Below are 52,144 nucleotides of genomic sequence, written 5' to 3'. Positions count from 1 at the left end.
CGACGCTTTTTTGACGCGTCAGGTTAAACCCGACCCACGCCCACCTGCCCGACGTCTGACCCACGCTTTGTGAAGCGTGGGCTGGGAATTCGCCGACGCTTATAAGCGTCGGTAGAGTCAAAAAAAACCGCCGGGAGTTATTCCTTCTTTTGTAGTGTAATGTCGCTTAATTTCTTCAAATTCCTTTTTCTCAATGAACCAGTTAAACAACAATAATTATGAGGAAATCACCCTCATGATCGACCAATTTATAATACTGCATGATCTAAGGTAAAAATATGAGCAAGCTAGAAGTCCTGTGAGATTGTGTGTCTTATACATAAGTTTCGACTTTAAATGAGATACTTCATCATCAAACAATCTGGCCCTAGTGGACAGCATCAACTATCAATGACCAAATAATTTAATTGATCCATACCACTGAAAGTAATAGGGTACATCTAAAAACTAATGCAAATGCTGTATTTCACACTCCTAATTCTGGGATAAATTAATTGCATGGTAGGCAGTTAGAGGAATTGCCATAGATGATTCAATTCGACACCTCCTCCACATCTGCAGGCCCTGTGTAGAACCTGGAAGGCCTGAAGGATGCCATAGTCTTAACACCAAAAACTATCTATACTTCCTCATATATGCATTACATGTGCTTAGCACTAGTTGTTATGTTCATTTATCCTCTTCTTCTTTTGATCTTAATATAGCTCACTTGGTTTAGATCTCTATTCACTTAGTTAACAAAAAGAGATGCTGACAAAAAAAAAAAAACCCGCCTTGCATCAAATAAATTTCTCGGAAGGAAAAGAGCAAGATGACTTAAGAAGAACCTAAGAAGTGCAATAGATTTATCAATTCATAGATCCAATTGAAGAACCTTTTTACTTAATTGTAATGTGGGAGAATTGGTGCAAATTATAAAATTGGTGTCATGTATATATGACAGGCTGATCTCCTTCTGATGTACGGCAATGGAGCGTTATTTTGATACTGGGTACAGTTCCCAAAGCATTTTTCTTACTAAAACTTGGGCGAAGATGCACAATAATGATAGCTTCTCCTTTGAATGACAACGACTTCATATATTTATTAGTTATTTATTTATTTATTTATTTTTATTTTTTTTTGCTATGGCGGATGGATCATACCAGACGAGTACGGATGCACCCAATAAAATCAAAAAACAAAATACCTCGAAGTGCCAGGAACAACTCCCCATCTCCAGCCCATAGGGTACTATCGAGTGACTGGCTACATAAGCAGCCACCCAGTCCGCAGCCCCATTAGCTTCATGGAAGACATGCTTGGCCTGAAAAGCCCCTCCATCCCTCACCATTGCCTAGATATCTCGGAGCAAAGGGTGGACGCAACCGTTGCCCCTTGGACCTCCTCGGATCCAGCTGATGACCGTGGCCGAGTCCCCCTCTAGGATGATGGAACTGGTCCGTAAAACACACCGAACGTGAAGGCCCACTCAAGCGGCCCTAAGATCTGCACCCAGAACCGATGTGTCGAAGAGTTGACTACCTCCTGCAGCCACGGCTCTGGCAGACGGGTCCCGAATAATAAAATCCGCACCACCCCTCGTACCTCCGTCCAAGACAGACCCATCGAAGTTGACCTTGAAGAAACTCGTGGGTTGGGACTTCTAGGTGAAATACATCGTACGAGATGCTGCCGAAGCAGAATGGGAAATCCAGATGTCCTGAGCTGTCATGGGCCCTTCGATAGGTATGATGTGACTAATCTCCGCCGCCTGCACACGGGCACTCTTCACCACAAGTCTCGACGACATATTGTGTTCGCCAAAAGTTTGAGCGTTCCTAGCTAGCCAATTTTGGTAGGATGTGCAAATCACTCGAGCCATCTCTTGGCAAAGCAGTGGGGACTCCAAACATCAGCGCATGGCCTGTAAAAACTAGTCCCTCCAGCCCGAACCTATCGCAGAATCCCTGCTAGTCGCCAGGTCGCCCTGGCCCGTGTGCACTGGAACAAGGCATGGTCCACCATCTCGTCCACACCACAATCCCCACATATCGAAGAAATCCTCAGTCCTCGTCCACTAAGTACTGCTCTCGTCGGAAGACGGTCCCAGACCACCTTCAGAGGAACAGTGCAACTCTCGGGTAGAGTCCCAAGCGCCAGACCCAGGCGCAGTCTGGCCCAGGCTCGTACTGTCGCCGGAGAATGCGGGAGAGGTCACTGACCCTGACGCTGGTCCTGATACAGGTGCTCCAAACCCGCACGTCTGGACCTTCACACCCAGGTAACAGGAGGGATCAAACCCTCTCTGCCAGATGCCCCCGAAAAGCTGGACCAGCCTAGTCTCGTCCCATGCAGCCCCCCTGAGACAAGGAGATTACAGACATGCTGGCTCTTCGCAACCTCGACACTAACTATAGTCGGCCAATGCCGCAGGGGGAGGGCATCAACCCACGGGTCCTCAGCCACATTAATACTGCGCCCATCGCCTATCAGCTATCTGGTGTGGACCAACGCAGTAAGCAGGTACCTTATAATCTCTTGCCACAGGAAAGAACATCTCCGCCCTCGGGCCCATGCCTCAGGGCCCACCCGCCCATAACGGGCTACCATGCTTTGGCTCCAGATCCCTTGCGGCTCCAAAAGGAATCGGACTGCATGCCAGGCGATGAGCACCTTCTGTCTCTCCAGGAGAGATAGAACCCCAAAGCCTCTCTCACTGAATGGGAGGCAGATGCTCTCCCATGCCACCAAGTGCACCCCTCGACCGCCTCCATGCGAGCCCCATAGGAAGCCCCACAGTAGCCGCCCAATCTTCAGTAGCACTATCCTCGGCACCATAGTGTTGCCATGAGATAGATGAGCATAGAGCCAAGTACGGATTTGATCAGCGTCAACCTACCCATCATAGATAGAGACGCTGCCCGCCATCCCTCCATCCTACCCTGAACAAGTTGCACCAGCCCGGCACACTCAGATACCCGCAGTCTCCTACATGAGATCGGGACACCCAGGTAGCTCCAGATCTCGTCCTGTTCTGGCATCCTCAGAATCCTCCAGATCCCCCGTAGAGCCCCAGGCAACGTGCTAGGACTACAGGAGATGGTGGACTTCTGGGCATTTACTCTCTGCCCCGATGCAATGCAATAATTGGCTAACACCGTCCTGAGGGCCTGTGCGTTCGTTACCCGCGCCCTCGTCAAGAGGAGACAGTCGTCGGCAAAGAGTAAGTGAGATATCGGCTGGGCCTTTGGAGCTGAGACGTAAGCCTCCATCTCTTTGGCAGCGCACGCAACTCATAGTGCGCGAGACAAGACATCAGAGCAAATGATGAACAAGTATGGGAATAAAGGGCATCCCTACCGGAGCCTCCTGGTGGATTTGAAGAAGGGGAATGGTGTGCCGTTGACCAGATTAGAAAACCTCGGTCCCTGAATACACCCCAACACCCAATAAATCTAGGTTTCATGGAAACCAAGTGATGCGAACCCACAAGGATTAGATCCTTAAAACCCATGAACAAGATGATATTCTGACCCCAAGAAAGCAAAAACCAAATTTTTGGATAATCCACTAGAACCCTTGAATATGATAAAACAAGGACCCAAAGTGCTGAAACGCCATAAGGTTGATCAATCCTTGATAAGTTTAGGCAGTTCAATGAAAAACATAAGAGAAAGCTTCTCTCAAATCTAAAATTCAGAAAAAAAAACTCATTGTCCTCCATTCTCTACATGACCTCAAATATAAATACTAGTTTTGGAACACCCCTCCAAACATGGAAAACACAAAGCATTAATTAACTACCTTGAAATATCTCTCCAAGCATGGGAAACACAAAGTATTAATTAACTATCTTGAAACACCTCTCCAAGCATTGAAAACACAAAGCATAAGCAACTAATAAGAAGTTTCAAATGATGAAAATTCTACATAAATTCGTGCAACCCATTAAATGAAGATAAAAACACCATGTTGAGCTCAAATTAATGAAGTCCAGGTTCAAATGAATCAGCCCATGTATGAAATTCAGCAAGACTTCTTCATTTGCGGTAGATTTGGCCCAAGTATCATCAACAGCTCCCATCTTCTACTTGAATGACATTGATGACTTCTTGTGAATTGCTCAAGCCCAGCTTTATATCTGTAGATCCACTTGAAGCTTGCCTAGCCCATATGTTTAGAATAAGCCCAATCAAAGCTTCTCTAAGTCATTTAGCCTAGGACCTTATAATAGGCCTACTTGGAATGTGCAAAGGATCACTTGATATACTTGACTCAGCTTGTTCCTCTTAATGAGTCGCATCACCAAGACTCTCTAAGGCACGCCTCTAAGGAAGCTCCACCTGATTCTGTCATAAGCTCGTTCCATGTCCAGCTTGATAGCCATTAGGCTCCGCCGCTTTGGAGCCCACTGAAGATCTCACATCATCTCTTGGGCCAACATGACATTATCGGAGATGTTTCTACCTCCCACAAAAGCACCTTGCTGCTAGTAGATAATTTCGGGGAGCAGGGGTTTCATCCGCTCGACTAGTATTCTTGCCACAATTTTATATAAGGTTGTTTATTTATTTTCTTCAAGAACCATAAAAGATAATATCACAGAAATTAAAATAACAGTGGATCTTAATAGCTAATATTTAATATAAAATGAATTTGCCAATGCGATCTTTTTATGCACCTACAGGATCAAACACTTTGTGGCAGATCATGCATGGATATCCAAGCATTTTAAGGGTCGAAGGTGATGGTAAGCAAAAATAAATTAGGATGGTTTTAATGATAAATTTAAAAATTAAAAATCATTCAACTTCAATCAAAATTTTGATAATTCTCAAATCCAAAACTGTAACCGAGATCAAATCTGAAATCTAATTCAAAATTAAACATTTTTGATATTTAATATTTTTAATATTTTTTATATTTAATAAATTATATTTTAAAAATTATGAATGATATTTTTAATTTAATTATTTGTATAAAAAATTTGAAATAAATAAAAAAATAGCTTTCAGTCTTTCGATTTTGGTTTTAGTTTTTTAATTTTAAAAATTATTTGATTTTAATTTTGGTTTCATGCTGGCGGTGGATTTTTGTTTTTATAAACTAAGGGCGTACCAGAATATCCTACTTATATTCTTCTGGATACGACAGAGAAATATTATGTCATCCTCTTTCCTCCGAATTCCAATGACAATGAACTGCTGCAATGGAAGATATTGCGACGGCGATATCTTATCCTTTTCCTAAATGAACGGCTCCGATGGATTCCGCTAGTCCAAGCCGTTCCGTCCACGTATCATCGTATTTCTGAAGAAGTTGCCGATGCGATTCGTAAGTTTCAGCGACAGAATAGGACTAGAAGCAAGGACAAGAAGTAAGGGCCGTTTTGGAGGAGAGCAGAGAAGCTTCAGCTCGCCTTTCCCCTTGTCCTATCTAGAAGAATTCCACTAGATATTCTTTGTCTCTCTCCTTCGTGGTAATTTTCTTTGGATTTGCCGCTTTCCCGGATCCAGATCGCGAGGATTTAAGTACGCAATTCCTGTTGTTTTTTTTTGTCTTCGACTTATTAGAGTCTTGCTGTTTGGTTGACCTGAATGGTTATGCTGGCGGTACTCGAAGTGCTGGTCTTCCCTTTGAACGGCGAGGAGACTTTCTTTGTCTAGAAATCCAAGAATTCGACGGAGGCAAGATCGCTGAAGCCTTGAAGAATCTCTCAGGAAGCATCACACCGTAGAAAGGTGTTTCTTTTTCTGGTAGCAGAAACCCTAACCACAACTCTATTTAGGGATCTTTTGGATTCTCGGTTTGGTTCGTTCTAATCTCTGCTTCTGTTTTTCGTGTGTTTTTTCTGGGGTTCTATCGGTAATTGTTCTACACTTTTTGTAAGCTTTATTCTTGCAAAGAGTTGGTTTTGTTAGCTTAGCTAATTGATTCAGTTAAATCGTTGGAAGGTTTCACTAGCTAATTGATTCAGTTAAACCTGATCTTATTGAGTTTTTCCATATTGCTATGCTTGAATTGGTTGGAATTTTTTTAGTTCTTAAAATTTGATGCCTACATAATTTTTTTTTTTTTTTTTTTTTTGCGCTGGACATAGAGATCAGAACTAGATCATTCAGTTGGGTCAGACATCTGTGGTTGTATATCTGGTCTTGATTGATTCTTCCCTCTTGCACGTCCAGTTGTGTGTTCTCTCTCTTTCTTTGTCTAGTCCTTCATGCTAGTTTCAAGTTTCTGAGAGCAAGTTGCCAAATTGTTACGGAATCATTCATCTGCAGTCTTCTCCATCCATCTATGTCAATCTAGTTCCAAGCAAAGGGTTATTCGAGTTATTCTTTATTTTGAGACTTTTTGAGTTGTTCCTAAGTGTTAGTTCGTGAATTTAGTTGTGCAAGGAACTCCTCTTCTTCCATTTTAAACAAATCCTCTAAGAAATTCTCCTCAGGTTAAATTTCAGAAATCACTTTTTCTATACCCATTTCATGTTTTTGTATTATATTTTGGTGTGGGACTTCTTTTTTTGTGGATTTTTATGAATTACTGTCAAGGAAATCATCTTCATCCTGCGACTAAATCTGTTGAAGAGAACATCAAGAAAGGGCTTGAGTATAGCTGAAGCAGGGATTTGGTGCTAATTAGATCAGGAAAATAGGGTTAAGGAGGACAAGTTTTACCTTTTAATCCTAAGATCGCTGTATACTGCTGAGATTGTGTGGATGAATCTGTGCTGTGCTGTGGTAGATAATGCACCTGTGGTAGCTGTTGGAGCAGATGGACAAGAGACTGTGACAGGGAACAGTTTAAAGCCCTTGGAAGAAATGGATAATCTTACTGATGAAATGTTCAATGTTATTACTGAGCTAGATACCTGCTACTCCGACATGACCCTGCTTGAAGAAAGAAGAATTAGTGACATTAAAGAGCGGCTTTGCATATTGGAGGAAAAAGTCCTCATCTGGGATTCTGATCAGCTTATGACATCAGATATGGATTCTGAAGAAATAGCCAAGTATTTACAAGCTGGGGATGAACTCCGACAACTCATCGAACACTTAGGGAACTTGCAGTCCAGTGATAAAGATGGGGAACAAATTGAACTCTTAAACCGCTCCCATAGTATTATGCAAATGGCAATGTCAAGGCTTGAGGATGTGCTTGTCCACCTTCTAGTTCAGCACCGGCAGCCTGTGGAACCTGACCATATGTCTTTTCATTCAACAGAGGAGGATATTGTGACTGATTACTCGAGCAGCTCATTTGATGATGAATCAATTGATGGTAAGATTCAGAGTGATGCTGGTAGAGATTCAGAAGATTTTGTGATTGATTTGATCCACCCTAGTGCAATTTCCAGTCTTAAGTCCATTGCTGAGTTGATGTTCCAGTCAAATTATGACAAGGAATGTTGTCAAGCTTACATCAGTGTCAGAAAAGCTGAACTTGACGAGTGCCTGGCAGTTCTTGGTATGGAGAAATTGGGCATTGAAGAAATTCTGAGGATGGATTGGAATGTCTTAAGCATCAAAACAAAGTGGTGGAACCGAGCAATGAAGGTGTTCATCCGGGTCTACCTTGTTAGTGAAAAACACCTCTGTGATCTTATCCTTGGAAACATTACAAGATCAGAGACAGATTATTGTTTTGTTGAGAGCTCAAGGAATTCGATCATGCAACTCCTCAATTTTGGTGAAGCCGTGGCCATTGGACCTCCGAAGCCAGAAAAGCTGTTCCGGATACTTGATATGTATGAGTGTCTGAACGATCTTCTTGTTGACGTAGAAGCTTTGTTTCCGGGAGAGTATGGCTCTAGCATCCTAACTGAATGTCATGAAGTTCTACTCAGATTAAGTGAATCCGCGAGGGGGAGTTTCATGGAGTTCAAATATGCAATTCGATCAAACACATCAACCACTCCATTCGCTGGGGGCAGAGTCCATCCTCTTACAAAGTATGTCATGAACTATATAAAAGCCCTTGCTGTTTATGGAAAGACTCTTGATTTGCTTCTTGAGGACCTACATGAAAATGATCAAATTTCAGCAGCAGAAGATGATCGGAGGGACACTTCTGTTCATTCTTCTCCAACGGCTTGGCATCTGCTGTCAGTGACCTCGATTCTTGAATCAAACCTGGAAGTTAGATCCATGTTGTACCAGGATGGTCCATTACAAAATTTCTTCATGATGAATAACATTTATTACATGTTTCAAAAGGTCGTGGATTCTGATCTTCAAAACTTTTTAGGTGATGAGTGGATTCGTGCATACAAAAGGAAGTTCCGGCAGCATGCAACAAGCTATGAGAGGGCCTCATGGAATCCAGTCCTCTCTTTTTTGAAGGATGAGGGGATCTGCAGCCGAGGTTCTAGCACTCCTTCCACCACAGTCCTTAAGGAGAGATTCAAAAGTTTCAACCTTGCTTTGGAAGAGGTTTACAGGATTCAGACTGCTTGGTTCATTCCAGATGTCCAACTTCGAGATGAACTGAGGATCTCAATATCACTTAAGGTGCTGCAGGCATATCGGACATTCCTGGGTAGGTACTCTGTCCATCTGGATGGTACAAGACACCGAGACAGGTACATCAAGTACTGCCCAGATGATCTGGAGAGGTACTTATTAGATCTGTTTGAGGGATTACCTAAGTCATTGCAGTGTCCATACTGGAGGTGAAAGTTTCATTTTAGCATTGGTTTCCCCTTCCTTTCTTTCATGATCATCTTGGGCCTTGCTGATGTACATAAATTTTCCTAATGTGTTTATGTCCATTCTTGATGCATGTGATGTATGGTGAGTTTCGGAAGAAGTTGGATCTCCCTTTTTTTTTCTCCATTTGTGGTTGTTGTTGTATGATATATATTAATCGTGACTTATAAGCACGATTTCTTTCTCTTGAGCTGCTTGCTCTGCTTGTAATACAATCAAAAAAATATATTATGCATATCATGGTATTCTCATTTCCTTGTTTACATTGAAACAGTCTTCTGTTGGAAAAAGGAATGTATTTTGGTGTACCAGATTTTTGGATTCTTGTCCTTAAACATGTCATTAGGTTACACACGGTTGATTAATTCATAAATCAGACAGCTAGAATAAATTAGGACAGTAATAGTATTTTTTTGCCAGCAAACAATGCAAGAATTTGATCAGGTAACTGCAGGTTTTTAGCTTGCAGAGTCATGAAATTCCTAACTTGTGGCTCCTTTAGCTTGGAATTATTTGGCCATAAGCAATGTGCAAGCAAAATTTTAGTGATGGATTAAAAAACTAAATGCTGTTGTTCTTATTGCCGGATTAATCATGCAAGGATAATAAAAATTAGACCTGAGCATCAAAATATCAGTTTATATCAGGTGTCCTATGTGCTGCAAAACTAAGACGATGTTGCAATCTCTTTAAAATCAAGATTGTTGAGATTGATAAAGATCTGCTTTTCTTGTTTACCTGATGCTTCTATTCGAGTAGTCTACAGAAGCATGATTCATCGCATTAGACGATATCATCCCATACCAAGTATACCGTACTGTTCTACCGGTCAACCAATAACTCAATACTAAGAATATTACGAGTAACAGTACCAAGAATCAACCTATATTGATATTGTACGCGGATAGTATCGGTACAGCTTTCAAAGCTAGTACCATAAACCATGTATAGAAGGAACGAATCGCTCGCGATATCCATTGAAGTTGCAGTGGAGATATACCCAGTCTACTAGTCTGTGTTAATTATAGATAATACCGCAATTTAGGATAAATTTTGAAAAAGATAGAAGTTACGAACGTGCACCATAAGTTATCAAGTCAATTGGACATGTATTCGCATGATTCCTCCTTGCACTACTTTCATTTCTATGAATTGAAAACCCCCATGGCACTTCAGACCTTTTGCTCATCAGAAGAAGAAAAATCATCAAGGGATGCGAGGTGGAGTAAGATAAAGATGAGAAGCTTGTGTGCAGATATTTAAAAGGTGGATCAAATTGCTGACATCCAACGAATAGGAATTCCTTTTTTATTTTTTTTTAAATTTTTTATATGGGAATAGAAGGGGAACCCTCCAAATTTACGAGCTTTGCAGATTTAAATGTAAAATTTAAAGGGAAGATGTAAGATAACACCCTAAGATATTTATCGTTAATAGGAATAATATATTGTGAGTGTGAGAACTCGTAAATAGGACATGGCCCAGCCAAGACTTGGACAATATATCCACTCTTCTCACGGCAGTGCAAGGAAATCCAGGTGGTGACGGCTCCGGACATCAATAATTTCCAAAAGCAATCAAAATTAATTAGAAAGGAACGCATCCACATGGTGCCGTGCTTTGACGTCTTGTCACTGTCTTTAGGCATAACTTGTCATTATGTCAATTTATGTTCTCTTATATATATAACCCCTTTAGCAACAAAAAACCATATAAAAAGCCCATCGTCTAACTACAAATTTTGTAAAAAATTTGGTGCAAAAGTAGAAATACTATATGGTGTTTCCGATCAATGAACACTTTGTGCTGGTCATTTCATCCTATAATCAGTCAGTGTTTTATTTTGTGTAAAAAAATTCTTTTTTTTATGAGCTTGATTATTAAGGAACAACTAAAACTCCACAATGTGCGCAAAGCAGACCGATCAAAAGGCTGAAAATATGGTGGTAAGGATTTATCAGAAAGAGCTCTAATTTAATTTTTGTTACCAAAAAAAATATTCCATTTCAAAGGGAGGTTGATAAAATTGTAGCCTTCTCAATATAGAAACTAAAAAGAATATAGGAAGGGGTAGAGTGAGTGCTAATATTTTTCTCTATCTATAATATTTCTTTTTTCTGAAGAATCAAGAGTTTATTATACAACAACCTTGAGATTCTTGCACTGTAGTTTAATTTTGAAGAAGAGTGATGTGAGTAGTAAAAAAAATATTTTATTGAGTGAAAATGACTCAATATTTAATAGCATAACAATTTTAAACAAATAAAATCATATATTGATAAAATTTTCCGTCACTCTTCTCCTTGGTAATATTATATTAATAATCTAAAGTTAAATGACATTCGATTTGCAAATTGATCGAAATATGATCACAATATTTTTATCATTGTAAAATTACCATTTTTACTAGGGTTAACCATTAAATGAAAACCACCATTTAAGACAAGCGGAGGTTACCACCCTTTTTTTTTTTTCCCCAAAATTTGCCCCAGCCCTAGTTGCTAGTAAATATTTTGATATCCAAATATCAAAGTCGTTAGGGGGTTATTAGCAAATATTTCTTGAAGGACAGATCACGGGGGACTTTTACCCTCAGCAGCAACAGGGGAGGGAGCGGTGCATAAACTCTCAATCATTGAGCCGTCGCATTGTCGTATCCTAGAACCCTCAAAGCTTTTCGTTGGGCATCTACCCTCGATTTCTTCCAACCCTCATCTTTTCTCTTAATTCTCTTGGATGCCAATCTCTTTCTTTTTGATTTATCCTCTTTCTACGGTGATTAATCTTCTTTCAGGCACTTTATGGAGTCGAGGTGGAGGTGAATCTTGTTCCTATTAGCAATTCTAAACCGTTCTATTTATATATTTTTATTTATTTTGGGGGAAGGGATCATTATTTCCGGGTGTCTGAGTTCAATCACCAAGAAAATAGTACTGAGTCTGCTGAGAATTCTTTCTTCGACTGTTCTAAAAGATGATGATATTTTGTTTAATATTCAATTTATCCTACTATGGGCTGGAACTTTGAAGCTTTAGGAATTAAGAAATTGGTTTTTACAGATTACATCAGCTGTTTTTGCAAGATCTTATTGTAGATAGTTTATGTGTTGGATTCTGTGAGATGATTCATGGAAGTGTTCAGCCTGAACATATTTATTGTTTTCAAACAACAAGTTTTAATCTATCGTGCTAATAGATTCTTTTTTTTTTTTTGATTTTTTCTGGATAGTAAGTAAGCCGGCAATAGGAGAAGGCCTTTATATCTTTTTTGGTTTACTCTTTCAATAGAAGCTGATGGACCTAGATCAATTTTAAGAAAAAATGATAATGGTGATGTTGGTAAAAAGTCTATGCTGTAAGATCTGATCATGGTTTTGTTGTAAAGAAAAAGGAATAATTGTCTCCTTGTGAACCTGTTGAATTGGTTTTGCGAACTGAAATGTTTGTATTATTTAGATCCATAAGAATAGTGTGCAATTCATCTTTTATCTTCCATGAGCTTGCACGAATTCTGTGGACAGCATATTATATTGTATTAGAAAGTTCCTTTAGAGTGAATGCTGTATTTCAGAAGCTTAACATTGTTTGGATGGTTTGATATGTCAATTTTGATAGTTAAGCTGTATGTCCCATTTTGCTGCGAATTTGACATGGGTGTTCTGGTGTTAAATTTGATGTATGTTAATTAGGTTGAAGCACCTTCAAAGTTTTACGGCATAGAAGGGAAGAAGTACAATGAAAAATCCATACTCTCCACTCATTCCATCTGCCCTTCCAAAACCAGCTTCTTTCCATGAAGGTGTTAAACTAGATGGCACTTCAAATACTTTCTTTCATGGATTTGGGGCTTTGGGTTTAAAGAAAAGAGGTCATGGCGGTCGTTCATGGATACAGATTGATAGGACTGGGGAATCAAAGGTTGTAACACTTGATAAGGCCACTCTAATGAGGCGGTGTGGTTTACCTGCTAGAGATCTTCGGCTCTTGGATCCTCTATTTGTTTATCCTTCCACAATACTAGGTCGAGAGAAGGCTATTGTCGTCAGTCTTGAACAAATTAGGTGTATAATTATGGCTGATGATGTCTTTCTCATGAATTCTCTGGACAGTTGTGTATTGCAGTATGAATCAGAGCTGTGCCATCGGCTTCAGACGATGAAAGATCAAAGTGGTATCAACCCACTCCCTCATATAAATTATGTTTATTTTCATGTTTTTTATGAGCAATATTCAGGATTTGGACCCTGGACCTCCTCCAATGGCAAGCCCTTATGGAAGACGTGCCAACCAACTAGCCTAAGACTAGTTGGCTCTATTTGTTTTCATGTTGTATGAGATTTGTTTAACTACTTGCAACACTTCATAATGTTCACATAGTGTAATTTCATTTTGATTGCAAAGAAATCTGTAAGCACGTACCAACCATTATACTATTTAAGAACCCATCTTACTGACATCCACATTACAAATGCAAATTGTGCCCTTAGGGGGGCCATCACCCTGGGCACATGACTCTATTCTAAATGTGGATCACAATGGGGATTATGTTGGTTTCATGAGGCAGATTTGCCATAGCTTTTGTTTCCATGATATTATTCTTGCATTTATCTTGATTTTTACTAGGATTAAGGTAAAATTGCATGCCTTGGTGCTACTTATAATTGAGTTCTATGACATGCTAACATTGGACATTCATGTGGCTTCAAGATAACCTGCCTTTCGAATTCAAGGCTCTCGAGCTTGCTCTGGAAGTAGCTTCTGCATCACTTGATGCTCAGGTGTGTTTAGCTTTGTTGTAGCATTTCCTTTATGATTGTGACTTCCTATGATAAAAGATTTTGTTCCAATAAATCCATAGATTTCTGAACTTTGAGTACTTATGATTTTGCAATTAGGACATATGCTAGTCTCTTTCGTCATGGTTGTACCTTTGGACTTTGCAGGTAACTGAATTGGAAATTGAGATATATCCTGTGCTAGATGAACTAGCATCATCCATTAGCACTGTTAACCTTGAACATGTTCGTAGGCTCAAGAGCCATCTTCTTGGCTTGACTCACAGAGTCCAGAAGGTATACCTAACGATCACCAAGTAATATGCATCATTCCATTGACTACCTACCTTTTCATCTTTAAGATTATTCACTAGAGTATATAATTCCAGGTCCGTGATGGGATAGAACAGCTCATGGATGATGATGGGGACATGGCAGAAATGTATCTAACTGAGAAAAAAGAGAGAATGGAAGCATATTTATACAGAGATCGGTACTTGAATGGTGTTCCAACCGGCAACTGGATCTCAACATCTGCACCTGTCTCACCCACATGCTCTAGCAGCGGACAACCAGAAAAGGCCTCAAACAGTACTATTATGAGTTTCAGTAGGCATGAGAGCTCTATGGGTTCATCTGATAGGGGGAGGCATGTTGAAGAACTAGAGATGTTACTAGAAGCATATTTTGTAGTTATAGACAACACTTCAAGCAAATTGTTATCGGTAAGAGATCTGTTCTAAGATCCAGATGTTTGAGTCCTTCTTCAACCACCACCCTTAATTTTGTTGTTTGGTGCTATCACAGCTCAAAGAGTATGTGGATGACACTGAAGATTTTATAAATATCAAGCTGGTGAGAAGCAGTTGACAGTTTCACTTTATCTTTTTCCAGTTGTGTTAACAAATCAACCCTTATTTCATCTAATTTGTGGCTTAAACAGGACAATGTCCGGAACCAGCTGATCCAATTTGAGTTGCTACTCACAGCTGCCACATTTGTTGTGACAATCTTTGCAGTTGTAACAGGTGTTTTTGGAATGAACTTTGAAGATTCTGTGTTTGAACGTGCATCCAATTTCAACTGGGTCCTGATTATTTCTAGCATCTCTTGTGCGGCAATATATCTCTCTTTCCTGCTATATGTCAAGTACAAGAGATTACTGCCATTATGAGATATTATCATGGATTTTAATTCACTTTGTTATTTTCTTCTCTTCATATTTTTTATTATTTAATTCTTGTAAGTTGTAACTAATTTGAATGCAATCATTATTCGATTAAGCATGATGCTTAGGATTTCTATTGCATTGCACATATATATTCCTACTTTATCTTTTTTTTCTTTTCTCTCTGGCACATGGCTAGAATCTCTTATGTTAATTCTGTTATGCCTCATATGTCTTCCATTGGGTGGGATTTCATATCTTGACTTAACTCTGCAAGGGACGGAGGACTGTTCCAAGCCAAAGTTCCGACACATGAAGTTGGTTGCAACTCCAACCTAAACTGACCCATTGCTGTGATTCCAGCCGACAGACTAAAGCTGTTTTGAGTGGCTAGGTAGCTGTAAAACTTATTTAGCTGGGGTATATAGCTAAATTTGCACACAAAAATGGAACCAAGCTTTATTTTTCCCATCCAGCATGAGTGGCCCTTCTCCACAGTCTACTGTATAATCTATAAAAGACAATTTGCATAGGAGCAGCAGCATCTGCTTAAAGAAAAAATGGATTTGTGGTACAAATTTTCTTTCATATTTTTATGAAATATGTAGGTTTATTCAAAATATATAGGTTTTTTCCATGCCTATTATGGATAAAAGACAGATTTCTCTCTTTTTTTGTTTTTGTTTTTGTTTTTATATCATCAGGTGATGAAATTTTGCTAGTAGTAAGTTTGTGTCTTTTTAGTCCATTAGTTAGCAATACCAAATATCAAATGACTTAAAGATATTACAGCATTTGATGCATAATTTCTTTTTTAAATGTTTTTAGATCATCAAATGTCAAAATTCAATCAAGTTTGTCAACAATGTGATTTTTAGACAAGTTAGGATATATTTATGATTGAGAACTTGTCTTTTGCGGCTATTTCTAAATCTGAGGTCAGTTTGGATGATAGTATCTGAAGGTTTTGATTTTGAGATTTATGTTTGGGAGAAAAATATTTCTTTGTGATTTGAGAAGGAAAAAAGAAAATAGTTGTTAGCTGCAATGAAGAAAGATCCTCAATGGATTTCAGTATTTTTGAGCAGGTACAATCATTTAAACAAAGTCAATCATCATTAACCAAGTCTTAATGTTTTCTGATCAAATACGAACTATTATTTGAATTGCTACATGTTTGTATAATGATCTGGGGGCTTGCCTCTCTTCATGCTTGCCTGATAAAGTCATTGATGATCTTGCTTATTTTTCATATTGTAGAGAACTGCATTAGTTAGCTATATTGAATTATTATTCCCTAGGAAAAATAAGTGAGAAGATTACTACATGGCCACTGCAAATGCCATGGATTCTTACTTTTCAAATAAAGAGGAGAAAACTTCAATTTTCAGGCGGTATAACCTCTCTTCTCCATATATATCAAAGCCAGGGTATGGTGATCTTTGCATTTCAAGACTCTTGGTGAATAAGAGCTATCAATTCTCCAACTGTGGATTGGAATAACTATTATAGATAGCTTGGAGCTGAGTTAATAAACCGCGTCAAACACAATGTGGAGAGCACTTATGGAGCCTTATCTCTTTGATAAAGGCATATGGAAGGTTGTGGGTTCAGTAGTAAAAATACCTCCAAAAAAAACTAGTGAGAATACTGAGGCCTTGAAGAAATGGAAGGTAGAAAATTTAACAATTTGTCTACAAGAGATCCACCTCTAATATCTTTTAGCATATTATGGGTTGCAATTTACCTTGCAATGATGCGTTGTTCAATGAGAAGAGTGCAGTCAACTTGTAATTGCTAGAGAAGGAGTAGGCTAACGTCATATAAGGGGATATCTCGATATCACAATATCTCTTAGAGGGTACGTATTCAGAGAGAAATTTCACTACCGGACCGGAAGAAGCCTATTTCACGACCTAAGGAGGGAATACATTGTACGTTATCTTAGTTGAAGGGTAAGTATGGCAATGATCCTCCGTAAGGTTTTAGAATCTTCTTGCTTCGCAAGAGTCTTTGGCTCACCACTAGTTCTTTTCCATTCACAGGACAATAGAAAATACCCAAATAATCTTAACAGAATGAAAATCCTTCCAGAGAGACACAAATGAATGAAATGATTACACAAATGAAATAATCAATTTGTCACTTTGTGTAATGATGTCAATCTGAATTAGGGTGTGCTAGCTGTAATCAAATGTCAGGACCCATTTCTGGTAATTACGTACAGGAGAACAAATAGCTCATGAACTACTAGACGCAACAAAAGACAAGCACATCATTACATGTTTCGGTGCACTGTAAACAATTTGGGATGATATACCACTATTTTTATTTAGAACATTTTGTCACTGCAAGTTCACATTACAAACTTTGTGATGCCTTTTCTCATTTCATATGATATATTTTTCAGGAAATTCCATTTTCTTAACATAATCTGTCATCAACGTAACAGGTCAGCAAACATTAGAAAGTTTATAATGAATATACAAAGATGTCATGGATTAAAAGCATAAGCATAGGTTGGTTGTGCTCCCTTGAGAGTGTTGGAAATTGCAGGAACTTTGAGAGTTAGAAGGGTCCAACCTTCCATGCTGCATCTCCCTGCTCTTTCATTTCAGTTTCTTAGGAAGAGGAGAAACTCCAACAATAGTTCCCGTCACTCATGAACTAACTCCAACATCCATATGCAAGCCATTGTTGCTCAAAGGTTCATAGCTTGATTTGTTGATTTTTCTGTTCCCATCAGTTATAACAAATGGCTTTGCAGCTTGTGCAGTAGGTGATGAGACTGAGTTAAATACGTACTCTTCAATTTCAAAATTTCATTGTAAAGCTGAGGGACGAGACAGGTTTCAATAGAAGTAAGGGGCTTCACAGGGTACCTGCGAGACCGTCTGCTCCTAAGAGTGCTTCGGCCCCTACCATGCCCATAACCAAGACCAACACTCCTTGGAGAAACATCGACGAGTGAATGGACCTGGGTCCTGGGTTTTGATGGCACCTCCACCTCCAACAACTACATTGGTGGTTTCTGCAAATGGACGGCTGTAATGGTGCGAATGCGATGCATTGCGCACGCAAGTATTCTGCAACCAAAGAAAGATATATTGATCAAGCTCAATATATTGAAACAAAAAGAAGAAAGGAATAGATATAAGAAGTGGGGAACAAAACTATGAAACCATCAGCTTCTCCCTGGAGGAATAAAATGAATGAAACAGTTAAATTCTAAATGGTTCAATGTGATTAGTATAGTTTGAAGCAGCCAATGCCTGTAAGAAGGATTTGTATTCATGCTAGCATGGCTGGTATTTGGACTTACAAAATGGAATACCCGAGTGCCGATAACATATTTATCTAGTAAATTGGACATATTCTTTCATAGTTGCGGACATGACCATCGAAGGCAATGTCAACCTTATACTTCTGCCAAAGCTCTTGAAGGCTATCTTATCCCTTTGGCTCCTCAAAGGATCCTTCCGGACCATAGTATGCTCCAGCGGAATAACCAAGAAGCCGATGAGAAAGGAAGATCAACCGTGGCTGTTTTTGTCTATCAACTGATGATAGGCTGTGCTCGATGAATTCATACTGCTCAGTCCCTTATCTCCAGTCATGCTCAATGTCAGCTATACAGAAGTGAAACATACCATAATCTGTTAAATACCTGATGATAACAATAATAAAAACAAATTTTAAGATGAATTATTTGTCTACAGCAACAAGATGCGACAATATAAGTGGATATCATGATATCAGAATTTTAAATATTTCAATATTATAAGCAGAGGGCATTCCTATGGTAGAAGTTACACCAGCTTCATTATAGTTATAATAGCAATGCAACAAAAAGATAAGCAGTCAATAACATGTCCTTGATCTGTAAGGCATTTACAAATCAAAAACAAGAAGAAAAACATGGAGTTTAGAGTTCAATGCCCAACAATGCTGAGGAGAACTCACTCTCCATACAATATTTTGCACAAAGAAATTCTCCAAGAATGTTACTTAAAGGGGATGCCTAATGGATCGAACTCAACTGGAGTACTTAACAACTACAAATGTTTCTGTATTGCATTTGTACAAAATAATGATGCATAAGATAAAATCAAAAAATCAGCAATACTAACAACTTATATGGAAGTCATTTCTTGATTCAACTTAATAGAAACTTTACTTATGTCAAAGTTTTCAGTGAATCTTTTGAGTTATTGATAGATATAACAAGAGAGGAAATGACATTAATCAATGAAACAATCTAAATGATTGGCTGTTTGATCCAGAGGAGATTTCACTAATTGAATTAAGAGATCTAACGGTATTAAACAACTAAAAATCATGGAACCTATAAAAGCAAATGCTATGTCTTTTCAGAGAGGACACCAGGAAAAAATAAATTCAGCAGAGATCCTTTCTGGAGCCATCTACCATAATTTCGCCTGGTTCTCTGCAGGAACATAAAACATGGTTTCAACTAGTACACCACATTCTCCACCTGAATCCTTATTGCCATAGAAGGACCCTGTTCCAAGCCAATCACGCTCATGATTACCACTGAAGGGAAAACATACTCAAATGTTATTTTCTATGCTAACAAGAGAATGATGTTCTAAAGTATTATATGGAATAGTGAACTAATGAGACTAACCTTCCAATCATATAAGGCACAATTGAAGCAATGGGTTCAATTTGTGATGTAAACTGATCACACTGTGATATGTATCCGTTTGCATAGCATATATCTCCAATATGGACAACCATATCTACGTTATTCAGGTCCTTGATTAGCTGGTAAGTGGTGTTCAAGGAGCCTGGTTGAAAATTGTTGTATTCATTGGAACCATCAACTTCTGCCTGAAAGAGAATCCAGAAAGAACATTTGTGAGGATATGCTAGACCAAATTCCATTTTTCACTAACATTTCTATGAGTAAAGAACTTGACACCTTTTGCCTGACCACGTGATTTATATTAGAGAATTGTCCACTCATTATTGTTAAAAACCCATTTTAGGAATGTACTGGTAATGTGATTCTGATAACAATGTCGACAAACAAAGAAACTTATAGTAATAAAAAGCACTGATTGATAACATGGTCCAGATAAAATTTTTTGACCCAATCACATGGAATAAGTTTTTCCAGCTATTGTTGTTGGCATCAGGCAACTATGCACCATGCAAGTGGTTACAGAAATGAAAAGATTATAGAATCAGAAGACAGAAGTGCACACATGCTTTGATAAAGGCAATAAGGCACATACAAAGAGTGGAATATTTACTGATGGGAAGTTGAAGACAGTGATGATGATGAACTACAATAGTTTTAGTAGATAGCATTGAAGTCATCTAGAAAGAAGCAGTGGAAGGCAGTGATGGACATCTGTAATTCATTTATAGAAAAGATGCAACTAGTGGATATGTGACCAGTTTGACAAGGAAAAAAAGACTAATAAATTGGGGCTGGACAGCTATGACCATTTGTGTTATGGAAGTAAGGGCTCTTGGTGGATGGTTCTACTCTTGATGAGAGAGAAGAGGCATTTGTGCAAGTAGTATACATTCCCTGCCAACTACTTTATGCTACTTGATCAGTTTTTGATGTTAAACTGTTGTCTTTTCAATGGCTATGATGCTTTCAGGAACTAGGCTTTCAAATCTGGGACTAGTATAGTGCATCATTCCTGTCATGCTCTGCCCTCTTCCTGTAAACTTCTATACCACCCATGATGACAAGAGTATCACTTTTCTGCATTTTTACTGACCCCCACCCAAGCCACTCATTGGCCAATTCATTAACTTAAATGTGCTTTAGTTCCAGTCTTTCAATCCCTATGATAGTGATCCATGAAAGTTTCACGTGCCAAAATGTAGTTAACTAGTTCCATGAAAATTTTTCACCAAGTCCTTAGTACTTTCTTCTATAGAAATCTAACTTCAAAACAAATCACATAAAGGATCTAAAGTCAATTATTTTTATACATTTTACTCTTAAATATCTTTATCTAAATGATTTTTTTCTAGGTTTTCAAACTCATTCTGAGCGCTGTCTGAAAATTTCACATTTTCAGAATATGCAGTATCATACCATTTATTCAAGAAAAGAATGAATTGGACTCATAAAACATGAACAAAAAGAAATCACTCTATGGAGACAGCATTAACAAAAATTTAACATACTGAGGAACAAGATAGATATCAATTATCAAAAAATGAAAACAAAATAATAGGATACAGAATAGGCATGAAAATATTTTGGGTACAATCATGGAGTGAAGCTAAAAGAAAATTTCTTACCCTCCCCATATCGCCAAAGATGACAACACTCTGCAACGAGTCTTGTCCAAGGTAAGGAGATGCTTTGAAATTGTATGACTGAGTCCAAATGTACAAACCATTAGATAATCTATGCCCAAGCCTGTATGTATGTATACCTGCAACATTGTTATATAAGAATATTATGACTAATAAGACTGCTGATAGAAGCAATTGCCAATTTTCAAAATCCAATAAAATGACAATGAATATGGAATCATCTTGCGGAACTTGAACTATGAGTTAAACTATACATGAGCTATCAATACATCAACACAAAAATGTAGAATAAATTAGATACTTTATATTTATTTGCGACCAGTCCTTTAGAAAACTTGTTTGTATGAAACCAGGATCACACCATCCCACCGTTCTTGCAGATGAACAGGCAAAATGTCATATGTAAACTTTGGATTAATTGTAAGATCTGTGGCACGCTACATTAAGTTTCCATCTTCAGGATCCAGAGCCATATAAAATATAACTTAAAAGAGAATGTGGAGGATATTAATAATAATCTCCCACTCAAGAATGTCATCTTAGATCAATAAATTGTAGTTTCCTTTTCAATAACGAGTTTCTAATTTTTCTCTACAACCACAAAAATATAGACATCATCATAAATTTGGCAATGAGGATGAACGGTGATGACAATTAATCTAACCTTAATTTACCTTCATTTTGTGAAGACTGAGGATGTAAAAATTAACATCCTGAAAAATTGTATTTTTACCTATGTTCATGTAATGCAACAGAAATATATTTAGTCTATTTGAAATGCCATTATATTAATATATTTTTTTTAAGAAAAAGAAGGGTTTCCCTATAATTTATTTCATGAGATAGGAAATGAATGCAACTATAAGTACCAAAAATTGTCTAGTAAAAACATTGCCTTCTAAAACTGTCTAAGTAAAGCATGGCCTTCTAAATTGATCTAGAGCAGTTGCATATTTAGCACTAGAAAATGAATTCCATTCTTTTCGATCTTCTGAAAATCCAGTTATTCCTTGGAAACCAAATCCACAAGAATAGATGTCATGCCAAAGGAAAACTAAAGAACAAATTGCTAAGTCCATTCGCTAAATCGAAGCTTAGAGTCCCTATTCTTCTGGTTAATTTATACGCTCCCTTAACAGGAAAAAAAGTTCTAACAAACTTTCGCCATTACTGGAGAAAGGGTCCAATCAAAATAAATTTAAAATATGTATCAAGGAATATATATTTTGTGTGCGAACAAAGAATTGGAAAAAGGGTTCAGCTGGCTGCTATTGCAATGTAAAGATGTCATAAGATCTTGCTAGGATTGACGAACATAACCTGTCTCGGAGGGAATGAAAGACATAAAATGAAGACAGGTCAAAGCAAGGTATATACCTGGAAAGAACTGTAGCCATAGTTGAAAAGGAGTATGGAGGCGGCATGGATCACAGAGCGAGGCCACTGCTGCTGCTGGTAGTGTCATTGAAATTTGTAGTGAACTTGAAGGGGGACTTGTTATAGACGACTTGCACCCATCTATTATGCATCGATCTATTCTCTGAGTATACACGCACCCGCTGGATGTCTTGGATTGTTGGCCACTCCGGGCTGGCCTGTTGGCAAATTTTTCTCATCAGTCCCATGCTGCACCTGATCACCAGCTCCTCCAGATGAGCTGTATGTACTCCTTTCCTTGTCCTGGTACGTCTATGTACTCTTTTCCTTTTCTTTACACCTCCTTGTGCTCCTTTCAGAAAGTATGATGGGAGCGATTCCATTTCGTAATCGTGCAGTTTCATCCTTTTCAAGGATTGAATGTTCTCCACCACTTGCAATTTCGGGCAGCACTCAACCTCGAGGGTTGTGAGCGCAGGGAGGTCTGAAACCTTCTCCAGGTTGAGATTGTCCCTTATATACAACTCTTTGAGCGAAAGGAGGTTCTCAATGGTTGTTAGGCTGCCGGCATATGTGATATCCAATTTTGTCATGGAGGTTGCGTGGAGCAGGAGACCCTCGGGAAGAGACATCAACTTGGGGCACTCATAAAGGCTCAGGTACTTTATGCATTGCTTGGGTTCCTTTATCCCAATACCATTCTTGCCAATTACGCATATTTCTGAACTTTAGTGTCTCCAGCTTGGGAAATGCACACTTGGAAGAATCTACTCCTGCTCTGCCGCCGCCGCTACTACTGCTACTAGTACCAACCAAAAATTTAGGTCCAACATCTACGACTGGCGCAGCAAATTCGCCGATGGAAAGAAATTCTAGATGAGGAAGCAGCCCGCAAGGTGGAAGCCGCTCACAGTAATTACAATAATGTAGCTCCAACCGCGTCAGATGTGGAAAAACAATTGATGTTGATGAAGATGCTTCTGCCATCCACTTTGGGAACTCACGGCCGAAGTAACCGCTGATATTCAGTTCTTCCAGGCAGCCGTGGAGGGTGGAGCTCTTCAAACACCTTCTCGATTCTCCTCATCTCCTCCTCGTTGGGTTTAAGATGTTGCGTGCAACTCAGCCCGAGTGACTTAAGCTTGGATTTGTTTCCAATTTTGGCTGCTTTTGCCTCGGAGCTGCTGGATATCAATTCCAGCTTTTTGATTGAGAGATTCGTGAGACACGAGAGAGATCTCAATTCTTCCATCGTGCAGCATCCCTCTGTCCGGTTGCTCTGTAGCATAAATCCACGTAGTAGTTGAAGATTTTGAAGCCTTCCTAGCCCTGTCGGCATCCCAACCCCCCTCGTATGATCAAGATCGAGGCTCCTAAGGTTGTGTAAATTCACGATACTGTTGGGAAGGCTAGAAAGGCGCGAACACATCTGCATATTCAAGAACTGTAGATTTCTAAGATTCCCTACGCTTTTTGGTATCACGCTAATCTCGGACCAGGAGATATCCAAGAACTGTAGATTTCTGAGATTCCCTATGCTTTCCGGTATCACACTTATCTGGGATAATGAGATATTTAAGTACCTCAGGTGTATGAGGTTACCTAAAGAATCTGGCAGTCCTTGAATTGTCGAGGAACAGATATCCAACACTCTTAAACGAGAAATTTTATTGAAAGCAACATCCATCTGAGTCTCAGACAAGCGGGTCCCTCTCCATAGTAGAGTCCTCAGCGAGTCTTGTTCTACTAGGACATCAAAGATTTCTGTTGTTTGATGGTCTCTCATATATACACGGCGCAGCTTCATTGGCCCATTACTGTTTCCTGCTTCGTGCACCTTCCTGACAACCGAGCTCTCATCTCGTGCCAGATACCGAGAGAGACAGTACAGGAGGTCATGCATCTGGAATTCATTCCGATCATTATTACATGGCTGCAGAAGATTCCGCATAATCAACTCTCTATAGTACTCTTCTGCTGTCTCTTCCATAGTCGAACTCCCCTCAGCTTTCACAAAGCCCTCGGCAATCCAAAGTTGAGTCATATCATGCATAAATAATACAGAGTCTTCAGGAAATAATGAGCAGTATATAAAGCATTGCTTCAGATAGCTTGGTAGGTCTTCGTAACTCAAATATAATGCTCCCTTAACCTCCTCAGGAAGCCCAGATGTGGACCATGCAGCGCTTTCAAGAACTCCATTCCAAGCTTTCCTGGTCTTCTCCTTCGTGCATAGCACCCCTGCAGTCGCTTTAATGGCTAGAGGAAGGCCATCACATTTCTTAACAATCTCCATCCCTATGTCCTTGAGATGCTGGATCTCGACCTCATCTCCAGTCAGGACCACTTTCTTGCAAAGCAATAACCAACTATCCTCTAAAGACAATTTGTCAACATGATGGATGTTCATTGCCAACATCTGCATCACGATCTGTTCATTTCTTGTAGTAACAAGAATCCTACTGCCAGCAATACAACTTTTTAACGTGTTACACAATAAGTCACACCAAACCTTTGCAGTCCAAACGTCATCAAGAACAAGAAACAACTTCTTACCCCTCAGACTGCTCTCGACTTTAGGCTCAAGCGAGGACCTACTCTGATCCTGGGCAAGATCATTCTTGTCTCCATCGTAGATATCTCTCAGCAAATTTATCTCATCAGACTCTTGCGATACACACACCCACTTCTTCACTGAGAACTCGTCCTGAATCCTCTGGTCATTATATATCCTTTGAGCAAGTGTGGTCTTTCCAATCCCCCCAGCACCCACAACTGCGAAAACAAGAATGTTTCTCCGTCCGTCATCCTTAATTAGCGAATCAACCAAGCTCTGGGCGTGCTTTTCAATTACAGATCCTACAATATCAATCTCACCTACAGGAGATGTCATGCGACTAATTTGAGATGTCACTTGCTGCTTGTCATGGGAAGTGAGCTCGAGATTGAATTCAGACCTCCACCTGAAAATCTCCTCAAGCTTCTGATTGAGTTCTCTAATTTTCATGCCAATCTCATAAGAATTTCGAATTCTAGAGCGAAAGAGACGCTGTAAGAAAATGATCAATTAGTGACAAAATAGTTTGCAATGAATCACAATTTATCACTAATAAGTATCACAAGGAATCGAAACAAAAAGTTCATCATAAAATATTATTTAGATAGTATTTTTGGCAACAAAATTATATATTATTGCTATTTTTTGTCACTAAATTTATGGCACCAAATACTCCCATTCCAGTCTTTATGTGGGATTTTTTTGCTAACAATTTATGATGATTTTGCCACGAAAAATTATTGTGGTGAATACCATAACTACAAGAACTTAGACATTAGCGACGCTTTTTTTGGCTATTAGCGACGCTTAAAAGCGTCGGTAGAAACCATCCCGACGCTTTCCAAAGCGTCGGTAAAGCGTCGCCTATGCTACAGTGGAAAAAATATTTTCCGACGCTTTTAAAAGCGTCGCTAATTTCAATTTAGCGACGCTTTAAAGCGTCGCTCTTTCCCGACGCTTTAAAGCGTCGCGAATTCCCGACGCTTTAAAGCGTCGCGAATTCCCATTTGCAAAAAAAATTACCATTTTCGGCCTACATCTTCTCCTCCATTCAGAAATACAAACAACCTTCCCGATCGGTACCTTCATTTCGTCTGTGCAGGGTGGTTGGGTTTGGCTATATAAACATTTTTTTTTTCAGATCCGCCGATGTGGGACTAAAATGAAGTGATTTTTTGGCTTCCGACGACGCTTTTTGACGGAAAAATTTTTTTGCCGACGCTTGGAATAAGCGTCGGCAAATAAGAGTCGGTAATGTCCCTTTTTTATGTAGTGCATAAATTTTAGTGACGATATATTTCTTCATGAATTGATTATTAATTTTGACGATGATGTTAGAATCATTCCTAAATATATACCTGTGGATATAAGAAATTAAAAAATATATTTTTGTGATGAATTAATTTCATTATTATTATTTATTTTATATTTGACAACAAAATTATATTTCATCATAGATAGATCTCTATTTTTTTTGACAAAGATAACATTTCAAACCTGAATATTTACTTATTGGTGCCTTATACAATTTTGTCGCATAATGTAGGTTATTTACTAACGAAATAGTATTTCCCATGCATTCTTCAATATATAAATTTACGATAAAAAACATCTTAATTGCTAATTATCTAATTACCATTTAGCAATGATAATATTTTGTAGTTAAATATACATTTATTATCAACATATATAGTTTTATCGTTGAATACTAACTATTTAATGATGAATTGAATTTTTTATCCATGCATCATTGTATAACTTTTATAATGAAATATTTTTTGTTTAAAACTATTTATATAATTTAGCAATGATCGTGATTCATGATTAAATATATATTTATTGGCAACATATATAGTTTTGTTGCAGAATATTGACTATTTAATGATGACATGAATATTGTCATTTATACATCGTTTTATGACTAATAATTTTTGATGCAAATTATTTATGGTTTATTTTTTGGCAAACTACTTTTGTTGCAAACTAATTTGGAGTGCCTACAATAATAATATTTCATCAATAAATATGTGATTGATTCTTTTTCAGACATATATATTTTAAAATATTTCCTACTAATTAATATTAAATATATCATTTATATTTTAGATGTAATGATCATATATCAATTATTATATATCCTCGATGTACTTAAAATACTTTAAAAATTTAAATATGCCATTCACAACTTCAAGCGTCCACAAACTATTTGGTAATAGTTTTATATATGTTAGTGATTATTAATTGATAAAAGGTTTATTACAAATAATTTATTAATATAGGAGGGTGTATAATATCTTTTACCTACTGTTATAAAAAAAAAGTCTTTAGTACTTATTGGTTATTAAAGGGATAGTAAATTTAATAAAATTGACTATATATTATATTTTAATTATGATATGAATAAAAATTCATAAATGATCTATTTTTAAAAAACTTTAGAAAAAATATATGCAAATATAAAAATATATAAAATTATTTTAGATATTTTAAATAAAAGGTTTTCAAAATATTTTAAAGAATAAAATGAAGTCATTCATTTTTTTATTTTTTTAATAAAAAGAAGAGGATTGATTCTTTATAAAAATAAATAATTATAAAAATATAAACTATCATAATCTAGTTGAAATGAGTATATTTTATAATATGAATAAGTTTAATTTGAATAAGTATATTAAACTATAATATTTTATTACGAGGTAATATTGTTATAGGGGCTGAGTAGTAGGTATTAAAATAAGGGGTCTTAGGTTAAATTTTTTATATAGGCATGTGCATAATTCTTCTCTTTTTCAGTCCTAATTTATAATAAAATTTACTTGTAGCAACAAATTTTTTTTATGGCTAAACGTATAAATTTTTGTAGTGGGAAAGGAGAAGCATACCGAAGAAGTGGAGGAAGAACCTTCACTACACTTATCGGCCTCGATGCGACAGAGGTCGAGGATGTCGTCGGCGTCGTACATAACATCCTTGAGCTCCTTGAGCCAGTCATCCACGGCCTCATCATTGATCCTCTTCCTCTCGGCATCGACAAGGACTTTGCTGATCTTACGGAGCTTGTTCTGGAGCTTTTTGATCTCGCCAGGCACACCCAAGAGCTTGTCAACCTCTTTCTTCGCCAACTCCACCAGTAGTTCAGCAAATCTGGTGACAAAGGCATCCAATATCATCGCCATCTTTCTGCTATTAATCTGGTGACTAGTTGGGATTGGGAGCAAAGGAAGAGACAGCTAGATCTGCTTGCTCTCACAACGGCTATCAGGGACCAGGTCGGGGATCTGCAGGAATCTAATATGAGATAATGGCGAAGGTATTGACCCCAGCTCCGGTTGGGATCCTTTGCGGCGTGTGTTTGCACGGCAGACCATATCATCAATCATGGAGATAGATAGCTGATGCGGTGACGGCCAAGAGCTGTACGGTGCTTCCAGTCTTTCCCAGTCTTTTCCCACTGTTCCATAAAGCCTCTCGATCGGCATGGTAAAGAGACCTGCCGAATCATGGTCTTGCCTTTTATAAAGGCATTCCACTAGCTGCTGTCTTCCTAATCCCACTGGCTGCTGTCTTTGTCTTTTTATATATGAAGGAATCCCACGAGCTGTTATCGCTTCTATGATTAAAGCTATAAACTTGTACAAAAAAGGAGAAGCTATAAACACACGACAGATACATAGGATGATCCTTATACGATGCATTAAGAAGAAATAATTTAATTTATCTTAGCTGGTTGCCAGTATCCATCAAATCAGTGGGGAGAGAGAGAGAGAGAGGAGGCTTCTGAAATGTGTGAAGGGGGGGCTTCTGGCATTTAGAAGGAAAGGTGATATTTTAGATATTCAAGTAAATGCTGTATGTGTACCATAAGAAATTCAGCCAACAATACCGTGGTATTCTGGGGTAAAAAAAATAGTTTTCTGCATAATAATATTGCAAGAAGAGCATCAAGAGGGAAAAATCCAAAAAGATAAATAATAGAGGACATTATCTAACATGCAGCGGGAAACATCAAGATAGGAGCAAAACTAAGTAAAAGTGACTACTTGTTTATTATCAAAATTTGGATCATACAGATGTTCGGAGAAAATTTAGATCAGATACTCAACTAAACTTGCACCTTTACCGACTATTTTTCTTGCTGAACAAAGGCATTTGAGCAAATACAGAAAGATCAGCCTTAAATAGTAATTAATAGCAGAGATAAAAGTAGCATTTAATGAGAAAAGAAGGGCAAAAATATGCATAATGATTAAAAAAATTCAGAAAGGATTCCTATATGATGACGCAGTTGACAGTTTCACTTATCTTTTTCCAGTTGTGTTAACAAATCAACCCTTATTTCGTCTAATTTGTGGCTTAAACAGGACAATGTTCGGAACCAGCTGATCCAATTTGAGTTGCTACTCACAGCTGCCACATTTGTTGTGACAATCTTTGCAGTTGTAACAGGTGTTTTTGGAATGAACTTTGAAGATTCCGTGTTTGAACGTGCATCCAATTTCAACTGGGTCCTGATTATTTCTAGCATCTCTTGTGCGGCAATATATATCTTTTTCCTGCTAAATGTCACGCCCCAAATCCGGATCATGACACGGCCGTACTATTGCAATCTTATGCACACAATAATACGAAGCCACTTAAAATTTCATAATAAAAATAAATAGTTTCATTTACTAATGTCATAACATTATTCATAAAGTTGGAATAGTATAGAGCTTCTAAATTTTGATTATTACATAATATTTTCAGTTACCCCAACCCTGAATAACACCAAGCTCCCTGCTTCTAGTAATCTTATTCATCTGTAGAGAAAAAAATAGGAAAAAAATATGAGCTACGCAGCTCAGTAAGTAACCAAGTACTATCTTATTGGATTAAGTACAATTATGTCAATACAGTGATTAAAAAGCCAACAGTTGTAGCAAAATAAAATATTTTATAGATGGTATACACAAATCAAGTCATAAAGCAATGCATGTTCCATTCATGAAAGTTCATAATCATGATAATGCAAGTCATATAGAAATATTGCCATTTATCTATACTTTATAAAACATACTCTCAGACGGATGTGCTGCTATGGTCACTATAATCCCGTGACAGGGCCTGTTAATCTTAGTCGACTAATTTAGTTATTCGTTACCAACTTTAATTCGTTGGCAGAGGGCCTGTTATTCTTTGGATGCTAGCTCCAGGGTGTCGACTAGCCTCTATTTCTAGAGGTGGTCATAGCTATCTGAGAGTTCATAAATCATATTCTTTTTCTTTCATAAATCATAATCATCATAAATTGGTTGGAAAATGATAAATGACATCATATAATTTAAAATGCTTAAACATGCCTCCAATATCATTTTTCATACAGTCTAACATAATCATAATTTCATAACTCATACACCATCAAATATTCATGAAGGATGCTCTTTAATCAAATTCATGAATCACATGCAATCATATACTTGATCCTAATTTTGAGAAAAATATATCATAACCAATATATTTTCATAATTGTAAATAAACAGTAATTTAAAAACTTTAAGATCAGTGCCAAGGCTACTTACAGCAATTTGTTTTCCAATTTCTTACGTCCGGATGATGAATCCTTGATCACCTAAATTAATCACATAGGGATCACATTATTCTCTATTTATTTCATAATTTTTCTAATTTATCATAACATGAATTTACTTGCTTGGATCTCAAGTTCAATTTACCCAATTTGGAGCCCTTGGGCTCGATTTAGAACCATATTGGGTTCACATAGGTCAATTGGATCTTTCATTAAAGAATTAGACCCGGTTCCTGATTGGGTCTAGCCCTTTCGGGTCAATTTGGTCTCCTCATTTGGTTATTGGGCCCAATTTCAAATCCAATTAGGATTAATTTTGGTCCAGGGTCAATGTGGCTCATTTAGGCTTGAGTCAGGGTCAACCCGAAGTCAATTTGGTGTCATTTTAGTTAAACTGGTTTTGAATTGGGCTTGATTCATATTCAATTTGGGTCTGCCGAGACTAACTCAGCTTAATTGGGTTCGGACCAACTCAATTGGGCTTAACTTGGTTCGGATTTAACCTAATTTACAGTTTGGGTTCGTTCGGACTTAGCCCAATCTGAATGGGCTCGGATTTAGACAAATTTGGCTAAACCCATTTTTCTTTCTTTTTATTTGGGCCTAACAGGTTCGGACTTGAACCCGGATTCGACCCATTAGGTCGGACCCGTTAAGGATCTCTTTCCTTCTTCTTTTTTTGCCTTCTTCTTCCTTTCCGAAGGTTCTTCTCCCTCCTTCATTGTCAGGGGCAGGAGGGGAGGGGCCGGATTTATTGTCAGGGGCCCCGGCACTGATGCGATGGCAGCAGGGGGCTGTCAGATTTTTGATACTTCGGTTCCAGGGGCAGAGCTGTGCGCGGCCTGGATGGGTCTGCCTACGCGTGGCGGGTGCTCCACGCGAGCTCGATCCTTCTCGAGGGTGACTCAGCTATGGTGATCAGCTGGATCCGTAGGGGCCCAAGCTGTCATGGTGGTGCCCATCCCTTACTTCGTGACATTTGGATGATGGCGAGGGAGGGGGTTATATTACAGGCTATGCATGTGTATCGAGAGGCTAATGGGGCGGCCGACTGGGTGGCAGCGTATGTAGCGTGCCACTCGGAAGGTACCCTATGGGCTGGGGAGAGAGATATACCTGGAGCACTTCAGGATCTTTTGTATTCTGACTCTATAGGGTGTATTCGTACCCGCTATGTATGAATCGCCCGCTTTAGCAAAAAAAAAAGTTTCTTCTCCCTCCTTCATTTCTTCTCCTCTTCTTCTCTCGCGACGGAAGAAAAGGAGAAGGGCTCGGGAGAGGCCGGGCAGCACCCCCCCCCCCTCTAGGGTGGCCGGCGGCACTCACAGCCGCGCTTGCGGCCGTGCAGGCGGCGGTGGCGGGTGGCCTACGGCCGCACGGGCAGTTCGCGACCTGTGGCCGCAGCGGGTGGCCTACGGCCATGGTTGGCACCCGTGATCGGCGATCCCAGGTGAGTTCTTAACCCTTTTTTTTCCTCTCCCCCCTTCCTTCTCCCGTGAAGGGGAGGTCGTACTTGGGGAGGGCCCTAGCCGCAGCCGGTGGCGCTCCCCGGCCGGTCAGCGGCACCGGCCGGCCCTGCGGCCCCGCGACTTGCGGCCTCCCTTGCAGCCGACGTAGCTCGCGGCCACTGCAGCCGACGCCCGTCTCCTTTTTTTTCTCTTTTGATCTAATCCCTAATCTAGATCTACCAAGAATAAAAAATAAGGAAGGGCATTACCTGAAGGGGATCGTTCGTCTCCTACTCCGGCGATACGGCCTTCAGCTCCGGCAGCGCCGGCCTAACTCCAGATCCTGTCCACCGGGGAGAGTTGTGCGAGAGAGAGGTAATGGAGGAGAACAAAAAGATGGCGAACCGCCTAGCTGATCGAGGGTTCTTGTAGCCTCGATCATTGGGGAGGTAGACAGTTGTAACCGCCCACCATCAGGCGTTACGAACGCCTGCATGACGGTGTAATGCCCCCCCCCCCTCCGTTTCTGTTGGGAGTGGGGCGGTTATCACACTATATGTCAAGTACAAGAGATTACTGCCATTATGAGTTATCATCATGGATTTTAATTCACTTTGTTATTTTCTTCTCTTCATATTTTTTATTATTTAATTCTTGTAAGTTGTAAATAATTTTAATACAATTATTATTCCATTAAGCCGGATGCTTAGGATTTCTATTGCATCGCACACATATGTTCCTACTTTATCTTTTTTTCTTTTCTTTCTGGCACATGGCTAGTTTCCTCTATGTTAATTTTGTTATGCCTCGTATGTCTTCCATTGGGTAGGATTTCATATCTTGACTTAACTCTGCAAGGGATGGAGGACTGTTCCAAAGCCAAAGTTCCGACACATAAAGTTGGTTGCAACTCCAACCTAAACTGACCCATTGGCGCCATCTAGGACCCTTGAGTTTGCCGCCGGCCAAGATCTAGATCAAGTTGCCATGGATTATCCTCCACTTTTTCGGGATTTTCTTGTGTCGGCTGACCATCGTCGGTGGTGGTGCCTCGACCGAGGGGCCACCCGAGGCTGTCATCGCCAGGGGTGGGGCTACCTTGGCCTGCCACCCTTTGATTAGAGAAGAAGGGGAGATGGAGTCTCCCCTGCTCTGAGAAGGAAGAAGAGAGTCTTCTCTCTCTTCTTTCCCTCTCCTCTCTCCTCTCTTCGCTCTCCTTCTCTCTCTTCTATTTTTTTAGTTTTCTCTCTTTTTTTTCCTCTCTACCTGGATTGTTTCTCAATCTTATTTCTCTCTCTATCTGGATTGTTTCTCTCTCTTATTCCTCTCTCTTCTCTCTACTTTCTCTCTCCTCCCTCTCTTTTCTCTCTTTACTTTCTCTCTCTAGAATGTCCAAGGAACCTAGAGTCGGATCATATCGATCTGATTTACGAACCCGAGTTGACCTCCAAAATAAGGTCCTAAACTATTCTGGTGTTCGAGGTTGCCTACTGAACCGATCACCCGACCTTGTCAAGTATCCATAGAACTCACTGATGACGAACTATGTTAAACCACCTTTGCCCTAATCGAGTCCATGCCACATGATTATTAATCGAATCGCTCGAGCCTAACCCATCCGAAATCGTCGAATGCTCGTTCCCATTTCTTATTGTTTTAATTCGATTAAAATCGTCAAACGAAAATTAATTTTGCTTTTAATATTTTTAATAGGGTTAACTAAATCGCCTAGTAAAATTTGACAGCCTAAGATGAAATAGATAAGTAAATTTTATACCCTTTACTAGTTTTCGAACTTGCAAGTAGATTTTGCACTCCTTACGATCATTCTTCTATGCATAAAATTTGCTTGTAAAAATATCACGCTTTTCTTCAAATTCTGGATTAGCATATATATTATAAAAATTATGCTTTATTATGAAAAATAGTTTCATGAATGTTTTAATAAAAATAGCTTTGTTATGAAATATGAATCTAATCATCTCATTTAGTATTTTTTTATCTATTTATGTGCATATTTTAATAAAAAGATATAAGTTTTTTAAATGCTCTCATATTGCTATAACCACCTCTAGAAATAGAAGTCAATCGACACTCTGGAGCTATCAAACGAAAATGGTCCTCTTCCAACATGTTAAAATTGGTAACGAATATGAATTATGATATCTTGTCGATTACGAAAATGGCCCTGTCACAGGTTATAGTGACCATAGCACAAATATTTGTAAGCAATATTTTGATCCATGATAGATTACATGAAATGAAGAAGGATTTATGAATTTAATTGCAATATAAACTTAGCATTATGTTTATGAAAGATGGATGATTTGTTCATGCATGATTTGCTTTATGACCTGTTTTTAACATACTATATTAGGAAATGCTTATTTTGGAATATTTGTTATTTTTCTTAAACTTGATTACGGATGTAGATGTGATAGCACTTTTGTTTTTGTTGCTAATTATTAGAGTGGGATTTGTATATGGATAAGCAGATTGTTCTTTGAGGTTAAATCTGCATGTGGATTGTATTTGTTATTGACATGTTTGGATATTGCAAATAGGTATATTTCTATTGGTGGATTAAATTCTTAAAGCCATAAGTATGCAAATTTGTGGAGAATTCTAGTTATCTGAATTTTCATATTTATATTAGGCTACTTGGTCTTTCTCATAATTGTTGAAGACTATTGGATGTGTTAATTCAAACTCAAGTCTAGATTTATGATTTGAGTAGGGATCTTTTATCATTGTTGATGAAGCCACTAGTAAAATATCATATAGACTAGAGACTTCGGTCATGAGATACTCACATGAGTTATCACATATAGTATTGCTGATAGATATTAAGAATCTTGGTGAAGGAAGAATTGGAGGTTGATAGAGTTAATTTTTACTCACAGTGATATTGGCTTAGAGACTCCTAACCCATTGAATTTTGTGTAAATTTTGAATTTTGGATTCTAAAACGGTTGTAACCTTAAACTTGACTAATGGCTTGAGGGTTAGTTATGTAAGTACACTTTACATATTTGAGGACAAGGAGATCTAGAGGTTATGCTCTAATTCTATTTGAAATTTGAAATTTGGATTTTCTTAGTCCCAATGCAAAGTGATACTTTGGTCAAAAATCATTTAGTGACCTTAGAGTATTTGATGTATTAAATCAGAGTGCGCAGCAGAAACATAGAGAATTGAATTATTTGAAACTGGTTGGAAACTTTGATCTGAAGGTATTATGATGGAAGACTTGAGTCAGTTTTCTATTAGAGGAGAATATTGTTGATTATATAGATAATTTGGAGGTAGCTATATAATTTCCACTAATGGGTTCTTCTATTGTTGACAACTCTTGAGAAAATTTTATGCATCTTAAATTTAGTGTTAACAAATTGATAATTTCTTGGTTGGGCTTAGACCTAGAACGTTTTAACATGAATCTCCTACTCCTAGCTCTGACATTATTAATCTATCTATTTGAAAGAGTTTGAAATTTTCCTAGGACAAAGGTTGATCACTAAATCATGGGCGAAGTTAAGAAAGAGGATTATACATTATGAAGAGCATTTGATGCTAAAGCTTTCTCCTATTTCTATTAAGCCGATAACGATCTTTATGTGAGATTAATTAAGCCCAATTAATTTCTTGGGCAAAGAATTATGTCATTTAAATCCAAGGTTGGACAGTTGGCCTTCTTTTAGAAGAGATCAAGAGAATTTAATAAGTATTATGAATTCAATAAGTATTCAAAATGTTGTGAGTAGGCTTTCTAAGAGGGAGATTGTTTAGGAGCTCGAGGATGATATGATGGTTGCATACTTTCAAAGTTCGAGGCTTCAAGTAAGTTAATTTCGAGGATAAAATTATTTTATGGGAGGAAGAATATAATAATCCTAATTTTTAGGGCTCGTGGGCCAGCCTGGAGTAGCCAGGCCATACCCGATAGCTCTAGCCCAGCCCTTGGGCTTGTGCGCTGGCCTGGAGTGGCCAGGCCTTGCCCAATAGCACCTAGCCCATCCCTTGGGCTTGTGGGCCGATCCTAAAGAGGACAAGACCAAGGCAAATCGTTTCTGTGGCATAATGCAGAGAAGAGACTCCGGTTGGAGTCTTCTTCTTCTTCTTCCCTGATTGTCGACGGAAATCAAGGCTATCAGACAATCCGAGTTTGAGTAGAACTCTAGGATCTTTCCTATTAAATTCCTCTTCCTTCGTTGTTGAAAGCCATCACCGGTTTCTCCAAGAGTCGCTGCCGATCTCGATGACTCTTCTCTGAGTCTCCTCCTTGATTCCCCACCGAATCTTAGTCGGACTGAGGTAAGACCCAAGCATTCCTCCTCTCTTCTTCTTCTGGTCATCTAGCCGTGTTTCTGACTTGAATTGAGCCGGCAAGTCGCCAGATTTTCATCCAAAATGGGGTGCTCTATTTCGGCTTCTTCTAAGTTTCAACGTCGTCGACCACTGGGTGTGGCCGAGTTTTGCCGCCGTCTAGGATCCTTGAGTTTGGGTGGTAGCTAGTCAGTGGGCCGGCAAAGATCTAGACGGAGTTGCCATGGATTATCCTCCACTTTTTTGGGTTCTTCTTTGTGTCGGCTGACAACCACCGCCGATGGTGCCGCAACCAAAGGGTCGCCCGAGGCCGTCGTTGCATGGGTGGGGCCACCTTGGCCTTCCACCCTCTAATCAAAGAAGAGGGAGAGATGGAGTCGCCCCAGTTATGAGAAGAAAGAAGAGTCTTCTCTCTCTTCTTTCTCTCTCCTTTATCTCCTCTCTCTTAGTTTTCTCTCTCTTATTTCTCTCTCTATCTGGATAGTTTCTCTCTCTTATTTTCTCTCTCTTCTCTGTCTAGAAGTCCACAGAACATAGAGTCGGATCATGTCGACCTGATCTACAAATCCGAGTTGAACCCTGGAATGAGGCCCTAAACTGCCATGGTGCCTCGGGTTGCCTACTAGATGATTATCTGGCCTAGCAAGTGTCCATGGAACCCATTGATCGAGTCGATGCCATATGATTATTGATCGAATCACCTGGGCCTCACCCATCCGAAATCGTCAAATGCTCGTCCTTGTTTTTTATTGTTTTAATTCGATTACAATTGTCAAACAAAAATTAATTTTGCTTTAAATATTTTTTAATAGGATTAACTGAAATGCCTATTGAAGTTTGACGGTCTAAGATGAAAAAGATAAGTAAATCTTATACTCTTTACTAGTTTTCGAACTTGTAAGTAGATCTTGCACTTCTTATGATCCTGTCTTCCATGCATAAAATTTGCTTGCGAAAATATCATGCTTTTCTTAAAATTAAGGATCAGCATGTATATTATGAAAATCATGCTTTATTATGAAAATGATAGTTTAATGAATGTTTTGATGAAAATAGCTTTGTTATAAAATATGAATCTGATCATGCTACTTAGTATTTTTCATCTATTTATGTGTATGTTTTAAGAAAAAAATATAAGGCTTTCATATTGCTATGACCGCCTCTAGAAATATGGGTCAATTGACACATTAGAGCTAGCATCCACCGAAAACGACCCTTTGCCAACGGTTAAAGTGAAAGTGAATCCTAGGTTCTTCGGTGTTAAGCATGCGGATTTTTTTTTTTTTAAAACCATGGCTGAACCTGATCGGGTTGCCTACGTACCCCTTCATAAGGGGGATCAAGCCATACGTAGTTCTTTTTAAGTTTTAAAATGCAGCGGAAAAATCGAATCAAACAATTTAATTCATGCATGCTTACAAGATCAAATCTAGAAATCAGCACCTTAAGAACACATAGGATTATGCCGGAATCGTTTAAACAATTATGCTAAAACTTTCATGCATGATTAACTATCAGATCTGAAACTTAAGAACTCTATTCCGATTAATCTCCGAATATCCATTGAATGGATCCCGGAGATATCTCCGTGAGGAGCCCCAAAAGAGGGTAAAACCTCGGGGAATCAGACCTAGATCTTGACACCATAATAAAAGATTAATGTAGGATTAATACCTTTTATGATGGATGAAACTTGTGGATCTGATGCTCGACTTCGCAGCCACGCACACGAATGGCCTCTACGAGAAGTCCACGCGAAGTTCCTGAAGAGATCCAATCCTGCGGAAGTGCTAGCTTGCGCAGAATTTCTTGAGGCTGAAATTTGATCTTCCAAACACTATCAACTTTTGATCCGCCTTCTTGGAAGAACTTGGAGGAAAGGTTTAAAGGAATTGAAGAGGACTTAGATCTGATCTAAAGACTCTTATCAGGGACCCCTAACACTAATGGCGCGATGGACTTAGAGGAGGAAGAAATCAGCTAGATTGAATGCAGAATTTTTCCATGCATGAACTAGGGTTCCTCTCTTTTCTTTTCCCTTTTTTCTTCTTCTTTTTCTCTCTTTTTTCCTTGAATTCGACCACCAGATGATGGAGGTCCTTTTAATGTTGCTCTCCTACCTAACTTCATGCCAACCATCCCATATTTGTGGAGGATTTTGTGGGGTTTTGAATTTTGAATTCAAAATTCAAGTTCATGTGCCATTACATGATGAAGCTTGATCTAATCTAAACCATTCATCATGTTGCCACTTCCCTCTTTCAATTTCGAAATTCCCATGCCCCTAATCAGATTAGAGGGTCACGTGGTGATTTTGTGGTGATTAAATTCGAAATTCAACCTTAATTAGAAGTGAGATAAAGATAAGGATGGCATATGTCATGAAGAGAGAGAATTTGATCTTATCCAATTCTTTTCATGAATTTATCTCTCCATTTCGACCCATCTAATGATGAAAGAGGTCCCTGATGTTGCCAAGTGTCCCATGGCACCATTAAATAAATTAAATTAATTTTTAATCATATTAAAAATCAATTTATGGCGCCATGCATGGATATGTGACAAGTGGATTTCAAGATCCGAATAGTTTCAGATCAAACCCATTTAATTTAATTAAATCCTAACAATTAGAATGATTCAATTACCATGGGTTGAACCTAATCCAATTAGGTCAATCCCTAATTAAGCACAAATTTAATCTAATTTAATTTGGTCAACCTAAGTCCTCTTGATTCAGACCTAATCCAATCAGGTCAAAAACCCTGATTGAGCCCAGAATTGAATCTAATTCAATTTGGCTCATCCTTAGTCTAATTACTCAATCCAATTGAGTTCATTAGCAATCTAATTACTAATTAATCCTCCGATAATTACTTTAATTATTTTATAAGATAATTTGTCAATCGAATTGACCAAATTATCCCTGAATGATTCTTAATCATTCATCAGCCTTCTTGATCAATCAGGAATCTTCTATGCGTGTGACCTCATAGGTTCGAACCTAAGCCGGTAGTATAGGAACGACTTCCTATACTAATCGATGTGACCATCTAGCAATGGTACCCGACGTCCGAATAGGCCGAATATATGCGAAGCAAATATTCTGGAACCCTGAACTATGGTTACTGTATAATTCAATCCCTTTGACTCTTAATGCCAGGATGACTTAGAGCTCACTGTCAACCTTATAATTAGTACATCCATTATGTGATTAACTTTAGATATCCCGTGACTCCTCACTGAGATTACCCTGGCCAAGGTTTTGCTAAATTAATCACAAGACATTATCTCCTGTTTGCAGGAGGGGTCAATTCCATCTCGACTCACAACTGACTACGCAAGTACTTGATTGCACCCAGTGACCTTCCGTCACTGAATTAGAAATTCAGGTAGTCCGGTACCAAAGTACAGTGAGTTGCTTGCTAGTCACAGGTTGCGATCTCAGGTCAGAGGGCCAAACTTATACCCATATCCACTCGGAACATCTCTCGACAGTAGAGCGTTCCGGAATTGGTCACGTTCAGTGAAATGTACTCCTACACTTCACCTGTATGGCATACCAGTGTCTCCACACTCTTTGGTTAAGAGGACAACCAACGTATATGTCACACAACGACCTAATCTCGATAATGTTGTCGTCCTAGTAACAACATATCATTTGGTCGCGAACAAGTTTAAGGACTCAAAGATAAATCCTCCTTTATCATAACATAAGTCCTAAGGACTTCATCATATAAGAGTTCATTTGAAGATGAAATGATGAATAATGCCAAATAATACTTTATTAATTTGTCAATTCATTTACAAAATTCAATCATCAATATGCTGACGATTGACATTTAGGATACAATTCCCAACAACTCCCACTTAGCCTAAAGCCAATCGGCACAGTATCTAATACCCATCTTCGACTTGTGTTCGTTGAACTCTTTGATGCCGAGGACTTTGGTAAATGGGTCAGCCAGATTTTCTTTTGTGTCAATCTTCTGAAGATCAATATCACCTCGTTCTATAATCTCTCGAACCAGGTGATAACGTCGCAGAATATGCTTGGTCCGCTGATGTGCTTTAGGTTCCTTTGCCTGAGCTATGGCTCCAGTGTTATCACAAAATATAGGAACTGGACCATCAATGGAAGGTGCCACTCCCAGCTCGGTGATGAACTTGCGCAACCATACGGCTTCCTTGGCTGCATCAGATGCTGCAATGTATTCTGCTTCACATGTAGAATCTGCCACTGTATGCTGCTTGGAACTCTTCCAGCAGATGGCCCCACCCTTAAGAGTGAAGATATATCCCGACACGCTCTTGCTATCATCTTGATCTGACTGAAAACTTGAATCGGTATATCCCTCAAGTTTTAAGTCAGAATCACCGTAGACAAGCCACTGATCTTTAGTATTTCTCAAATACTTAAGGATGGTTTTGACAACCTTTCAGTGGTTGCTACCTGGATCAGACTGGTATCTACTCACTACTCCTAGTGAGTATGCCACGTCTGGTCTAGTACATGTCATGGCATACATTATAGATCCCACTGCCGAAGCATATGGAATTCTATCCATAGTCTCTTTTTCTTGAGAGGTTGTCGGACAATTCCTTTTAGAGAGGTTAATTCCATGGCCCATTGGAAGATAGCCTTTCTTGGAATTAATCATACTGAACCTTTTCAGTATAGTATCAATGTATGTGGATTGGGATAATCCAAGCAATCTTCTAGATCTATCTCTGTAGATCTTCATCCCTAGGATGTAAGATGCTTCTCCCAAATCCTTCATGGCAAATTGAGATGATAGCCAAACCTTTATTCCTTGTAATGCAGGAATGTCATTCCCGATTAAAAGAATGTCATCCACATACAAAACAAGAAATATAATAACTGAACCATTTGCCCATTTATAAATGCAAGGTTCCTCTTCATTCTTAATGAAGCCATATGATTTGATCACCTTATCAAATCGTATGTTCCAACTCCGTGAAGCTTGCTTTAATCCATAAATGGATTTTTGAAGCTTGCACACCTTAGACTCATCTGCAGATATAAAACCTTCAGGTTGCATCATATACACCTCTTCTTCTAAATCTCCATTTAGAAAAGCGGTTTTAACATCCATCTGCCAGATTTCATAATCTAAGTGTGCTGCTATCGCAAGCATAATCCGAATGGATTTGAGCATTGCCACAGGAGAAAACGTCTCGTCATAGTCAATACCATAACGTTGACGATATCCCTTGGCAACCAGACGGGCTTTATAGGTCTCTACTTTTCCGTCTGCGCCCCGTTTTCTTTTGAAAATCCACTTACACCCTATGGGTTTAATCCCTTCGGGTGGGTCAACTAATGTCCATACATCATTGACCTTCATGGATTCCATTTCGGATTGCATGGCTCCAAGCCATGCATCAGAGTCATGCCTCTGCATAGCATCCATATAGGTGATCGGATCCTCATTGTTTTCATCAAGTTCGACAGGATCCCCGTCCTGGACCAAGAAACCGTAGTATCTGTCCGGCTGACGTGGTCCTCTACCTGATCGCCTTAATGGTGCATCTAAGATGGGTTCTGGATCTGATCTAATCAAATCTGACTCAACTAGTTCAGTAGATGGTGTCGGATCTTCTACATGTTGAACTTCCTTAAGCTCAACATTAGAGCTTTTAGTTCCTTCACTAAGGAATTCTTTCTCTAAGAAAACAGCTCTATTGCTTACGAATAGCTTTTGTTCTTCAGCAAAGTAGAAGTAATATCCTTTAGTTTCTTTAGGATAACCAACAAAGAAACATTTGTCAGACTTGGGTTCAAGTTTGTCTGTCTTCAAACGTTTGACATATGCTGGACACCCCCAAACCCTAAGGTGAGACAGCATTAGCTTACGTCCAGTCCACATCTCATGTGGTGTTTTATTTACAGACTTACTTGGAACCTTATTTAGAATGTAGCAGGCTGACTCAAGTGCATATCCCCAAAAGGATATGGGCAGACTTGCAAACCCCATCATGGATCGAACCATATCTAACAGAGTTCGATTTCTTCTTTCTGATACACCGTTATACTGTGGTGTACCAGGAGGAGTCCATTGGGAGAGAATCCCATTCTCTCCTAAATATGTCAAAAACTCATTGGAAAGGTATTCGCCTCCTCGATCTGATCGAAGAGTTTTAATACTCTTTCCAGTTTATTTTTCTACTTCATTACGATACAATTTGAACATTTCAAATGCTTCAGATTTATGTCTCATTAAATAGACATAACCATACCTAGAAAGGTCGTCTGTAAACGTAATGAAATATGAATACCCACCTCTAGCATCTGTGCTTATTGGCCCACATACATCAGAATGTACAAGGGTCAATAAATCACTGGCTCGTTCACCTTTTCCGGTAAAAGGTGATTTGGTCATCTTACCAAGAAGACATGACTCACAGGTTGTCAATGATTCACAATCATTAACATTGAGGATTCCCTCTTTACTTAACCTGTTCATCCTGTTCTTGTTAATATGACCTAGCCTATGATGCCAAAGGTAGACATCCGTGACATTATCTATTCTAGGACGCTTACTTGACGTGTACATTACATTAACAGGTTGTGATAACAAGTAGATGCCATTGCTCAATTGTCCATTCATTACAGTAACACCATTCATAATGATATCACAAGAATATTTCTTTATTGAAATTTCATAACCGTTCATGGCCAAAAGGCCTACGGAAATTACATTCAATAAGAATGCAGGACAATAGTGACAATCACTCAAGACAACTACATGAGAATTGAAAACAAGTTTGAGATTTCCTAAAGCTAGAACTGGAACAGATCTTCCATCTCCAACATTCAGGAATCTCTCGCTGTTTTCAAATCTCTCATTGACCTGAAGTCCTTGCAATGAATTGCATATATTAAACGGACTTCCAGTATCTAATACCCAGGTTGAATTATCACATATAGAGAAATTACAAGGTGTTATCATATAAATACCTTGATCAGCAACTGATTGCCCTTTTCTCTTGCTTAGCCTGTTCGGGTCAAGTGAGGTAAGGTACTGAGGACAATTCCTCTTCCAATGCCCCTACTTCTTACAATAGAAGCATTCTGCCTGACTTTGGTCATCCTTAATCCTTTTGGTCTGACTATGCTGAGTTTTCAGCTTTCTATACCAATTATTGAAGTTGGGACTAGTCAACTTGTCATTATCCAATAATGAGCGAAGTGACAAACTTGTGGCCATTTCTACATAAAAGAAAATTTGGCTATTAGTATATGAATTGACTAAACACAGTAGACTTGGACTTTAGTCTAAAGATACTCCCACTATTTTATACAAATTGGTAGCCTCTACCTCCAATTCGAAAAATTACTCCTAATTCTTTAGTGGGCACTAGAACCCAATAGATCGCATATAGGCCCGAGTGTGGCTCGGCTAACCCATATGCACCTATTGGTAGGTTCTAAACCAGTTGCTTCACTAAGCAACTTCTAGTAATAATTTTGCCCTAGGTTCTTCGGCAGGCGTGTGGCGCCTCCACCGAATACCCTAGTCAGGTCCAACCATTAAATGATAGGGTTAAGTCTAATCAACTAATAGACGACCAAGCCCGAGTGTGGCTCGGCTCACCTGACCGCCTATTGAAGGTACACTTAACTCATCATATATTGAATGACAATTCCAATGCTTGATAAGTACCAGGCGTGTCGCGCCTCCAATAATTATCAAAACATTGGACCCATTATCACCCAACTTAATGGGAGGCTATGACCTAGTTATCCCCATAACCATTTCATTTTAAGGACCTAATAATTTTAGAGGATTTCATAATTAGGATAGATGAGAAGATCCGGTTAGTCTAATTTCTCCCACTGACTTCACCAAATCAGATTAGACTCAAACCGGTTAAGGAGACACCTAAATCAGTCAAACTGATTTTCCTTATAGGCATGGGCTAACTCGAATCATTAAGTGATCCAATCAAAATGTGATTGACCATGTCGGCCAGGTAAGTGAGATCGGTGGAAGGGATATGCCATTAACTCGGCAAAGACGAATCAGTGCGAGTAGCTCCCAATTAAAAACCACCGGTCAAAACTGCCAAACTTACCTTAGACACCGACTGGTTAATCAATTTCGATTTGATTACTCAAATGACTCGGGCTACACCTCTAAGCCTAAATCAAGTTCCATCTTGGTCTAATCAAAGACATGGACTTGATCCATCTACAACTATTGTAAATTGATCTAGAATTTTCTTGACCTAATCTAGTTACTACTTAATTAGATTTGATCAATTAATTCTATTTGTCCATGTATGATTCTAACCTTAGGTCTAACCCAATCCTAGGAACTTGATTCAAGCTAACCCATATGCCCAAAGAATTATGCAATGTCAATTAATTGAGTTACAATTCTATTTCATAACACTTAATTCTCAATTAAGTTTAGACTTATGAAAGTTTTGATCATTGCATATTTCTTTTTAATTACATATTAATTACAATCTTTCAGTTCTTAAAACATATTTTCAGATCTGAGTTTTTGTAATTAATCACATGTAATCAGATTAAATTCATGTTTAAGTCATTATATTTAATGTTCATGCATCACATATACATAACAACATGAATTAATACAAACAACATACATCTTATGTATTTGTTTTTTCACTTTTATTTTCAGATCTGATTTGTTCATTAAAATCAGAGATCATATGAATCATAAATTTTATTTAGATCTAATCTAAACAATATTATGATTTCAGATTTATTTATGTTACAAATCTTAACACAAACATGCATCATATGCATTCAAAATTTCAGATCTAGTTAATCATGCATAATCAGCAATTAAATCAATCATAAAAAATACTTTAGATCTAATCTAAGCATGCTCATGATTTCAGATTTAATTACAAGAATTAAAACATAAAAGTTTAAACATGAACCTGGCTCTGATACCACTGAAAGTGAATCCTAGGTTCTTCGGTGTTAAGCATGCGGATTTTTTTTTTTTTAAAACCATGGCTGAACCTGATCGGGTTGCCTACGTACCCCTTCATAAGGGGAATCAAGCCATACGTAGTTCTTTTTAAGTTTTAAAACGCAGCGGAAAAATCGAATCAAACAATTTAATTCATGCATGCTTACAAGATCAAATCTAGAAATCAGCACCTTAAGAACACATAGGATTATGCCGGAATCGTTTAAACAATTATGCTAAAACTTTCATGCATGATTAACTATCAGATCTGAAACTTAAGAACTCTATTCCGATTAATCTCCGAATATCCATAGAATGGATTCTGGAGATATCTCCGTGAGGAGCCCCAAAAGAGGGTAAAACCTCGGGGAATCAGACCTAGATCTTGACACCATAATAAAAGATTAATGTAGGATTAATACCTTTTATGATGGATGAAACTTGTGGATCTGATGCTCGACTTCGCAGCCACGCACACGAATGGCCTCTACGAGAAGTCCACGCGAAGTTCCTGAAGAGATCCAATCCTGCGGAAGTGCTAGCTTGCGCAGAATTTCTTGAGGCTAAAATTTGATCTTCCAAACACTATCAACTTTTGATCCGCCTTCTTGGAAGAACTTAGAGGAAAGGTTTAAAGGAATTGAAGAGGACTTAGATCTGATCTAAAGACTCTTATCAGGGACCCCTAACACTAATGGCGCGATGGACTTAGAGGAGGAAGAAGTCAGCTAGATTGAATGCAGAATTTTTCCATGCATGAACTAGGGTTCCTCTCTTTTCTTTTCCCTTTTTTCTTCTTCTTTTTCTCTCTTTTTTCCTTGAATTCGACCACCAGATGATGGAGGTCCTTTTAATGTTGCTCTCCTACCTAACTTCATGCCAACCATCCCATATTTGTGAAGGATTTTGTGGGGTTTTGAATTTTGAATTCAAAATTCAAGTTCATGTGCCATTACATGATGAAGCTTGATCTAATCTAAACCATTCATCATGTTGCCACTTCCCTCTTTCAATTTCGAAATTCCCATGCCCCTAATCAGATTAGAGGGTCACGTGGTGATTTTGTGGTGATTAAATTCGAAATTCAACCTTAATTAGAAGTGAGATAAAGATAAGGATGGCATATGTCATGAAGAGAGAGAATTTGATCTTATCCAATTTTTTTCATGAATTTATCTCTCCATTTCGACCCATCTAATGATGAAAGAGGTCCCTGATGTTGCCAAGTGTCCCATGGCACCATTAAATAAATTAAATTAATTTTTAATCATATTAAAAATCAATTTATGGCGCCATGCATGGATATGTGACAAGTGGATTTCAAGATCCGAATAGTTTCAGATCAAACCCATTTAATTTAATTAAATCCTAACAATTAGAATGATTCAATTACCATGGGTTGAACCTAATCCAATTAGGTCAATCCCTAATTAAGCACAAATTTAATCTAATTTAATTTGGTCAACCTAAGTCCTCTTGATTCAGACCTAATCCAATCAGGTCAAAAACCCTGATTGAGCCCAGAATTGAATCTAATTCAATTTGGCTCATCCTTAGTCTAATTACTCAATCCAATTGAGTTCATTAGCAATCTAATTACTAATTAATCCTCCGATAATTACTTTAATTATTTTATAAGATAATTTGTCAATCGAATTGACCAAATTATCCCTGAATGATTCTTAATCATTCATCAGCCTTCTTGATCAATCAGGAATCTTCTATGCGTGTGACCTCATAGGTTCGAACCTAAGCCGGTAGTATAGGAACGACTTCCTACACTAATCGATGTGACCATCTAGCAATGGTACCCGACGTCCGAATAGGCCGAATATATGCGAAGCAAATATTCTGGAATCCTGAACTATGGTTACTGTATAATTCAATCCCTTTGACTCTTAATGCCAGGATGACTTAGAGCTCACTGTCAACCCTATAATTAGTACATCCATTATGTGATTAACTTTAGATATCCCGTGACTCCTCACTGAGATTACCCTGGCCAAGGTTTTGCTAAATTAATCACAAGACATTATCTCCTGTTTGCAGGAGGGGTCAATTCCATCTCGACTCACAACTGACTACGCAAGTACTTGATTGCACCCAGTGACCTTCCGTCACTGAATTAGAAATTCAGGTAGTCCGGTACCAAAGTACAGTGAGTTGCTTGCTAGTCACAGGTTGCGATCTCAGGTCAGAGGGCCAAACTTATACCCATATCCACTCGGAACATCTCTCGACAGTAGAGCGTTCCGGAATTGGTCACGTTCAGTGAAATGTACTCCTACACTTCACCTGTATGGCATACCAGTGTCTCCACACTCCTTGGTTAAGAGGACAACCAACGTATATGTCACACAACGACTTAATCTCGATAATGTTGTCGTCCTAGTAACAACATATCATTTGGTCGCGAACAAGTTTAAGGACTCAAAGATAAATCCTCCTTTATCATAACATAAGTCCTAAGGACTTCATCATATAAGAGTTCATTTGAAGATGAAATGATGAATAATGCCAAATAATACTTTATTAATTTGTCAATTCATTTACAAAATTCAATCATCAATATGCTGACGATTGACATTTAGGATACAATTCCCAACATAAAGTTGGTAACGAATATGAACTATGATATCTTGTCGATTACGAAAATGGACCTGTCACGGGTTATAGTGACCATAGCACGAATATATGTGAGCAATATTTTGATCCATGATAGGATTACATGACATGAAGAACAATTTATGAATTTAATTCCAATATAAACTTGGCACTATGTTTATAAAAGATGGATGATTTGTTCATGCATGATTTGCTTTATAGCCTATTTTTAATATGCTATATTATGAAATGCTTATTTTGGAATATCATTTATTTTTCTTAAATAATGCATCGATATGAAAAAATTTATGTTTGATCCGGTAAGGTAGTGAAAGGTTTACATACTGAGCTCTGTCACTCATATACCTAAACTTTTATTTTTCCCTTACCAGGTGAATAAGCTCGATCTTTAGCAAAAAAAATAAGCTCGATAGGAATGAAGGATGGTTCAGACTTGAAGTTCGTGCTAGCAAACTTGTCGATCTATATAGCAGAGGAGAACTTCAGTTCTTCAGTTGATTATGAATTTGTAGTTAGTGATTTTCTAAATAATAAAGATTATGATTTGGTATTTATGTTTGGATTTAGATGCTCCGAACTAATAATTATTAGTTTTATTTAATGTATAATGAAATTGGATTCCTATTTAATCTATTATATTTGAGATGTAATTGAAAGCTAAATGTAAGGTTAGCTTGGTGTTATCGTGGGCTATACCCCTCGGTAGCACGGCCATGTCATGTTTCGGATCTGGGGCGTAACAACTTATTTTTCATATTGTAGAGAACTGCACTAGTTAGCTATATTGAATTATTTTTCCCTAGGGAAAATAAGTGAGAAGATTACTACAGGGCCACTGCAAATGCCATGGATTCTTACTCTTCAAATAAAGAGGAGAAAACTTCAATATTCTGGTGCTATAACCTCTCTTCTCCATATGTATCAAAGCCAAGGTATGGTAATCTATGCATTTCAAGACTCTTGGTGAATGAAAGCTATCAATTCTCCAACTATGGATTGGAATAACTATTATAGATAGCTTAGATCTGAGTTAATAAACCACACCAAACACAGTGTGGAGGGCACTTATGGAGCCTTATCTCTTTGATAAAGGCCTATGGGTTGTTCAATGCGAAGAGTGTGGTCAACTTGTAATTGCTAGAGAAGGAATAGGCTAACGTCGTCGTATAGGGGTATATCTCGATATCACAGTATCTCTTAGAGGGTACGTATTCAGAGAGAAATTTCACTACTGGACCGGAAGAAGCCTTTTTCAAAAGCATGGACAAAGCAATACATCATGTCACGACCTAAGGAGGGAATACATTGTACGTTATCTTGGTTGAAGGGTGGGTTTGGCAATGATCCTTCGTAGGGTTTTACAATCTTCTTGCTTGCAAGAGTCTTTGGCTCAAAACATAGTTGTTTTCTATTCATAGAACTATAGAGCATTACATTCTCTGCCAATAGATCCCCATCGAATCATTGCAAAGGTTAATTAGGTTTGGTTTTACCAAAGGTTGTGCAAAAACCACAGGCACATTCGTAATAATAAAATTTAGGTCCTGTTTGGCACCATTGCCGATTTTTGTTTTCGAAACCTGAAACACTGGAGCAGAAATAGTTTTTGGCAACCCATTTTTTATCTTTAATTTTTTGAAAATGCTTTCTTAGTTTCTAGAAATTATGATTTTTTTTTAAAAAAAATTAGTTTTCATTTTTTAAAAAATCAAAACTTTCCATAGTCACCAGCTAGCTACTAGCCAATGGCCAGCAGCACCACTGCCACTGTCGCTATCGACCACTACCTCTAATTACCAGTTCTCACAATTGCTATCACAACTACAATCCCCGTCAAATAAATGTGACTACTAGGTAAATTTTGGATTTCAGTGTTCCAAAAAGAAAAATAGAATTTGGTTTTAGTTTTCATAACATTGAAAGGTAAAAACTGGAATTGATGCCAAATATAACCTGAATAATATGGTTACCTATGGGGTTTAAAATCAAATACGACAATTGAATTACAAGGAATCTGAAATAACTAGTTAATTACTTGATCTGAGCTGAAAGAATTTTACTTTTAGCTTCTACGTGCCCCCATTATGGAAAAGTTCATGAACTTTGGATGTTAGAATCATTATTCCTTCTAAGTTAGCCCAGGTTGGCCTCACGCAATGACAGGTTTACATATTGCCAAGGAACATGCTTCATACATGAATAATACTTACGCGTCAAAGTATTTGTTCCATTAAGTCCGGTTTCCTTCACAAAACAGATCTTGATTCAGCATAAGAGAACCAAGTGGACAAACAGATACTGAGAAAGCCAATAGAATCTTGGGTGCACAAGAGAATTCAAATAATGAAGCATAGTACTAGAACAAGGCATAAAACCATCTACAATTACATAGAATTTACCAAAAATCACTTCTATGTCCATGCTATCTTGATTCCAGCTACTGCTTACTTGGACATCCCTAAACCTGAAGTTCCTTGTAAAATAAAAAATTATATAAATGTAACAAGTTACAGCAATTAAACAGATGGTTATATTGTTAAAACAGAACCAAATCAATGGTCAATCATCGAAAAATACCAGCTAATTTCATCGTCATACTAGAGCTTCTCTTTGAGCCTGACCATCAATACCAGCTAAATCATAAGCCATATGCTGTTGATCTTTGGCAGCATCCAAAAGCTCATTGGAAAGGAATGGCTTTTTTACTGGCACATATCATATTTGTGCACAAGATTGATCATTTCTTGAAAACAAAAAAGCAGCAGCTAAGATTTTATACATCATGTACCATCAAAATATCAATAAATATCATATAATTCTATCTTCAACAAAGTTTTGCAGGGTTAGGAGTACTTGAAGTTTCACGAAGTCAGGAGTATTTGGAAAAAGGATACCTTGCAGTTTTGCTATGGAACATCATACTAGTGCCATGTATTCAGCCAGAGGGTTAATCTTGAAAAATCAACCATCAGATTTAGCCCCAGGACCCTTATAGCAATGAAGCAGCTCATTAAAGGCCACCTAAATATCACTGAATTGGCTTCAGTGATATTTGGCTTTTGTAAGACATGTTTGGCTTAATTTACCACTTATTCATACATAACTAAAGGGATGCCAGAAAATGTAAACCTTCTGAAAGGCCAGTGGTCAAAAAAGCTAACAAACTTTAAATCCCATAACAGTGAAACACAAAGGACTGATAGTCTACACACAAGAATTAGAAGAATGCTGACTAACAATCTATCAAGATATTATCCTGGTTGCATCACCCACTCCAGAACAATTTCTTAGGCATTAAACACATTGTCGACCAAGCATCTTTGCCTTTCTCTTCTTTTTCCCCCTCACCAAAAAGAAATCAAGAAACTTCTCTAAAACAGTATTGGTAGGCTCTAGAAATCACAACTTTGGGATACACGCTTAATGCTTAGAATTAACAGTGATTTCAAGTCAAAACAATGGAAGATGAATTTTTAGGGGTGGCAATCGAACAGGTTGGATCAAGCCTCGTTCAAGTTAGAAAATTCTCAACCCATACCTAAATCATTTATTTTTCATAAAGCTGCAGACCGAACCCACCCACCAACTCAATTAAGTTTTCACTTGTCAATAATATACAAAAATGCAATATAAAGCAAATATGGCATGCAAAGATCACAAACAACAAAATCAATTAGGAATTCAGGATATATAATAGTCATAAACTAATTAAGGATAAAACTATCTAAAATCCAACCCAATATCCCAAAACCTTGAGGTATTTCCTATCTGTCACTCCCTATAAATCCTTTTTTCTTAATTTAAACTGAACCACATGCAAATAAGAATAGAAGTATCAACCGAGGTTTGCAGTGTTAGTACCGGACTTTGTATCAGAAAATCCTGTACTAAGTGTTGGTTCCATACTTTGGTACCAACACTTACTATAGGGGGCATACTAAGGCTCAGTACTCTATGGGTACGACAAAATATGCCTTTATTGGGCAGTTCAGTCCAATACAACAAACTATACTATCGAATATATTGGGTCTAAGAGCTGGTTAATTCCTAAAGGGTTCATCGAGTGAACCACCAGGTCTAGGGGGTCTAAACAAAAACTACCCATTCGTAATCGTTTTTTACAGGTTGATATGGAACCAATCTGTTGAGTGATTGTTGTTCCCCTATTTGATTTTGATGAGCCCAAAACACTTGAGTATATTTCATATTATACTAATGAATTCAAATGAGTGTTTCATAGAATATATTGTTAAATATGCTAGAATGCCTTAGAAAATGGTTCAGGGATTTTGAGTTTAGTTTTTGCAATGTTCGGAACCATTTTAATCT

At 38.2% G+C, this 52,144-nt stretch overlaps 1 protein-coding gene and 2 pseudogenes across 9 annotated transcripts; 2 read left to right on the top strand and 1 right to left on the bottom strand.

The window, feature by feature from the left end:
- The first annotated feature begins 5,291 nt into the window (after positions 1 to 5,291).
- On the top strand, positions 5,292 to 8,941 carry LOC103718207 (exocyst complex component EXO70E2 pseudogene; annotated as a pseudogene). Of its 3 annotated transcripts, none has more exons than XR_015986946.2 (2): positions 5,292 to 5,461; positions 5,556 to 8,941. The product of XR_015986946.2 is annotated as an exocyst complex component EXO70E2 pseudogene, transcript variant X1 (transcript). The 3 variants fall into 3 exon arrangements; XR_015986950.2 differs by having other exon boundaries at positions 5,319 to 5,461; positions 5,605 to 8,941; XR_015986948.2 differs by having other exon boundaries at positions 5,329 to 5,513; positions 5,605 to 8,941.
- A 2,342-nt stretch (positions 8,942 to 11,283) lies between these two features.
- Positions 11,284 to 29,566, top strand: LOC103718206 (magnesium transporter MRS2-5-like). Of its 5 annotated transcripts, none has more exons than XM_008806906.5 (7): positions 11,284 to 11,508; positions 12,379 to 12,860; positions 13,397 to 13,467; positions 13,633 to 13,761; positions 13,854 to 14,189; positions 14,272 to 14,319; positions 14,408 to 14,766. In XM_008806906.5, exons 2-7 carry the CDS (start codon positions 12,425 to 12,427, stop codon positions 14,636 to 14,638), a joined length of 1,251 nt encoding a protein of 416 aa, XP_008805128.1. In that variant the 5' UTR covers positions 11,284 to 11,508; positions 12,379 to 12,424; the 3' UTR covers positions 14,639 to 14,766. The 5 variants fall into 5 exon arrangements, with proteins under 5 accessions (XP_008805128.1, XP_089786662.1, XP_089786664.1 ...); XM_089930536.1 differs by lacking the exon at positions 14,408 to 14,766 and adding an exon at positions 29,240 to 29,566 and having other exon boundaries at positions 11,305 to 11,508; XM_089930538.1 differs by lacking the exon at positions 14,408 to 14,766 and adding an exon at positions 29,240 to 29,566 and having other exon boundaries at positions 11,311 to 11,502.
- On the bottom strand, positions 16,938 to 28,407 carry LOC103698421 (putative disease resistance protein RGA3; annotated as a pseudogene). Its single transcript, XR_016409246.1, has 6 exons — positions 27,761 to 28,407; positions 22,322 to 25,370; positions 20,927 to 21,063; positions 19,281 to 19,486; positions 17,955 to 19,186; positions 16,938 to 17,718 (listed from the first exon to the last, which is right to left on the bottom strand). The product of XR_016409246.1 is annotated as a putative disease resistance protein RGA3 (transcript).
- Positions 29,567 to 52,144: the final 22,578 nt, after the last annotated feature.

The sequence above is a fragment of the Phoenix dactylifera genome, chromosome 1 (assembly GCF_051530095.1).
Source record: "Phoenix dactylifera cultivar Ajwa chromosome 1, Ajwa_hap1_PhDact_Kaust_v1.1, whole genome shotgun sequence".
Classification (NCBI taxonomy): domain Eukaryota; kingdom Viridiplantae; phylum Streptophyta; class Magnoliopsida; order Arecales; family Arecaceae; genus Phoenix; species Phoenix dactylifera.
Note: the sequence above shows the minus strand (reverse complement) of the source record. Positions and strands in the feature narration are given on the sequence as shown.

What these genes read in the sequence shown, in the direction of transcription:
- LOC103718206 (XM_089930536.1), top strand. Translation starts at nt 12,425, where the DNA reads ATGAAAAATCCATACTCTCCACTCATTCCATCTGCCCTTCCAAAACCA. An exon ending in CTGCATCACTTGATGCTCAG is followed by an intron (nt 13,468 to 13,632) that starts GTGTGTTTAGCT and finishes TGGACTTTGCAG; the next exon opens with GTAACTGAATTGGAAATTGA. An exon ending in ATTTTATAAATATCAAGCTG is followed by an intron (nt 14,320 to 29,239) that starts GTGAGAAGCAGT and finishes TGGCTTAAACAG; the next exon opens with GACAATGTTCGGAACCAGCT.